Source organism: Triticum urartu, chromosome 7, assembly GCF_003073215.2.
Source record: "Triticum urartu cultivar G1812 chromosome 7, Tu2.1, whole genome shotgun sequence".
In the NCBI taxonomy this organism is placed as follows: domain Eukaryota; kingdom Viridiplantae; phylum Streptophyta; class Magnoliopsida; order Poales; family Poaceae; genus Triticum; species Triticum urartu.
Genome location: NC_053028.1, coordinates 421,423,086 through 421,495,174, shown reverse-complemented (window position 1 = coordinate 421,495,174; position 72,089 = coordinate 421,423,086). Strand labels below are relative to the sequence as shown.

Genomic DNA, 72,089 nt, shown 5'->3' with positions numbered 1-72,089 from the left:
CAATCCCTACTCCTTGCATTAACATCAATCGATGGGCATCTCCATAGCCCATTAATTAGCCTCGTTGATGTGAGACTTTCTCTTTTTGTCTTCTCCACATAACCCCCATCATTCTATTCCACCCATAGTGATATATCCATGGCTCATGCTCATGTATTGCGTGAAAGTTCATGAGTTTGAAATTATTAAGGTATGAAACAATTGCTTGGCTTGTCATCGGGGTTGTGCATGATGAGAGCATTCTTGTGTGACGAAAATGGAGCATGACTAAACTATATGATTTTGTAGGGATAAACTTTCTTTGGCCATGTTACTTTGAGAAAACATAATTGCTTTGTTGGTTTGCTTGAAGTATCATTATTCTCTATGTCAATATGAACTTTTGTCTTGAATCTTCCTAATCTGAATATTCATACCACAATTAATAAGATTTGCATTGAAATTATGCCAAGTAGCACTCCGCATCAAAAATTCTCTTTTTATCATTTACCTACTCGAGGACGAGCAGGAATTAAGCTTGGGGATGCCTGATACGTCTCCAACGTATCTATAATTTTTGATTGCTCCATGCTATATTATCTACTATTTTGGACTATATTGGGCTTTATTTTCCACTTTTATATTATTTTTGGGACTAACCTATTAACCGGAGGCCCAGCCCAGAATTGCTGTTTTTTGCCTATTTCAGTGTTCCGAAGAAACGGAATATCAAACGGAGTCCAAACAGAATGAAACCTTCGGGAACGTGATTTTCTCACCGAACATGATCCAGGAGACTTGGACCCTACGCCAAGGCATCAGAGAGGCGGTCACGAGGGTGGGGGCGTGCCCCCTGCCTCGTGGGCCCCTCGGAGCTCCACCGACGTACTCCTTCCTCCTATATATACCTATGTACCCCCAAACGATCAGAAGAGGAGCCAAAAACCTAATTCCACCGCCGCAACTTTCTGTATGCACGAGATCCCATCTTGGGGCCTGTTCCGGAGCTCCGCCGGAGAGGGCCGTCATCAAGGAGGGCTTCTACATCATCATAGCCTCTCCGATGAAGTGTGAGTAGTTTACCTCAGACCTTCGGGTCCATAGTTAGTAGCTAGATGGCTTCTTCTCTCTTTTTGGATCTCAATACAAAGTTCTCCCCCTCTCTTGTGGAGATCTATTCGATGTAATCTTCTTTTTGCGGTGTGTTTGTTGAGACCAATGAATTGTGGGTTTATGATCAAGTCTATCTATGAATAATATTTGAATCTTCTCTGAATTCTTTTATGTATGATTGGTTATCTTTGCAAGTCTCTTCGAATTATCTGTTTGGTTTGGCCAACTAGATTGGTAGTTCTTGTCATGGGAGAAGTGCTTAGCTTTGGGTTCGATCTTGCGGTGTCCTTTTCTAGTGACAGAAGGGACAGCAAGGCACGTATTGCATTGTTGCCATCGAGGATAACAAGATGGGGTTTATTTCATATTGCATGAATTTATCTCTCTACATCATGTCATCTTGTTTAAGGCGTTACTCTGTTTTTAACTTAATACTCTAGATGCATGCTGGATAGCGGTCGATGAGTGGAGTAATAGTAGTAGATGCAGAATCGTTTTGGTCTACTTGTCATGGACGTGATGCCTATATACATGATCATGCCTAGATATTCTCATAACTATGCTCAATTCTGTCAATTGCTCAACAGTAATTTGTTCACCCACCGTAGAATACTTATGCTCTTGAGAGAAGCCACTAGTGAAACCTATGGCCCCCGGGTCTATTCTCATCATATCAATCTCCATCACTTTAATCTTGTTTTGCTTTTTTACTTTACCTTTTACTTTTCACTTTGCATCTTTATACCAAAAATACCAAAAATATTATATCTATCAGATCTCACTCTCGTAAGTAACCGTGAAGGGATTGACAACCCCTAATCGTGTTGGTTGCGAGTATCTATCATTTTGTGCAGGTACGAGGGACTTGAGTGTGGCCTCCTACTGGATTGATACCTTGGTTCTCAAAAACTGAGGGAAATACTTACGCTACTCTGCTGCATCATCCCTTCCTCTTCGAGGAAATCCAACGCAAGCTCAAGAAGTAGCAGTTGCCACTGTGGACAACTCATGCGGTGGGTCTCAAACCCATCTCCATCGATGCATTATCTATCACATTACGTGATAAACCCTTTGTGAAGGGATCTGCCAAGTTTTTCGACGTTTGGGTATAATCCAACGTAATAACTCTGGAGTTCCTCAATTTTCTGACAGATTTTAGTCTCCTCTTCACATGCCTTGAGGACTTCATATTATCCTTAGAACTGTTTATCTTGACGATCACAGTTTGATTATCACAGTTCATCAGGATAGGGGGTATTGGTTTTTCAACCATAGGTAAGTCCATCAAGAGCTCACAAAGCCAGTCAGCTTCAACAGTGGCAGTGTCTAATGTTGTGAGTTATTCTTCCATAGTTGACCTTGTTAAGATGGTCTGCTTGCAAGACTTCTAGGAAACAGAACCACCACCAAGTGTAAAAACATAACCACTTGTGGCCTTACTCTCATCAGCATCAGATATCCAGTTTGAGTCACTATAACCCTCCGGTACCCTTGGATACCCGGTGTAGTGAATCCCATAGCTCGCAGTGCCTTTCAAGTAGCGCATAACTCTCTCAAGCGCACGCCAATGATCATCTCCCGGTTTTGACACAAACCGACCTAGCTTGCTCACAGCAAAAAAGATGTCAGGACTCATGGCACTCGCCAAATACATAAGTGAGCCAATAATCTGAGAATACCTTAGTTGATCTCTAGTAATCCATCCATTCATTCGAAGCAATACACTAACATCATATGGAGTTGGAGAAGGCGTGCAGTCGCCATACCCAAAACGACTCAAGATCTTTTCCACATAGTGAGACTGAAGCAGTGTGATCGCACCATTTTCATCTCTTAACAGTTTGATGTTTAAGATAACATCAGCTACTCCTAGATCCTTCATCTCAAAACAGCGAGATAAGGAATCCTTAACCTCCTTGATTAGATCAAGTTTGGTTTCAAAGATTAGTATGTGATCGACATACAGACAAAGAATAACTCCTTCGCCCCCACCATGGCGATAGTACACACCTTTGTCACCATCATTTACTACAAAGCTAACAGCAGTTAATGTTCTTTCAAACTTCTCATGCCACTCCTTAGGAGCTTGTTTAAGGCCATATAAAGACTTTAATAACTTGCACACCTTTCCTTCCTGACCAGGTACTACAAAACCATCTGGCTAATCCATGTAAATTTCCTCCTTCAACTCTCCATTGAGGAAAGCCGTCTTAACGTCCATTTGATTAACGAGAAGACCATGTGAGGCAGCCAGTGATAGTAGCACCCGAATAGTGGTCAGTCTAGCCACAGGTGAGTAAGTATCAAAATAGTCTTCACCTTCTTTCTGGGTATAACCCTTAGCCACAAGTCGTGCCTTGTACTTTTCAATCGTACCATCAGGTCTAAGATTTTTCTTGAACACCCACTTACATCCTACAGGTTTGCACCCATAAAGACGGTCAGTGATCTCCCAGGTTCCATTAGCTAAGATGGAATCCATCTCGCTATGAACAGCTTCCTTCTAGTAGTCAGCATCGGGAGATGCATAGGCTTTTGAAATAGTCATGGGTGTGTCATCCACGAGGTACACAATGAAATCATCACCAAAGGACTTTGCAGAGCTCTCTCTCTCTCTCTTACTCCTTACAGGAGTTTCATTGTCACCCTCAAAAGAATTCTCAACGTGTTCCATCGCAATGGTGGGTTCAGGAATTACAGCGAATTCCTCACTAGATGGAGTAGGTATCTCCTGATTTGATGAACTCGACATATCATTCATAGGAAATATGTCCTCAAAGAAAGTTGCATCATTCGACTCCATAATCGTACTAACATGCATGTCGAATACCTCAAATTTTATTATAAAAAATATATAGCCAATGCTATGAAAAGCATAGCCCAGAAGAACACAATCCACGGTTTTTGGTCCAATCTTGCGCTTCTTGGGAATTGGTATATTGACTTTCGCCAAACAACCCCAAGTACGTAGGTAAGAGAGTTTCAACCTTTTCCTTTCCCATTCCTCAAATGGAGTCATGGTCTTATGCTTTGTGGGAACTCGGTTTAGGACATGACATGCAGTCATTAGCAGCCCACCATTCCTTGGAAAGATCCGATCTGTCTAACATGGCGGTAACCAAATCAATTAGAGTTTGGTTCTTTCTTTCGGCCACCCCCATTTGGAAGTGCAACTATCCCTAGGTGGTTTTGGTAATTCATAACAACATATAGCTCATTGAGCTAATGCTATTCCAAGATGACTATTTCAGGAAAGCTCAATGATTGGCATGGCATGGATGTGAAAGTGGAACCCTCAAAATGCTAAGGACAAAGGATTGGCTCAAGCTCAAAAGCTCAAGACTCTTCATTTTATATTTTAGTGATCCAAGATCACATTGAGTCTTTAGGAAAAGCCAATACTATCAAGGAGGGATGAAGTGTTGCTTAATGAGCCTCTTGCTTCATGTGCTTAGTGATATGCTCCAAAACCCTCAACTACTTTCCCATATCCACATATGACCTAAACCCTAAGCCAAACTCGGTCCTACCGATTCTTTCTATCCGGCGCCACCGAGTTTCACTTGTCATAAGCCACTGCCAAACCCTAGCAATTCGGTTCTACTGATAGGGATCTCGGTCTCACCGAGATGGGATTGCAAACTCTCTGTTTCCCTTTCGTAACTTTTCAGTCTCACCGAAAGAGCGAATCGGTCCCAACGAGATTGCAATGTAAACTCTTTGTTTCCTTTTTTTTAACTTTTCGGTCTCACCGAAAGAGCAAATCGGTCCCACCGAGTTTACCTGACCAACTCTCTGGTTAGCTTATTACCAAACTCGGTCTCACCGAGTTTGTGTAATCGGTCTCACCGAGATTACGTTATGCCCAAACCCTAACCATATCGGTCCTACCGAGTTGCATGTCAGTCCCACCGAAAATCTCTAACGGTCACTAGGTTTACCTTTTCGGTCCGACCGAGTTTGTTGATTCGGTCCCACCGAGATTGGAAAACTGTGTGTAACGGTTGTATTTTGTGTGGAGGCTATATATACCCCTCCATCTCCTCTTCATTCGTGGAGAGAGCCATCAGAACACATACACAATTCCAACTCATATGTTCTGAGAGAGAACCACCTACTCATGTGTTGAGACCAAGATATTCCATTCCTACCATATGAATCTTGATCTCTAGCCTTCCCCAAGTTGCTTTCCACTCAAATCTTCTTTCCACAAAATCCAAATCCTATGAGAGAGAGTTGAGTGTTGGGGAGACTATCATTTGAAGCACAAGAGAAAGGAGTTCATCATCAACACACCATTTGTTACTTCTTGGAGAGTGGTGTCTCCTAGATTGGCTAGGTGTCACTTGGGAGCCTCCGACAAGATTGTGGAGTTGAACCAAGGAGTTTGTAAGGGCAAGGAGATCGCCTACTTCGTGAAGATCTACCGCTAGTGAGGTAAGTCCTTCGTGGGCGATGGCCATGGTGGGATAGAGAAGGTTGCTACTTCGTGGACCCTTCGTGGGTGGAGCCCTCCGTGGACTCGCGCGACCGTTACCCTTCGTGGGTTGAAGTCTCCATCAACGTGGATGTAGGATAGCACCACCTATCCGAACCACGAGAAAAACATCTGTGTCTCCAATTACGTTTGAATTCTCCAAACCCTTCCCTTTACATTCTTGCAAGTTGCATGCTTTACTTTCCGCTGCCAATATACTCTTTGCATGCTTGCTTGAATTGTGTGATGATTGCTTGACTTGTCCTACAATAGCTAAAATCTGCCAAGAACTAAAATTGGGAAAAGGTTAAGTTTTTATTTGGTCAAGTAGTCTAATCACCCCCCCTCTAGACATACTTTCGATCCTACAAGTGGTATCAGAGCTTTGGTCTCCATTTGCTTTGATCTCCATAGCTTTTGGTGGTCATAGCCTTGGTTTCACAACCTAGGAGAGTATGGCGTCTAGCGAGGGAAATTATCACCGTAGAGGTCCTTACTTTGATGGTACTAATTTTGCTAGTTGGAAGCATAAAATGAAAATGCATATTCTTGGACATAACCCCGCCGTTTGGGCTATTGTGTGTGTTGGTTTGCAAGGTGACTTCTTTGATGGGAAAGAACCAAACCGTGAAGCTACCACGGATGAGTTGAAGATGTTGCAATACAATGCTCAAGCTTGTGATATTCTCTTCAACGGATTGTGCCCCGAAGAATTCAACAAAATCAGCCGTCTTGAGAATGCAAAGGAAATTTGGGACACTTTGATTGATATGCACGAAGGTACCGACTCCGTCAAGGAATCCAAGTTGGATGTGCTTCAAAGTCAACTTGACAAGTTCAAAATGAAGGATGGTGAAGGTGCCGCTGAAATGTACTCTAGGCTTGCTCTCATCACAAATGAGATTGCCAGCTTAGGAAGTGAAGAGATGACCGATAGATTCATCATCAAGAAGACTCTAAGAGCCTTGGATGGAAAATATGATACCGTGTGCACATTGATCCAAATGATTCCCAATTACAAAGATCTCAAGCCAACGGAGGTGATTGGAAGAATTGTTTCTCATGAGATGTCACTTAAGGATAAAGAGGAATTTCACAACAAATCAAGTGGTGCCTACAAAGCCTCATGTGAAGCCCCTACATCATCAAGTGAGAAACAAAACTTCAATGAAGAATTGAGCTTAATGGTGAAGAACTTCAACAAGTTCTACAAGAGTAGAAGCAAAGATAGAAGCTTCAAGTCAAGGTCCTACAATGACAAAAGATCTTCTAGTCGAGAGCGAAACTGCTACAGTTGTGGAAGACCCGGACACTATTCCAATGAGTGTACGGCTCCCTACAAGAGAAGAGAAGATTCTCCAAAAAGAAGAAGCAAAGAATCACCAAGAGAGAGAAGGAGTAGAGATGATCGTTATGAACGAAGATACTCACGGAGAAGCAAGGATTGGGAAAGGAAGGAAAAATCATCAAGGAGCTACACAAAACGAAGACATCAAGTTCATGTTGGTGAATGGGTATCCGGGTCCGACTCCGACAGCCACTCTGAGAGAAGTTATCACTCTGACTTCGAAGATACTCAAGATGAAGGTGTTGCCGGTCTAGCACTTGTGTCAACCAACTCCTACGACATATTTGACTCACCAAATGAAGGAATTGGAAGATGCTTCATGGCCAAAGGTCCTAAGGTAACACACCCTGAGTATGTTGATTTCAATAGTGATGAAGATGACTTGTTAGGTGATGATTTGCTTGTTGACAACTCTAGTGATGAATACTATGATGAAACGTCAATTAATCATGCTAATCAAGATAAAACGAATGACAATGATAAGGAGAAGATTGAGGCTCTAACTAAAGAACTAAACACTCTTAAGTTAGCTCATGAAACTATCTTCGAAGATCATCGAGAACTTTTAAGAGCTCATGAGAAATTACGCTTTGAAAAGCTCAATCTTGAGCAAGAGCATGAGTTCTTAAAAGCAATCAATGATGATCTCCGCAAGAAAAGTTCTTCTTACATTGCCAAGCGTTTACTCTTATCCACTTACATGCCTCAAGTCAAGTCTAGTAACAAGAACAAGAAAGATTCTTCCTCTAGCAGTAACAATGATCATGCTAAATCCAATATTGTTGCTTCTAGTAGTTCTCTTGATTCCACTAATGATTCTCTTAGCCAAGTTACACTTGAGCAAGAAAATAGCTTATTGAAGGGAATTATAGAGAAAGGAGTGTACAAAAGCCTTGCCGGGAGTAAGCAATTCGAGGAAATTGTGCGCAAGCAAGGAATGCACCGGAAGAATCAAGGTGTTGGTTTTGAACGAAAGTTCAATGCCAATGGAGTTGAGTGGGAAGAAGATCAATACCCCAAGACAAAGTTTGTTCCTCAACAAGAGAAGTATGATACTTCTTTCAAGGGGACACAAGCTCAAGTTGATCTTCCACCACAAGACTACAAGCAAAAAGGCAAGGACAAGCTTCAAGAGGAAATTGATGCATTTGAAGAAGCTCCTAAGACCTTAGTCAAGTGGATTCCCAAGACTACTTCAAGTTCCACTTCATCAAGTACGACTACAACTCCAAGGATTCCCATCAAGATGGTGTGGATCCAAAAGAAGAAGAACTAGAGAGTTCTTGAGGGTGACTCCGCCAACATACTTCACTCTTATCACTTTGGCAAGAACAAGTGCAATCAACTTCCACATCTTGCACTAGTTCAAGGAGTCACAAACCCTCTTGTTGGTAAGACAAGGGACAAGGTAACCTAAAAGTTTTCATGGAAATCATATTGTGTGTGCATCACTCTATGTCTATGGATATCCTTGTTTGTTCCTTGTGGGACTAACCCATGTAGGTATTGAAAGTGCAATTCACTCAAATGGATAGCTCCAAGTGATCTACATCAACATTGAGCATCCACATCTTCAACATCTACATGAAGTCATCATCGACAAAACCCGAGGTTAGTTCATCCCTCTAAGGGGGGATATCACATCTAGGGGGAGCTTTACTCTAAAACTTGAGCTAAAGCAACTCTAAAGATGTGAACACAACAATGCTTTATGTAAAAGTGGTAACCCCACTTGAGCTTAAACGATGAGTATGACCTATGATCAAGTGTTCTCACTTCACTCCTAAGTCAATATACTCATATATAGATGACCTTGTCATCGCAAATTGCTTGATAGATACTAGAATTGGTTGTGCATGCCTTGTCACATATTTCATTTGCCATCTTATTGTGTGAGCATCCTGGTTGCATATTTTACTCATTCGAGGACATCCACTTGTTGTTTTGATTGTTTGGTTTTATTTCCTTTTGCCAAGTGGATGGACAAGAATGCCTAAGAACCTCCTCTAGCTATCTATGCTTTTCTCGTCTCAAACTCTATTCATGCTACATCACAAAATTTGATCAAGTCAGATTCGAACCACTCTGTGTGAGGAGCGCTCGGAGTCCCCGATTCGTCATAGACTTAAACTTCCAAAACCTCTTTATAATTTTCGGTCTGACCGATACCCCACTTTCGGTCCTACCGAGATCATTAAGTTGATCTAGGTTTGCGATCTCGGTGCAACCGATTTGAACCATTCGGTCACACCGAGTTGCAACAACTGTATACAGTTTTGCATCTCGGTGCCACCGAGTTGTTCCACTCGGTCACACCGACAGGGTCGGGCTATATATAGTCACGGGCAAAAATTTGGAAATTTCTCCGAACCCCTTCGCCCGCGCGATAGCCTGCTCTGCCAACTTGGTCTCCGGATCGTCTCCTCGCCTCCAGCCGCCTCCAGTCGCTGGTCTCCGTCGCCGTCAACGGAAATTCAACCCCGCCGTTGCCGCCGTAGCGAGTCTCCGCCGAACTAGGGTATGGACTCGATCTTTGTGCTATTCCCCAATCCGATTCTTAGCACATTGTGATCATCATGATTCTTGCCACATTTTTTAAACTTCTATCCAGTCAATGAACTCGTAGATTAGGTCTAATTCAAAAAATTTAGGGTTAGGTTTCCGCCGAAACCATCTCGGACCCACCGAGTTGAAAAACTCGGTCCCACCGATTTGGCTTATGCCATTGCACAAGTGAGACTCGGTCTGACCGAGAATTACTTATCGGTGTGACCGATTTTGGAACTCTGTGAAACCCTAGCAGTCTCGGTGCCACCGAACTGTGACTCGGTCTGACCGAGTTCACTAGTTTAGGTGCCAAAACTGCTTCGGTATCACCGAGTTTAGAAATCGGTAGATCCGAGATGCTTTCAGTGGGAAACTAAAACTAAGTTTTTGAATTATTCTTTTGCAAAAATCTCTGCATTTTGTGATGCTTATCCACTCTATCTCATCTATAACCTATTCACAGGGTCAGCAGTCAGAGTTTGCATCATGTCAGACCAAAGTGATAGCCAGAACTTGTCAGAGCAGCAAGTGCAGATGAGTGAGGGCACTAGTCCCTCAAGTTCCTCAGATGATGGCAGCAGGAGCACCCCTAGCAATCTGCCTAAAACTGCCACAAGACAGAGAAAGAAGAGAACCTCAGACTCAGAAGATGAGGATTATGTGGCAGAAGAGGAAGCAACTTCCAAGAGAGTTGAGCCAGCACAGGGCATAAAACCAGGGATGAAGATCAAAAGGCCAGCAGGCAGGCAGCCTATGTCAAAGGCCAGAGCTTCAACTGAGAAGCCCACTCCCATTGAGCCAGTTGCTGCTGAAGGCAAGAAGAGGAAAGAAAGGGTGAAGAAAACTGTAGCCAGAGTGCTTGGCAAAGCTTCCATCATGGAAGATGAGGAGGAAGAAGAAGAGGTAGCTGCACCAGCACCTAAGGCACCCAAGCTGATGGGTGATGCCATAAGAACAGGGGCAGCTGCTTCCAAGGCCAAGCCAGCTCCAAAGCCAAAACCAAAGAGGAACACAAGAAGCATCCCAGCTACTGAGAAGAACAAGGCCCCAGTGCCTGAAGCTGCAGAAGAAGAAGAAGAGAATGTTCTTAGAAAGCTCAAGCCCAAGATCCCAGACCACAACGATGCTCATCCTGTGGCTGAGGATATGAAACTCAGGAGAGATTCAGGGCTCCGGAAGTGGAGAGAAGCAGACCCGTATGCTTCAAGGAGAAGGACTGCAGTTGACTACAGGTTTCACACCAAGGAGCAGCAAGACTTTTATGAGACAGTGCTGCTAGACAAGAAGCCAATTGTCTGTGATATGAGATGGGTTGATTGGCAATACATCAAGGACGACGAAGAGTACTACCCTGGAGTGTAGGACAGTTTCAAGGCATGTGGAGTAGAGGACTTTGTTGGGCAGAAGCTCACAAAGTGGAACGAGGAACTCATCATGCAGTTCTACTCCACAGCCCATTTCTATCCAGATGGTAGGATTGTATGGATGTCAGAGGATACGAGGTACCAGTCTACAGTTGCTGAATGGGCTCAGCTGATTAATGCCCCAGAAGAGCATGACGATGACTTGGACATTTATGCCAAGAAGAAGATGGACCACAACTCAATGTCAAACATGTACAAGGAGATTCCAAATGAAGCACTTGATACGTTCAAGTTTGGCTCAGTACACTATCTTCTGTCAGGGCTGCCAACCATCAACTGGATTCTTAGGCACACCCTATTGCCCAAGTCTAGAGATCACAAGATGATCAGGGGCCACGCGATCAACTTGCTTCATATCTTTGACGTGCCACAGAAATTCAAAGTCATGAGCCTTATGATTGAAACAATCAAGAGGACAGCAGCAGACCAGAAGAGGAGCTGTGGATATGCCCCATAGATTCAGGAGCTCATCAACTCTAAGATGGGCACGGGCATATACTTATTGGACAAGGAACACCTGCCCATCCGTCCAGACTTTGAAGATAATCAAGTGGTCATGACTGAGAATGAGCCATCATCTGCCCAAGCACAAGCCAAGAAGGAGAAGGCGAGGAAGGAGAAAGCTGCCAAGATGACTACTCAAGAGGAGGCATCTGAATATTTCCTGAAAACCAAACAAGAGCAGCTTGGTTACTTGATTGCATCCTCCCTGCGGATTGAGCAAGGACTAGCCACCCTAACTCAGAACCAGGCAAGCTTAGAGAGGATCATGGAACAAAAGTTCTATGACTTGGATGTCAAAGTGACAGAGACTCAGACTGCAGTGGAGCAGCTCCAGGATGACATGCAGGAGAGGAGAGGCAAGACTACAACTGATGCCTTTGCCAGAGTGCCACGAGGTCCGAGGTCGTCTGTAGTGCCAGTTGTTGACCCCAGAGCCACCACGTCTGCACCAGCTACAGCCTCAGTTCCACCAGCTCTAGCGTCCACTTCAGCCTCGACTCCGACCACGTCTACAGAAGGCTTCGTCCTTGGAGTGCTCCGGACTCCACCACCACCTGAAGATCAAGCATGAGTGTCGACTTAGCACTCTGCATTTTCTAGGAACTTTTTGGTAACTTGTTGCCAAAGGGGGAGAAAATGTATAGATCATAGGCTTCGAGAGAGAGTGTTGCTTTTATTCTCTCTTGTTTTATTTGGTGGTTTTTCGAACTTTGTTTGCTTTTGTGTGAGATACTATGTCATTGCTCGTGAGACATTGATGATCATGTGTTTGATCATAAGCTACACTTAATGTTTGCTTAATATTATCATCTTATCTATCTTATGTGATCATTCACTATTCTTGGTGATGAGTGCATGTATTTCATTCTTATCATTTTAAGCGCTCCACCAAGATGTATGTGACATGGAAGAGTAACCCATGACTCTAACTCTTTGTGCATTTGCAGTCCAAAGCAAATTTTAAATATGCACAAATTTAGGGGGAGCTCTTACTTGTCACATACTTCTCAAAGCGACGATATATTTCATGCTTATTATCATTTGTCGAAGCTTTGATCTATATGTTGTCATCAATTATCAAAAAGGGGGAGATTGAAAGTGCAACTATCCCTAGGTGGTTTTGGTAATTCATAACAACATATAGCTCATTGAGCTAATGCTATTCCAAGATGACTATTTCAGGAAAGCTCAATGATTGGCATGGCATGGATGTGAAAGTGGAACCCTCAAAATGCTAAGGACAAAGGATTGGCTCAAGCTCAAAAGCTCAAGACTCTTCATTTTACATTTTAGTGATCCAAGATCACATTGAGTCTTTAGGAAAAGCCAATACTATCAAGGAGGGATGAGGTGTTGCTTAATGAGCCTCTTGCTTCATGTTCTTAGTGATATGCTCCAAAACCCTCAACTACTTTCCCATATCCACATATGACTTAAACCCTAAGCCAAAATTGGTCCTACCGATTCTTTCTATCCGGCGCCACCGAGTTTCACTTGTCATAAGCCACTGCCAAACCCTAGCAATTCGGTTCTACCGATAGGGATCTCGGTCTCACCGAGATGGGATTGCAGACTCTCTGTTTCCCTTTTGTAACTTTTCGGTCTCACCGAAAGAGCGAATCGGTCCCACCGAGATTGCAATGTAAATTCAGTGTTTCCCCTTTGTAACTTTTCGGTCTCACCGAAAGAGCAAATCGGTCCCACCGAGTTTGCCTGACCAACTCTCTGGTTAGCTAATTACCAAATTCGGTCTCACCGAGTTTGTGTAATCGGTCTCACCGAGATTACGCTATGCCCAAACCCTAACCATATCGGTCCTACCGAGTTGCATGTCAGTCCCACCGAAAATCTCTAACGGTCACTAGGTTTACATTTTTGGTCCGACCGAGTTTGTGATTCGGTCCCACCGAGATTGGAAAACTGTGTGTAACGGTTGGATTTTGTGTGGAGGCTATATATACCCCTCCACCTCCTCTTCATTCGAAGAGAGAGCCATCAGAACACACACACCATTCCAACTCATATGTTCTGAGAGAGAACCACCTACTCATGTGTTGAGACCAAGATATTCCATTCCTACCATATGAATCTTGATCTCTAGCCTCTCCAAGTTGCTTTCCACTCAAATCTTCTTTCCACAAAATCCAAATCCTATGAGAGAGAGTTGAGTGTTGGGGAGACTATCATTTGAAGCACAAGAGCAAGGAGTTCATTACCTACACACCATTTGTTACTTCTTGGAGAGTGGTGTCTCCTAGATTGGCTAGGTGTCACTTGGGAGCCTCCGACAAGATTGTGGAGTTGAACCAAGGAGTTTGTAAGGGCAAGGAGATCGCCTACTTCGTGAAGATCTACCGCTAGTGAGGCAAGTCCTATGTGGGCGATGGCCATGGTGGGATAGACAAGGTTGCTTCTTCGTGGACCCTTTGTGGGTGGTTGCTTCTTCGTGGAGAGCAGTGGCTTATGACAAGTGAAACTCGGTGGCGCCGGATAGAAAGAATCGGTAGGACCGAGTTTGGCTTAGGGTTTAGGTCATATGTGGATATGGGAAAGTAGTTGAGGGTTTTGGAGCATATCACTAAGCACATGAAGCAAGAGGCTCATTAAGCAACACCTCATCCCTCCTTGATAGTATTGGCTTTTCCTAAAGACTCAATGTGATCTTGGATCACTAAAATATAAAATGAAGAGTCTTGAGCTTTTGAGCTTGAGCCAATCCTTTGTCCTTAGCATTTTGAGGGTTCCACTTTCACATCCATGCCATGCCAATCATTGAGCTTTCCTGAAATAATCATCTGGGAATAGCATTAGCTCAATGAGCTATATGTTGTTATGAATTACCAAAACCACCTAGGGATAGTTGCACTTTCACATAGCTCTGTCCTCGGCTCGGCTCGGCTCATTCCTGCAACCCGCGGCGTGGCGCGTCATGACAAGGCGAGCGTGGAGGAGCGCGCGTGTAGGTCTTCTCTTCTCATGCTTATATAAATGATAGAAGAGCTCACCTTATAAAAAGGGGTAACTCTGTCTCAATTTATGGGATGAGACTAAATTTTAATCTCACTCACACCACTCACATGTGTGCATGAATGGGCCAAGAGAACTTCAGAATTGGGTAATGTTTACACCCGGCGCACCGGCCGAGTCATTCCGCCGGACTCGCGTGGGCCACGCGATCCAACTGGATTGAAGCGACCAGAGAGACGTGGTTTCTTCGTCCACCTCGCAGGAAAAAACAAAGAAAAAGAAAGGACGCCCACGCTGCCCGCACTTGTCGACCTCCTGCACGGCCGCGCCAGACGCGCTCGTCGGCCTCCTGCACTGCACGCGCTCACCGCGCTCGTCGGCCTCCTGCGGGGCCGCGCTGCACGCGCTCACCGCGCTAGCCGGCCTCCTGCGTGGCCGCGCCACACACGCTCGTCGGCCACCAGTGTCCCCAACCTCGATTTCTGTTGGTCGCGCCAGCGTGCCGCTTTGACCCGAGGTTGTTCTCGTTGCAGATCTGGCCACAGCTCTTGCAGAGCGGAGGCACCCCGTCTCCGGCATCGTTTTGTTCTCATCGTCATCACAGCCCCTAGTCATGTCCGTTGTAGCACCGGATTGTAGCAAACCACGCCACCGATTTAGTCGGTTGTAGCATAACTCGACATTGGTTGTAGCTGGTTGGAGAAGCAGGCAAAAAGACACTGTCGATTTGCAAACATGACGCCGGTTGTAGCAAATCGAGGAGCCGATTATACCAAACCACGGCACCGGTTGTAGCAAAACAAGAAGTCGGTTGCAGCAGAGCGGCGACAGATTGTACCAAAAAATAGGATGCCAGATTCTGCGTTGTAGCAAAACATGATGCTCGTTGTAGCAAAATGCGGCGTCGATTGTAGCAAAAATTGAAGCTGGTTGTAGCACGGCGGTGCTGGTTGTAGCAAAGAAGAGAACGGCACCAATTTTTTGCGTTGTAGCAAAACACGATGGCGGTTGTAGCAAAGTGCGACGCAGTGGTAGCAACACGCGACACCAGTTGTAGCAAGGGGTGCGTTGCTGCTGAGACCAGTGTCACTGTTGTCGTCGTAGCATTTCAGAGAAAAGCTGCAACCGGCGACGAGAAAGTTTCAGCCAGCTTCCGAAAAGCTTCAGGGAGAGAACAATGAGCTGAACAATGGCCATCAACTCCAGACGTGGTGTTGGAACCGCTGTGAGGAATGCTACAACCATAGCTTGAAGATGCTGGAACCAAAGACTCAAGGTGTTGCGACTGGACGATCAGTGACGGGAGACGGTGGTATTTTTGCTGGAATCATGGATTTTTTTTGCTGGAACCTTCCCTAATTTTTGCTACCACAGTCTATTTGGTTGGTTTGCTAGAACTAGCGTCTTTTTTTGCTACCATCTATTTTTTTTTGCTGGAACTAACATCCTTAATTGCTACCATCATGTTGATTTTTGCTGGAACCCGTATCAGTTTTTGCTACAAGTAGCCAGCCGAATGCTACAACCGGTAGCTGTTTTTGCTACCATCGTCCTGATTTTTGCTGGAACCAGCATCAGTTTTTGCTATAAGTAGTCAGCCGAATGCTACAACTGGTAGCTGTTTTTGCTACCATCAGCGACGGCCATGGTGTGGCGGCAGCGGCGGCGCCGTTTTTTAGCTGGAACCGGCAAAATCAGTGCTACAACCCTCGAAAGCGGCCGTTTTTGCTGCAACCGTGACAGCGGCAGCTACCACCGGCGACGGTCGTGGCCATTTTTTTGCTGCAACCGACGACCAGAGCAGCTATCTCCAGCGACGGCGGCGGGCCACATTTTTTTGCTGCAACCGGCGACTGCAGCAGTTACCACCGGCGACCGGCACGAGGCAAGTTGTGCAGATTTATCTGAGTGCGGCGACAAGGGAAGACCAGCGGTGGCGCAAGCTGTGGATAGACGAAGCGATCCGTGCGAGAGGGAAGCAGGGACCCGCGAGATCATGCACGTACGATTGGCACGATCGAACGATTGAGAACTGACCGGCCGAAAGTTTCGGCCGGCGGACCGGCGCCCATCACTGCTCTTCGGAATTTTAGTTGGGCTTTGAGCCAAAAGCCCACTAGCAAATTCCAACAGACTGTTGTGCGGCTGTCAGTCTCCCTGGCTGGCACTAGAGAGATTTCCACCCGTTGAGCGTCCTCTCGTGCTTGACGTTGAACTTAGCTTCCTGCTCGCATGCGTAAACCATCTCGCTCTCAAATGTGCCGGTGGCATTTAGTACTATGACACTTGCTTCCTTCTCAAACTCGGTGACTCTGAGGAGCTTATAACCACGCACTGTCTCACTTACCATCGGCATCTAGTGCGCAAGCATGGTTGAGTATCTCATTTCTACAAATCAGTTTCGAATACTTGGGAAAAATGAATTGGAAGCTACAGGTTAGGTATATTTTCTTAAAATTGATACGGTCAAGGACGGCTTGGCATGAGCCGTTCGCTATCTCACAAAACAAAACAATGATACGGGAATCAAAGGCAGATAGCTGAAATCATTTGATATTTGGAATACATACATACATACATACATACATACATACATGATCATCGTTGCCGAGTTTGTGGATCATTAGCTCTTAGAAAGAACAAAAGGGGAAATATGAACATTCCTTAACAGCTTACTGCGCAAGACAGGAAATTACCCAGTGCTGTGCATGCAAGTTGAAGAAAATCAGCTTATGCTATTACAGATGTATACGACTGCTGTGAAATCTGTAGTACATCGATAAATCGTTGATTATCAGCTTGATAGCACCTCCTCAATGGTGACGAAACGGCCTTTCTCGATCGACAATTGGCCAGCCACACCAATTGCAACAGATAGTAAGCCGTCATCCAAGCTGATAGCTGGGCTACATGCACCTTGTGCCCTGATGGCAGACAGGAAATTCAGGTGCTCCAAGTAGCTAGATCCATGGTGAAGCCCCTGGTACCTAAGCAATGTATGTACAGCTCGTTAGATACTACTCGACATGGTAATTTGATGGTAAACCACTCGTCCTAAAGTAAAGGAGTTTTTATTGAAAGCTAGTAAAAGGTCTGAAGTCTCAAATCTAAACCAGTTCTATTTCTTGAAGAATCACTGTTACAATAGATGCTGTATCTCCCATCAGAAGAATCTAATACAGTATTTTCTTAATATTTTGCTATTGAATGTTAAGATCTGGAAAACATTGATATATTGTGACAAAGTAGTACATACTTGATTCGTTCATCTTCGGCCTTCACCGTTACAACTCCATCTCTGCCTCCTGCTCGCTTTCCAACCATCACAATGCCCTCTGGAACAAAAGCCTCGCCCTGTTTGAAAATTCCTATTACAAACAGATACTCCATAAATTGAATTGATATACAAGCCTTACATGTCTAGACTCAGGAGTGCCTAAAGTATGACCTTTTTAATCCTACACAACATTCTAACAGGCTATAGCTAGCACATGGGTTGGGAAGACAGGCAGGTCCATTGTCCTGAAGAAAAGAAACACCCACAGGGCTTGTCCCTCACTCTGATGCAACAACTTGAAGCAAGTTTCGTGAAATCCTAGTAATCGGAGAAATGGACCATCGGCTTCACGAACAGCTTGAACTTCGTTTCACAACGCCTCCCTTTTTATTTGATCCCACCATGTGATAACTGTGTCATGGCTCGTGACATTTGTCTCCTTTCAAGTTCTTAGTTTTGCACAAAGCTAACCCTTTTTCGAGGTGCTACAGTTATCTCCAAGGATTGTGGTAAATATTGATGATTCATTCATAGTAGATTCACCAGTGAACTACAGCCTATCTGAAGACCAGAGCATGCAAAAGGAAGAGCCTAGAGGATGCAATATTACCCAGACAGGCCCCACATTTGATACGGTTCGTACTACATCTGATACGCATCAAATGTAGAGATGCATGCAATATATCACCAAGGACCATTGACGATTCATTCATAATAGATCCACCAGTGAGCTGAGTAGGGGTAAAGGTCCAAGGACCTGTACTACCTTATAGTAACTCTTGGAACTAAGCGATGACATAAATAATAAAACTAAGCCTCAGAGCCTGTCTTAGTAATCAGGGACGAGCCCTCTCGCACCGTCCTTGGACCTTTACCCCTACCTCTATCACCAAGGACCATTACTGAGTTGTGAATTGGCAAAGCCTATGTACAGCCAGTGTATATAATGGCATACTCGTATTTGGCTATAACTTTGTGCAAATCTACACCATTTCATGGCTGGGAAACATATTATGTATCTCCAACAACCATAGAACAAATAATTCCTGTTTTACTTAAATGTGAACATATCTGGGGTTGTACCTTTCCAGTGTCACCAACAACAGAAATTTCCTGCTCATTTTTACTACCTTCAGCAAACATGCAGAGATCAAGCATGCCACGACAGCCATTATCGAATTCTACGATTACATATGCATTATCAATTATATCTGGTACCTGCATCCAGAGAGAATTTCTTAGGAATCAAGCGCCACTGTTTTAACTGAAACATGTCTACTAATATTATAATCAGAAGAGCTCAAAAATTGTTTGATAGCTTGAAATTAATATATCGTAGTCACTTGGAGAGTTCTAATCCCATCCAGTATTTCATAAATCCCAGAATAGAACATGTTAATAAGGAATCCTTATCACTGCACTACTACTTCAGCATCCATATTTTTAACTCCCAAGGCCATAATGAGTAGTACAGTGAAAGGAGAGAGCTTGTAGTCCAACAGTCAATGAACCTGACCTTTCCATCATAAACCTCATCCTTATGGTTAACATCAATAGCTCCAGAAGCCATCACACGAACAGGGTTCGCATCTGCAAACAATCTTATCAAATCAAAAAAGTGGCAGCACTTCTCAACCAGAGTCCCCCCACTGTTGCAATTAAACCTATTCCAGTTGTTCACCTGCAAGGGTTTTAGCAGTTACACACACAAGGAAATTACTCCCTCCGTCACATAATATAAGAGCGTTTTTGACACTAATGTAGTATAAAAAACGTTCTTATATTATGGGACGGAGGGAGTATTAATTATTACAAGTATCATAGATTGGGCTCCCATACCTTAACAAGGAAAGGAAACCGATGTTCACGGATAGCCACCATTTTGACCTGCCCTAGTGTGCCACTTTTAACAATATCTATCAGCTTAGCCACCGGCGGCATATACCGGTATTCTAATCCGACTTGCATGAGTATGTCTGGTCTCTGTTTGGCAGCCTCTATGACCTATACAGGGACACCAAACTTCAGATATCAAAATGAATAAGCTTGCAGAGATTCGGTGGACTGACAAATCGTAATCGTTGGTTTTAATACATCCCTTAAATGGTTAATTATACAGTTGTTTCTCCTCGTATATCAGAAAGGTATATTTTACTTTACAGCAGTTAACAAGCACATTGTATAGCACATCCCTGACTAGAATATGACCTCACCTTCTTGCAGTCCTGTACCGTGGTGCACAGAGGCTTCTCAACAAGAACGTGGTGCGGCTTGGCATAAGAAATGATGTCCATGAGTATCTCAGAGTGTGTCATGTTTGGCGACGACACAACGACGGCGTCACACAGCCCGCTGTCCAGCAACTCGCGGTGACCTGAAAATGTCTTGAAACCTTCTAGTTTTTAGGATTTGGTAACCAACCAAAACTTTGTGGAACAGGTGGTATTTTGAACATTGTTGCCATGCACCTAATACTTCCAACCAAATATAGTTCAGATAGAATCAAAGTACCAACCAAACCTAGCAGATTATGTATGACTGGCTCTACATTCTACATCCAGCAAGGCGGCGGCTATTTGTACTGTCATATACTCATATTCATGTGACTGGAGGCTGTGGCAGGTACCTGGGGAGGTGGCAGGCCAAGCTCTGCAGCGAGGCGGAGGCCAAGGAGGAGGGACTCCGGGTGGGGGTCGGCGAGGCAGGTGACGCAGACGCGGACGGACTGCTCCCGCTCGACTTCTCCGGCGAGGTGAGCGAGGTTGTGGAGGTGCTCCCTCCCCATCATCCCGACCCCAACTATCCCGTACCTCACTTCCGCCGCAGCGGGCGCCATGGCTGCCCCTCCTCCCTCTCGCGCCATCTCCGAAGGAATCTGGACGGGATTTCGAGCGACGAGTGGGCGACAGCGACAGGCAGGAACCACTGGTCAGGGAACTGCTTCGCTATCCCCGACTGTAAGAACTGGTTCTGCTACCAGCCGTTGGATCGTGGTTGGTGGGTAGATGAGCTATCCGCTCTCTGCGCCGCGGGCAAAGGCCGAGTGACAAGGGCAACTTCGACGCAGAGAACCAATTAGGCCAATTCCAACGCGCGACCCAAATGAAAGTCCGTTTTATTCGGATTTCATCTATTTGGCAATGAATCGTGTTCATTCAAATTCGTACAAGTTCACGCTGACCGGCAACACAACCGGCGGCATACATGCCGGCAACAAAGCCAGCGGCCGGCACAGGAGCCAGCTTTTAAAAGATATGTGTTCACGCCAGCAACAAAGCCAGCGACCGACACAGGAGCCAGCCTTCAAAAAGGACCGTCATCGCGGCCGTCGTCTCACCTAGATCTTGTCGTCGCGGGCGAACATCTCTTTCTGCCGGTTCGTGAACCAAGTCTTTCTCTTCGGTGACATGTTGTTCTTGTCGACGATCATGATCGCTAGTGCCACCTCCTTGGCTTTTGTGTCGGCATTGGTGGCCTCGATCTCTAGCTTCTTGAGTTGAGCGGCATCCTCGATGTCAAGCTTCCTCTTCTTCACACCCTCCTTCATGTCAAGCTTCTTCGTTTGAAGATCTAGGTATATCTTCATTTGCTCCTCCCTCCCTTTGCTCTTCCTCTGGTCCCGCATTTTCTTTTGGCTCATCATATCCTCTAAAGTTCCTTGCAAGGCCATAGAAGACGCATCACGCTTCTCGTCGGACTTCGAGCTTGTCTTGCCCCTCGGCCTCTTGAGCACGTCTCCCGCATCAGCCTCGGCCGCCGCCGCCTTTTCTCCCCTCTTCTTCCTACGAGCATTGTATTGGTCCTTGAACTTGGGGCGATCTTTGATGAGCACCCAACAATGTATGAGAGTGAATGACTTGTCTTTGTGTCGGGGCTTGAAGCCTTCTGAAGATTGGAATGTCTACACAATCAAACATGCGGCCAACATGAAAGGATATAGAATGCATGAAACTTAAATGGCATGCCAACATGAATGGACGCATGATGGAAAAGAGAGGGGTTCATACCAAGTCACCAAGGCCTAGGCCGCTCGCGGAACGGGCTTTGATGCTCTCAAGCGCGGCACAATATTTGTTGCATTCTTCTTGGATGAATCCACACCTTTTTTGGATTGAATTGATGTCGCGAGTGCTTGTGAATTGGTAGGGGGAATTTTTTTCGCTCATGAAAGTTCTTGTGAACTATTGTCCAAAAGACCACTCCTTTTTGCTCGGCACCTTTGATTGGATCTTCCTTCCAACTCTCTCAAATCAAAGTGTTTTCGGCTTGGCTATATGATCCCGTGCAAATGCTCTTGCTCCTCTTTTGTGCTTCGGCCTTTTGGGTGAGCTCGTCGATGAAACACAATGGCTCCGCGAAAATGTAGACCTCATCTTCTTCATCTTCACAATACAAGTCATCATCTTCATGCCACGAGTTGCCATGGTTGTCCTCATCGGCATCATCATAGACGCCGAACTGAGAGTCGTCATAGGTACCACGGGCATCTTGGCTTTGGGTTGCGTCGACATCAAAAGGTTGCTCTTGGTCGTCGACGTGGAACGCCTCACCACGGCCCTCGAAGATGACGTTCTGCATGAACGAGGAGTAGTATGGGTCCTCGACCGTCGAGGTCTGCGTCGGCGGTGGCATATTGCCGAACAGCTTGCGGGCGCTGGCAATGTTAGCCGACTCGAACGACCGGGGCTGCTTCCTTTGCGCGTTGATATGTCTCCAATGTATCTATATTTTTTTTATTGTTCCATGCTATTATATTATCTATTTTGGATCTTTTATATGCATTAATATGCTATTTTATATTATTTTGGGACTAACTTATTAACATAGAGCCTACTGTCAGTTTTTGTTTTCCCTTGTTTTTGAATTTTACAGAAAAGGAATGTCAAACGAAGTCCGAACGGAATAAAACTTTACGATGATTTTTTTTGGCCAGAAGACACACGTAGGACTTGAGGAGGAAGTCAGAAGACTCCCGAGGACTCCACAAGCCCTCAGGGCGCGCCCTAGGGGGCGCCCCCGGCTTGTGGGGCCCCCGGAGTCCTCCAACCCTAATCCTTGGCTTATAAATTCAAAAATATTCCCAAACAACTAGAAGCATCCACCAAAATACTTATCTGCCGCCGTAACCTTCTATACCCGTGAGATCTCATCTTGGGACCTTCTTCGGCACCCTACCGGAGGGGGATTCGTGTTGGGGAACGTTGCAGAAAACAAAAAATTTCCTACGGTTTCACCAAGATCCATCTAGGAGTTCATCTAGCAACGAGTAATCGGATTGCATCTACATACCTTTGTAGATCACGCGTGGAAGCGTTCAAAGAACGGGGATGAGGAAGGCGTACTCGACGTGATCCAAATCACCGGAGATCCTAGCGCCGAACGGACGGCATCTCCGCGTTCAACACATGTACGGTCAGCGTAACGTCTCCTCCTTCTTGATCCAGCAAGGGGGAAGGAGAGGTTGAGGAAGATGGCTCCAGCAGCAGCACGACGGCGTGGTGGTGATGGAGCTGCAGTACTCCGACAGGGCTTCGCCAAGCACTATGGAGGAGGAGGAGGTGTTGGAGAGGGAGAGGGAGGCACCAAAGGCAAGGGGTGAGAGGTCCTCCCTTCCCCCCACTATATATAGGGGGCCTAGGGGGGCGCCGGCCCTAGGAGATGCAATCTCCCAGGGGGGCGGCGGCCAAGGGAGGAATCCCTCCTCCCCAAGGCACCTAGGAGCTGCCTTCCCCTTCTAGGACTCTTCCTTTAGGGTTTCCCCCACCCTAGGCGCATGGGCCCTAGGGGGAAGTGGCGCCCCAGCCCACTTTGGGCTGGATCCCTTCCCACTTCAGCCCATGGGGCCCTCCGGGATAGGTGGCCCCACCCGGTGGACCCCCGGGACCCTTCCGGTGGTCCCGATACAATACCGGTGACCCCGAAACTTGTCCCGATGGCCGAAATAGCACTTCCTATATATAATTCTTTACCTCCGGACCATTCCGGAACTCCTCGTGACGTCCGGGATCTCATCCGGGACTCCGAACAACATTCGGGTTACTGCATATACATATCCCTACAACCCTAGCGTCACCGAACCTTAAGTGTGTAGACCCTACGGGTTCGGGGGACATGTAGACATGACCGAGATCGCTCTCCGGTCAATAACCAACAGCGGGATCTGGATACCCATGTTGGCTCCCACACGCTCCTCAATGATCTCATCGGATGAACCACGATGTCGAGGATTCAAACAACCCCGTACACAATTCCCTTTGTCAATCGGTATGTTACTTGCCCGAGATCTGATCGTCGGTATCCCAATACCTCGTTCAATCTCGTTACCGGCAAGTCACTTTACTCGTACCGTAATGCATGATCTCGTGACCAGACACTTGGTCACTTTGAGCTCATTATGATGATGCATTACCGAGTGGGCCCAATGATACCTCTCCGTCATACGGAGTGACAAATCCCAGTCTTGATCCGTGTCAACCCAACAGACACTTTCGGAGATACCCGTAGTATACCTTTATAGTCACCCAGTTACGTTGTGACGTTTGGTACACCCAAAGCACTCCTACGGTATCCGGGAGTTACACGATCTCATGGTCTAAGGAAAGGATACTTGACATTGGAAAACTCTAGCAAACGAACTATACGATCTTGTGCTATGTTTAGGACTGGGTCTAGTCCATCACATCATTCTCCTAATGATGTGATCTCGTTATCAATGACATCCAATGCCCATACTCAGGAAACCATGACTATCCGTTGATCAACGAGCTAGTCAACTAGAGGCTTACTAGGGACATGTTGGTGTCTATTATTCACACATGTATTACGATTTCCGGATAATACAATTATAGCATGAATAAAGACAATTATCATGAACAAGGAAATATAATAATAATGATTTCATTATTGCCTCTAGGGCATATTTCCAACAGTCTCCCACTTGCACTAGAGTCAATAATCTAGTTACATTGTGATGAATCGAACACCCATGGAATTCTGGTGTTGATCATGTTTTGCTCTAGGGAGAGGTTTAGTCAACGGATCTGCTACATTCAGGTCCGTATGCACTTTACAAATATCTATGTCTCCATCTTGAACATTTTCACGAATGGAGTTGAAGCGACGCTTGATGTGCCTTGTCTTCTTGTGAAACCTGGGCTCCTTGGAAAGTGCAATAGCTCCAGTGTTGTCACAGAAGAGCTTGATTGGCCCCGACGCATTGGGTATGACTCCTAGGTCGGTGATGAACTCCTTCACCCAAATTGCTTCATGCGCTGCCTCCGAGGCTGCCATGTACTCTGCTTCACATGTAGATCCCGCCACGACGCTTTGCTTGCAACTGCACCAGCTTACTGCCCCACCATTCAAAATATACACGTATCCGGTTTGTGACTTTGAGTCATCCAGATCTGTGTCGAAGCTAGCGTCGACGTAACCATTTACGACGAGCTCTTCGTCACCTCCATAAATGAGAAACATTTCCTTAGTCCTTTTCAGGTACTTCAGGATATTCTTGACCGCTGTCCAGTGTTCCTTACCGGGATTACTTTGGTACCTTCCTACCAAACTTACGGCAAGGTTTACATCAGGTCTGGTACACAGCATGGCATACATAATAGAACCTATGGCTGAGGCATAGGGGATGACACTCATCTCTATATCTTCTGCCTGGTCGGACATTGAGCTGAGCTCAATTTCACACCTTGCAACACAGGCAAGAACCCTTCTTAGACTGGTCCATATTGAACTTCTTCAATATCTTATCAAGGTATGTGCTTTGTGAAAGACCTATGAGGCGTCTTGATCTATCTTTATAGATCTTGATGCCTAATATATAAGCAGCTTCTCCAAGATCCTTCATTGAAAAACTCTTATTCAAGCAGGCCTTAATGTTGTCCAAGAGTTCTATATCATTTCCCATCAAAAGTATGTCATCTACATATAATATGAGAAATGCTACAGAGCTCCCACTCACTTTCTTGTAAACGCAGGCTTCTCCATAAGTCTGCGTAAACCCAAACGCTTTGATCATCTCATCAAAGCGAATGTTCCAACTCCGAGATGCTTGCACCAGCCCATAAATCGAGCGTTGGAGCTTGCACACCTTGTTAGCATTCTTAGGATCGACAAAACCTTCTGGCTGCATCATATACAATCCTGCATCATATACAATTCTTCCTTAAGGAAACCATTAAGGAATGCCGTTTTGACGTCCATTTGCCATATCTCATAATCATAGAATGCGGCAATTGCTAACATGATTCGGACGGATTTCAGCTTCGCTACCGGTGAGAAAGTCTCATCGTAGTCAACACCTTGAACTTGTCGATAACCCTTAGCGACAAGCCGAGCTTTATAGATGGTCACATTACCATCCGCGTCTGTCTTCTTCTTAAAGATCCATTTATTTTCTATGGCTCGCCGCTCAACGGGCAAGTCAGTCAAAGTCCATACTTCGTTTTCATACATGGATCCTATCTCGGATTTCATGGCTTCTAGCCATTTGTTGGAATCCGGGCCTGCCATCGCTTCTTCATAGTTCGAAGGTTCACCGTTGTCTAACAACATGATTTCCAAGACAGGGTTGCCGTACCACTCTGGTGCGGAACGTGTCCTTGTGGACCTTCATATTTCAGTAGGAGATTGATCAGAAGTATCTTGATCATCATCATAAACTTCCTCTCTAGTCGGTGCAAGCACCTCAGGAACATTTTCTTAAGTTGCGCCATTTTCCGGTTCAAGAGATAATACTTCATCAAGTTCTACTTTCCTCCCACTTACTTCTTTCGAGAGAAACTCTTTCTCTAGAAAGGACCCATTCTTGGCAATAAAGATCTTGCCTTCGGATCTGAGGTAGAAGGTATACCCAATAGTTTCTTTAGGGTATCCTATGAAGACGCATTTTTCCGATTTGGGTTCGAGCTTTTCAGGTTGAAGTTTCTTGACATAAGCATCGCATCCCCAAACTTTTAGAAACGACAGCTTAGGTTTCTTCCCAAACCATAATTCATGCGGTGTCGTCTCAATGGATTTCGACGGAGCCCTATTTAAAGTGAATGCGGCAGTCTCTAAAGCATAGCCCCAAAAAGATAGCGGTAAATCGGTAAGAGACATCATAGATCGCACCATATCTAATAGAGTGCGATTACGACGTTCGGACACACCATTACGCTGATGTGTTCCAGGCGGCGTGAGTTGTGAAACTATTCCACATTTTCTTAAGTGTGTGCCAAACTCGTGACTCAAGTATTCTCCTCCACGATCTGATCGCAGGAACTTGATTTTCCTGTCACGTTGATTCTCAACCTCACTCTGAAATTCTTTGAACTTTTCAAAGGTCTCAGACTTGTGTTTCATTAAGTAGACATACCCATATCTACTCAAGTCATCAGTGAGGGTGAGAACATAACGATAGCCACCGCGGGCCTCAACACTCATTGGACCGCACACATCAGTATGTATGATTTCCAATAAGTTGGTTGCTCGCTCCATTATTCCTGAGAACGGAATCTTGGTCATTTTACCCATGAGGCATGGTTCGCACGTGTCAAATGATTCGTAATCAAGAGACTCTAAAAGTCCATCAGCATGGAGCTTCTTCATGCGTTTGACACCTATGTGACCAAGGCGGAAGTGCCACAAGTATGTGGGACTATCATTATCAATCTTACATCTTTTGGTACTCACACTATGAATATGTGTAGCATTACGCTCGAGATTCATTAAGAATAAACCATTCATCATTGGAGCATGACCATAAAACATATCTCTCATATAAATAGAACAACCATTATTCTCGGATTTAAATGAGTAGCCATCTCGAATTAAACGAGATCCTGATACAATCTTCATGCTCAAAGCTGGCACTAAATAACAATTATTAAGGTTTAAAATTAATCCCACAGGTAAATGTAGAGGTAGCGTGCCGACGGCGATCACATTGACCTTGGAACCATTCCCGACGCGCATCGTCACCTGGTCCTTTGCCAGTCTCCGCTTATTCCGCAGCTCCTGTTTTGAGTTACAAATGTGAGCAACCGCACCAGTATCAAATACCCAGGAGCTACTACGAGTACTGGTAAGGTACACATCAATTACATGTATATCACATATACCTTTCGTTTTGCCGGCCTTCTTGTCCGCTAAGTATTTGGGGCAGTTCTGCTTCCAGTGACCACTTTCCTTGCAATAAAAGCACTCAGTCTCGGGCTTGGGTCCATTCTTTGGCTTCTTCCCGGCAGCTTGCTTGCCGGGCGCGGCAACTCCCTTGCCGTCCTTCTTGAAAGCTTTCTTACCCTTGCCCTTCTTGAACTTAGTGGTTTTATTCACCATCAACACTTGATGTTCCTTTTTGACTTCTACCTCTGCTGATTTCAGCATTGCAAATACTTCAGGAATGGTCTTTTCCATCCCCTGCATATTGAAGTTCATCACAAAGCTTTTGTAGCTTGGTGGAAGCGACTGAAGGATTCTGTCAATGACCGCGTCATCTGGGAGATTAACTCCCAGCCGAGTCAAGCGGTTATGCAACCCAGACATAGTGAGTATGTGCTCACTGACATAACTGTTTTCCTCCATCTTACAGCTGAAGAACTTGTCGGAGACTTGATATCTCTCGACCCGGGCATGAGCTTGGAAAACCATTTTCATCTCCTCGAACATCTCATATGCTCCGTGTCTCTCAAAACGCTTTTGGAGCCCCAGCTCTAAGCTGTAAAGTATGCCGCACTGAACGAGGGAGTAGTCATCGGTACGTGCCTGCCAAGCGTTCATAACGTCTTGTTCTGCAGGGAAAATAGGTGCGTCACCTAGCGGTGCTTGTAGGACATAATCTTTCTTGGCAGCTATGAGGATGATTCTCAGGTTCAGGACCCAGTCCGTGTAGTTGCTGCCATCGTCTTTCAGCTTGGTTTTCTCTAGGAACGCGTTGAAGTTGAGGACTACGTTGGCCATTTGATCTACAAGACATATTGTAAAATATTTAGACTAAGTTCATGATAATTAAGTTCATCTAATCAAATTATTCAATTAACTCCCACTTAGATAGACATCCCTCCTGTAATCTAAGTATAGCATGATCCGAGTTAACTAGGCCGTGTCCGATCATCACGTGAGACGGACTAGTCAACATCAGTGAACATCTTCATGTTGATCGTATCTTCTATACGACTCATGCTCGACCTTTCGGTCTTCTGTGTTCCGAGGCCATGTCTGTACATGCTAGGCTCGTCAAGTCAACCTAAGTGTTTGCATGTGTAAATCTGTCTTACACCCGTTGTATTTGAATGTTAGAATCTAACACCCGATCATCACGTGGTGCTTCGAAACAACGAACTGTCGCAACGGTGCACAGTTAGGGGGAACACTTTCTTGAAATTATTATGAGGGATCATCTTATTTACTACCGTCGTTCTAAGCAAACAAGATGCAAAAACATGATAAACATCACATGCAATCAAATAATAATAGTGACATGATATGGCCAATATCACATAGCTCCTTTGATCTCCATCTTGGGGCTCCATGATCATCTTGTCACCGGCATGACACCATGATCTCCATCATCATGATCTCCATCATCATGATCTCCATCATCATGTCTCCATGAAGTTGCTCGTCAACTATTACTTCTACTACTATGGCTAACACGTTTAGCAATAAAGTAAAGTAAATTACATGGCGTTTCTCAATGACACGCAGGTCATACAAAAAAAATAAAGACAACTCCTATGGCTCCTGCCGGTTGTCATACTCATCGACATGCAAGTCGTGATTCCTATTACAAATAGCATGAACATCTCATACATCACATATATATCATTCATCATTCATCACAACTTTGGCCATATCATATCACAAAGCACTTGCTGCAAAAACAAGTTAGACATCCTCTAATTGTTGTTGCATGTTTTACGTGGCTGAAGTAGGATTCTAGCAAGAACGTTTTCTTACCTACGTGAAAGCCACAACGTGATTTGTCAACTTCTATTTACCCTTCATAAGGACCCTTTTCATCGAATCCGCTCCAACTAAAGTGGGAGAGACAGACACCCGCCAGCCACCTTATGCAACTAGTGCATGTTAGTCGGTGGAACCGGTCTCACGTAAGCGTACGTGTAAGGTTGGTCCGGGCCGCTTCATCCCACAATACCGTTGAAGTAAGATAAGACTAGTAGCGGCAAGAAAGTTGACAACATCAACGCCCACAACAAATTGTGTTCTACTCGTGCAAGAGAACTACGCATAGACCTAGCTCTGATACCACTGTTGGGGAACGTTGCAGAAAACAAAAATTTTCCTACGGTTTCACCAAGATCCATCTAGGAGTTCATCTAGCAACGAGTAATAGGATTGCATCTACATACCTTTGTAGATCATGCGCAGAAGCGTTCAAAGAACGGGGATGAGGAAGGCGTACTCGACGTGATCCAAATCACCGGAGATCCTAGCGCCGAACGGACGGCACCTCCGCGTGTTTGCGTTCAACACACGTACGGTCAGCGTAACGTCTCCTCCTTCTTGATCCAGCAAGGGGGAAGGAGAGGTTGAGGAAGATGGCTCCAGCAGCAGCACGACGGCGTGGTGGTGATGGAGCTGCAGTACTCCGACAGGGCTTCGCCAAGCACTATCGAGAAGGAGGAGGTGTTGGAGAGGGAGAGGGAGGCACCAAAGGCAAGGGGTGAGAGGTCCTCCCTTCCCCCCACTATATATAGGGGGCCTAGGGGGGCGCCGGCCCTAGGAGATGCAATCTCCCAGGGGGGGCGGCGGCCAAGGGAGGAATCCCTCCTCCCCAAGGCACCTAGGAGCTGCCTTCCCCTTCTAGGACTCTTCCTTTAGGGTTTCCCCCACCCTAGGCGCATGGGCCCTAGGGGGAAGTGGCGCCCCAGCCCACTTTGGGCTGGATCCCTTCCCACTTCAGCCCATGGGGCCCTCCGGGATAGGTGGCCCCACCCGGTGGACCCCCAGGACCCTTCCGGTGGTCCCGGTACAATACCGGTGACCCCGAAACTTGTCCCGATGGCCGAAATAGCACTTTCTATATATAATTCTTTACCTCCGGACCATTCCGGAACTCCTCATGACATCCGGGATCTCATCCGGGACTCCGAACAACATTCGGGTTACTGCATATACATATCCCTACAACCCTAGCGTCACCGAACCTTAAGTGTGTAGACCCTACGGGTTCGGGAGACATGTAGACATGACCGAGATCGCTCTCCGGTCAATAACCAACAGCGGGATCTGGATACCCATGTTGGCTCCCACACACTCCTCGATGATCTCATCGGATGAACCACGATGTCGAGGATTCAAACAACCCCATACACAATTCCCTTTGTCAATCGGTATGTTACTTGCCCGAGATCTGATCGTCGGTATCCCAATACCTCGTTCAATCTCGTTACCGACAAGTCACTTTACTCGTACTGTAATGCATGATCTTGTGACCAGACACTTGGTCACTTTGAGCTCATTATGATGATGCATTACCGAGTGGGCCCAGTGATACCTCTCCGTCATACGGAGTGACAAATCCCAGTCTTGATCCGTGTCAACCCAACAGACACTTTCGGAGATACCCGTAGTATACCTTTATAGTCACCCAGTTACGTTGTGACGTTTGGTACACCCAAAGCACTCCTACAGTATCCGGGAGTTACACGATCTCATGGTCTAAGGAAAGGATACTTGACATTGGAAAACTCTAGCAGACGAACTATACGATCTTGTGCTATGTTTAGGATTGGGTCTAGTCCATCACATCATTCTCCTAATGATGTGATCTCGTTATCAATGACATCCAATGCCCATAGTCAGGAAACCATGACTATCCGTTGATCAACGAGCTAGTCAACTAGAGGCTTACTAGGGACATGTTGGTGTCTATTATTCACACATGTATTACGATTTCCGGATAATACAATTATAGCATGAATAAAGACAATTATCATGACAAGGAAATATAATAATAATGGTTTTATTATTGCCTCTAGGGCATATTTCCAACAATTCGATCACGGGGTAGTTTACCACATCAACTCTATTGCCCTTCCGATGAAGCGTTAGTAGTTTACCACAGACCTACGGGTTCATAGCAAGTAGCTAGATGGCTTCTTCTCTCTCTCTCTTTGATCCTCAATATCATGTTCTCCTCGATGTTCTTGAAGATCTATCCAATGTAATCTTCTTTTGCGTTGTGTTTGTCGAGATCCGGTGAATTGTGGATTTATTATCAGATTATCTATGAATATATTTGAATCTTCTCTAAATTCTTATATGCATGATTTGATATATTTGTATTTCTCTTCGAATAATCGGTTTGGTTTGGCCAACTAGATTGGTTTTTCTTGCAATGGAGAGGTGCTTAGTTTTGGGCTCAATCTTGCGGTGTCCTCGCCTAATGATAAAGTAGAGATAGCGAGGCATGTATTTGTATTGTTGTCATCAAGGTTAAAAAGATGGGGTTTTCATCATATTGCTTGAGTTTATCCCTCTACATCATGTCATCTTACTTAAGGCGTTACTCCGTTCTTATGAACTTAATACTCTAGATGCATGTTGGATGTCGGTCGATATGTGAAGTAATAGTAGTAGATGCAGAATCGTTTCGGTCTACTTGATATGGACGTGATGCCTATATGCATAATCATAACTTTGCACTTTTCTATCAATTGCTCGACAGTAATTTGTTCACCCACCGTATTATTTGCCTTCAAGAGAGAGAAGCCTCTAGTGAAACTTATGGCAAACCCACAAGATGGTGTAGGATCGGAAGTATGTGTAGAGGGCGGGTAATTAGACTGCTTACCAAATTTAATGGACCATTTTCCCAATTTTAGTTCTTGGCAGATTTTAGCATTAACTAGCAGGTCAAATAGCACCCTAAACATGCAATTCTAAAGTATACGGAGCGGAAAGTAAAGACATTGCAAGTGAAAGTAGTATAAGAGGGAGTACAATAAGGTGACATAAACAGACTATAAGGAATAAAATATTATATCTTCACTTAGTTAGAGGAGAGAGAAGAGAAGCGGGCTCTTGGTTAGGCTGCTGCCAATGCATGGGTGCTTAGATGTGGTGCTAAGCATATTAAATAGCTTAGCAACTATACTCCCCAATGCATAGGTGCTTAGCTTATGGTTGCTAAGCTTACTTCATTTAATAATTTAGGAACTAAAACTCTTCATCTATTGGTGGGTTTCTTTCCTTCAAATGTTTTGCCTAGGTTCACGCGCTTAGCATTGTTTCTTCCTGGGGTCACCACGCTCATCTCTCTCCTCTTAAATAAATTGCCACATCAGATTTTTTTGCCTACGTGGAAGGCTTAGCACCTGTACAAGGTGGAGCATTAGGAGGGGCCTTAGTAGCCAGCTGCAACACGAGACCCACGACACTTTGTGAGGATATAAGGTGAGCCAACTATTAATAAAGTAGTACACATTTAAAACTTACTATTGTACATGTCGGCTATGTGTTTGGCTCTAGATGACATGGCAACACCTTATAGCCGTCCGTTGGCTGTATTATTAACCATGTTCTAAAGAGATGGATTTAGACCTCCAATGCAAATGGGCTTAGATGAGGTGCTAAGTATATTAAATGTCTTAGCAACTCAAGTCCCCAAAGCAAAGGTGCTAAGCTTTTGGGTGCTAAGCTTCATGCATTTAATTAGTTGTAGACTCAGAATTATGCTTCCACATAGGTACACGTGCTTAGCACTGTTTCTTCCTGGGATCACCATACTACTCTTTCTCTCTCTTCTTAACTAGCATTGCCACATCAGGTTTTTTTGCTTAGTTGACAAGCATTGTGAGGGGCCTTAGAGAATCGTAAATGCAATGATGACATGATGACACAGAAGATTTTTGACCTATGGTTTTGATAGGTAGTGTTATCGTATGTCCACGTTAATTGAGGCTTCGATTTAAAAGATCATGGTTGCACCTGGAGGTCTAGGTGTCTCTCAAAAGATCACAGTTAAATTTTCATAATTCTTTGAAGGCTTGTGCTCTTACTGATCTTGGGTTTTCAGATCACCCGTTCATTTAAAACAAAACAGAAGCTGGCCAACTCCCTTCCAGGGAGCTCCCTCGATTTCAACCTACGTTGGCCGTTCGATCGAGCTCTTTCTGGTCAACCGTTTTCTTTTGGCCATTCGATTGCTTTCTGTTCGCTGACTCCAGTTTCACCCCGCTGTTGTTTTTTTCCACGTCCATGACTGGTGGGCTCTTGTGGCCGCGGTATTGGCTGGGTGAATCCCCGGCGGATGAGAAAGAGCCTATCCTCGCGTACCACGCGTTCGATCCGCGGCTCGCGTCGTGCGTCCGGGGAAGCCGTGGAGGGTGGTTGGACAACGCATGCGCACCCGCTTTGGGTAGTCTCCACGCGCTGATAGATGGTTTCGTGCTGCTTCTGGCCCCGCTCGTCGGCTGCCGTGGCTAGGCTCCTCACAGGATGGGTTGTCGGGTAGGTCATGCGGCGTGCGTCACGGAGGGGCCGCGGTGCGTCGTGCGTCCTCGAGGGCCCGCGCAGGGTGGGCAGGCGCATGTGCACCCGACTTGTGCACACCCCTGCCGCTGCTGCAGTGACATGTGGTCCGGTACTGCTGCTGGTCCCACCCGTCGGTTGCAGCGGCTCCACTACGTGGTCTCGTGGCGTCCCGTCTGGGATTTTCCTGGTCGTGCGCAGCGTGGACTGGCCCGTGCATGCCTGTCGCCTACATCGTGTCTCGCGTCTGGAGACGGGGTGTCCGCTCTGGCCACGCCGCGTCGCATCCAAGTCGTACTGACCGCTTTCTTTTTTTAAGTCGTCTGTGACCGATATTCCGCGTTTCTCTCTCTGTCCGATGGCCCCTGTCCCATTCTGGTCCCGCGCGTCAGCGTCATCTGCCACGCGTCAGCGCGTCCACTTTGAAAGGCGCGGGCTTCTCATTGGGTGGAGCCATTTGCGGGAGGTGTCGTTCAGTGGGCGCCCGTGATTTGCACAGCGTAGTCTTCGATTGGTGGGTGAGATGGACTGACGAATGTACACACCTGCCCTTGCCTCTTCCCACTATGACGGGTGGCCCAGATTAGCGGCTGGTCCCATGAGTCGGTGGGTTACTTATTGATTGGGTCACCCGGGGAACGTGCCAGAGCGGTTTGGGCCAATGTGCCTGTCTCGCGCCGCGCGCGACGTGCGTGCTGCGTCCGCGCTGATTGGTGAAAACCTAGGTTTGACGAGAGATTTCCGCGCCGCCACCTGAACTCCCTCGGACGCGCGCTCCTCTCCTCTCCCCAATCTCCATCTCCATCTCCATCCTCGTCAGCGACGAAACCCACCACCTCCTTCCTCTCCGCCGTGACCCTCCGTTCTCTTCTCCTCCTGTACCTCTCTCATGTCGCCATGCTAGCGCCGAGCACCGCGTCCGCCCAACCCTCTCTGCTGCACAGGAGGCAGGAGGACGAACAACGGCGGTCTGAGCTCCGCTGCCTCCATCACTGTCTCGTCCTCCTCTTGCGCGCCGGCCGACCGGAGGCTGCCTCCCTGGTTCCCCCTGATCTGCGCGGTTGGACCTTCATAGCGTTGTTCAACCACATCCACATGTACGTCTTCTCTCTCTCTTTCTCTCTCTGCGATTCGGGAGGAATGATATGGTCGTGGCTCGCAGGGTGGTATGTGCGAGCGATGACGCCGGTGGCCTGTGGCCAGATATGGAGGCTTAGCTAATGCAGCGGCATGGCAACTTAGGTAAGAAAAGCACATGTTCTTGTTTTGTTCAGTGTGCTTTTTACGCCATACTCCGCCAATATATAAAGAATTTATATTTGATTCATAGACATCCTTGACACCTACGTGTGCGTGTGAGTCCCCTACAAAATCTCTTTATCTCTCTCTCTCTAATTATCTCGTTTTGCCTTTGAGATTGCAGATGCGAGCACTAGTTGTTTGTATAAATGCACAAGGAGGAGTGCTCAGGGGAGGACGATAGTTGTTTGTATAAATGCACAAGGAGGAGTGCTTAGGGGAGGACGATAGATTTCAGGTGTGGTTTCTTAGCAGTACGAGATGCCAAATGTTAGTTAAGCTTATGATTTATGCCTCTTGTTCTTCACATAGGTGTACATGGAGGAGGTGAAGGCGACTACAGAGGAGCTTGCCGTAGCTGCTCACCTGCTCCGGGAATCCTTCTGACAGAAGCACGATGCCATGTCCTAGAGTTTGTTCACGTACTTCTATCTGCCTATAATATATGCTGACAATTATATGTGACTGATTAATTAACCAACGAGAGCAGTTTTTTAGCACCCGGGTGTCTGAACACCCGTTTATCACACCGTCCATGCAGTACCCAGTATATTGAGATATGTGCCAGGCCCCGAACCACCGTTTGGATTAGCAGACTGAGGGAACAATAAATGCAAGTGGTCTTAGATTGGTACTGTTCATTGTAGGCAGACTCTGCCACCGGTCCAGTCAACATCAAAACTGACATGTCAGCCTCCTCTCGAAGCAGGGTTAGACATGCCGGCTCGTGGTTCAAACCAGTGACAAGACCTGACATCCTGTGAAGCAAACCAGCGTCGCAAAAGAACGTAAAATCTACATAGATAAAAAATTCGCCGGTATGCCCAAAGGTCTCCATCAGCAATCTTATTGCATAGATAAAATGTCGAATTAACTTTAAGCAGAGAAGACACAACACTCTACAGCTTACCGTGATTTTCACTTGTATACTATAGTTGTCCACGTGAAAGGCTGGGGTTTCCCACATGTTGCATGGCAGGATACGTCGCATGCACGGCCCATGTCCGGTCTTTTCAATATATATTAATCAGCCTGTCATGTTTACAGGCGAGAGGACCTAGCATCTGCTGCCTAGCCTACCTACCCCTATTCCCTACTTGTCCCTGGGAGCACCTCCATTAGCTTGGTTAAATGTCCTGGATAAAGTTGGCAGCCGCTGCTAAATGACTGATGTTCGGCAGAGCAAGGCACGAATCTCATCAAGGGTGAATGGACAAGATAAAGGGGTGCCGGGACTCCCGGGTGCTACAACACATTTTCGTTAACTAAAACTTGAGAGGTTAAGGACAAGTGTTTTCAAATGAAGGAATATAGTGTACGTGCAGCTAATTACATACACATATGCATCATTCCATAATAATTGGAAGTTTGGATATTAGGTATTTGTTAAAGACCAGGGATCCTAATTTGCCATTCCCATACCATAGTTTTCACTGTATGTATCTCATGAACATTATCATTATGCTCTGTACCAGAATTGTCACTGTATCTCATCATTGTTTGGAGTATACCTTTGCAGCTCCATAGTTATTAGAATGGTTTTACTTCCACATAATAGCCTTGTTCAAATAAAATCACAAGACCTTCGTAAGCTTGCTTAGTTACTATGGAGAAGGGCCTTCTTCCAAGGAGCTGTAGATTTTGAATATGCTCCTGATTGGACACTTTTTCCACTATATGTACAGAATAGGGGTAGGGAAGAGCGCAACTTAGGTTTTGGGGCAGGCCTCACTAGCAATTATGGCATCCTCTTATTTGGTTGCAGGTTACTTGCCTTCTTCTTTCAGCCCATCTCAAGAATTATAGTGCAGTTTTTGTGGAGAGCCCATGTTGGTTTGCTTGATTTATGTTCAAAATGGACATTACAATGCTCTTTGAGTCAAGTTTGTATATATTCCGAGTAGTCCTTTATTATTTATCAACTGAGGCATGATTGTTGTTGCACTTACTAAAAATAATCCTGGTGTTATTTTCTTTGAGAAAAGAAATAGACGGCTCAGATGTGTGCTTCTTAGCATCACATCAAATTGAATAATCGAATAGGGTTATATATCATCATATCTGCATACATAATATCTTCTGTAATTATATACCGGTGTAGGCTCTTGTTGTTAGATGATGAACTTATGTTATTTTATGCCAAGTAGTTAAATTTATGTGCACCTTCTCATGTGTTTACTTGTTTCTGCTTTTATAGTATGGCTTGGTCCTGTTGTGAAAAAAGATCCTGATATGTTCGACTATTCTGTTTTTTTCTTTATCCAATGACCTATTAATGTGCTTTGAGCATATGACAATTGTTTCCTCACTATCTTAGATTAGTAGTAATCCTTCTTTTATGTTTCTGCAATTTCAGTTCCTGCCTTTTGAAATTTCCTTTGCATTCTGTATCTGCACATCCCCTCTTGTGGGCTGTTGTAATGGTCTACTGAACAGCCATATCATGCTATGATTGCATCATTGCATGACAATGTACCATATGCTCATGCATTTCTTTTCTTACCGATGTTGTCCTGATGAGTTGGCTGGCTTACATGTGCGCCCTCCGTTCTAAAATAAGTGTCTCAACTCTGTTACAAAGTTGTACTAGAGTTGAGACACTTATTTTGGGACGAAGGGAGTAGTCTGTTGTGAAGGTCTACTTGTTTTAGGTAGCATTGCTTTCTGGAATACGTCATTGGAACCTGGTAACATTCACTGGTTACAGTCAGCAAGACAGGAAGAACATACTTGTGTATGAGTTCATGCACAACGAAAGGACCAACTTAGCTGATGGTAAATTTTCTCTGTGGAATCAACAACACGCTACTGTATATACACGTACGATTCTTTCGCAGCAAAACTTTGTCCATGAAGTTGTATTTCAGATCTTTAGAACTACAGGGTAGTTTCTATATTTGCTGATTCAGGTTGTCTTAGGCTGCAGCTCCCCGTCCTCCCCGTCCAGCTACCGTGTACCCCATATCCTTTGAAGAGGATAAATCTGAATGAAAACTTGGAATTACCTAATAGGTGCATACATGAACTATTGATGATGTGAATAGAAACACCCGTAGTAGCGCTGACCTTTGGCAACCTTCACGTCGTGCCTCCAAGGCAGGCCATGAGTGATGATTGCCGTGATGTTGGCCTTGCAAAAAAATAGGGCTTTGCTGACTGGTGACTGGCTATAGTTTGTGTTTGTTGTTTACATGTCAGTTTTTAACAATTTGACCTATCTTTTAAAGACAATATAGTTCACAAAAAGGAAACTTTTTATAGAAAATATATGGGTTTATATTAGACCATTCTAGACCATATCTCTTTAATACATAGTTTATTATATTTTCCCTTTTTAAATATGAGAGTGCCCATCTTACTTAGTGGCATTGCTATGCTTCACAGTATACAATATTTTGCATGCCTGTATAATTCATAAGTGGTTTTTCGTATTCAGGTGTTATTAATATGGTGAGTGATTGAAGGGGAGGCATGAGGAGAGAGCAGTCCAAAGGGTGGATGGAGCATGTGACTTGTTGATGTTAGTTTCCATTTCTGGAAAGAACAAATTTTCTATGATTTATGCTGATGTGTCAAAGTCAATCATTTGGATTCCCAACTAGACTATTATGTGTGTTCAATATTTTATTGTGCATTGATAAAATGTTTCGCCTGTGTTCACAAGTTGAATTTTGAAAAAGATATGCATAAGGGAGTTTGCCATTTAAGAAGGTTCTTGTTTGCCGCTGTGATTAAAAGTAGGAAATTTATATACCTATAACAGGACAGTTTCTCAAGCTAAAGTCTTATGTAACATGTAATATCCGAACTCTGTTTGTGCTAATAATTGTTCCCATTGTAAAAGGCCATGTTGCACAAGGTAGGTGTTTTGGGTTTTAATTAAGACAGGTGACACTAATTATGGGTTTGATCTTCAAATATGTTTGAACATTAGGTCAAGGAAGATATCACATGGCATCTTCGCGGCGGTAAAGTTGTATGTCATATACCTTGCGCCATTTGGCTCTATGTTACCTGAATAAGATAACAGAATATACATGCTACCCTAATGTTGCTAAAATCTACTTCTACTAGCACAGTCAAATATTTTCAAAACTCAATCTCATGTTTGGTTTTCTTCCCTTTTCTCTTCTAATGATGTAATTTCTTTTACTAAGATAACACCATGTATCCCTTTTCTACTTTGAATGAATTTACTGTATATATTTCTTATTTAGTTTAGTTCATCATTCAGAGACGGTGGAATATTTTTGTCCTTCACAGGTTAAATGAGCATTGCGTAGTCCTTCACAGGTTAAATGAGCATTGTGTAAAAGTATGTCTAAATTCTCTTTCTTCGAGTGCTTCAAGTAAATGAAATTGTCTATTTCAAATTTAATACCTTTTAATAATAATCATAATGAGAGAGGGGTATGATTCTCTCTCTCTCTCTCTAGAAATGTGTTTGAATCGCACAAAAAGATTCGTAGTTCTTATTCATACTTGAAACACGTGAGGCTCTGCAAATTAAACCATGTTTTTTTTCAGGGCGCATATGGATTTAGCAGACCAGAACTAAACCGACTGTATATACATGGCCTGTCCTTAGTAAAGGAAACTATTTTCATCGCGAACATGGCTTTAGTTGAAGGTTCTTGCAGCATGAAACTATTTTCATCGACAACATGTCTTCAGCAGGTCTCTGCGCCATTTGGCGCAACAGGTCAACTAGTATATGATAACAGAAGGAGTGGCAGGCCAAATGTCCAGGTCCGGCTGGACAAAGTTGTTGCATCGAATGAATGAAGGGACATGCTTCTGCGCGCCTCAGTGACACACCTAACCTCTTTGGCGCCCGACCACTGTCCTCTCCTGCTTAGATGCTCACTGAATGAGACCAAAGAGCATCGGGAGATACGAGCTAATGTGGGAAAGGTCACCGGCGTTGAAAGCCATTATTGTCAATTACTAGACGAGTAGAGGTACGAAACGGGACCTGAGTGATGTTCGAGAGGCCCTTTCTTCGGTCATGACTGATTTGCATGTTTGGAGTAAGACCTTTGGCAATGTTACAAGAGAACTCGAAAAATCACAATCACGGTTGAAAGAACTCACCAACATGAAGGCAGATCGGCGGAAAATAAGAGCCAAAATCCAAGCTCATCCCAAAGACCCCTCTATCTCCATTTCTTTAGTCATACATTATTGTGGGCGCCAAAAGAAATCCTCCTTGACCGAAATCAATCTCGGCAAATATTTTAAATACGGGTATATTTGTGACTTCACTCATACATGACACAAACGCCTCTCAGCCTTGTTCATACATCGTGAGCGACAAACGTGGGCGTCAAAATAACCTCTCCTCCATTTCCTCATTCATACACCATCGTCGCCAATACACCTTCTCCACCCTGGCCAGCCTCCTCCATCCATAACCCCATCCTCCACGGTCCTCCTCCACCATGCCAAAGCCACTACCCGAACCCCGTCGTCCACGACAAGAGATCGATACCTCTCATCCACGGCGCCGGATCAAGATCCTTGCATCGCATCCTCTCGCTTCATTCGTGCCGTCGTCCACCTTGCCGGGACCACTCCTATGACCGTCTCGTCCACCGCAACGGGGCTTATCCCCCGATGTCGCCATATGCCATCCCGGATCTGCTTCCACGCTGCTGACAACTATTGCATCTACAACACCCTCAGCAGATGCTAAACGGCGTCGCAAGAGTACTTGCTAGTAACCATCCGAGTTTCATGCTTAGGCCCCGCTTGGAATCGCTGTAAGTTGATACGTCCGGATTTACGGGTGTATATTACCGGCCGTAGCGTAACTTTCGTCCGGAATCAAAACGACGGCTGGTGGCATGTATCGTTTTTCAGGGGTATTAAGGAGCTAAACGATAATCCAAACGAGGCCTTAATATAACTCTAATCCAACCACCGAACAGCTACAACAAAATAATTATACAGCAAAACATTTCACCAACGTATGGCACTCGACAATACATAACACCAAAACCAAAAGCTTGTGCAAAACATTGGCAATTGCGGCACCAAGATAGTACATTCTTCTGAGGCATTAGCAAGGTCAACTACGGGCGGTCAGCGTGATCACAGTATCTTCTATGCTTCTTTTTCTCTACTCGTCCGCTGCTGCTTCAGCAGCTGCGATTGCTGATTCCAGTAGAGTATAGAACCGTTGGCTTACATTCTTGGCCACGGATATCATATCAAAAATGACGCTTGGATCCAACCCTGCGCCTCCCCTCTTGGTTAACCCACATATCTGGCCATGGCTGTTGACTGAAACGGAAACCGCAGAACTCATCTGCGATTCCTCCTCCGAGGTGGCATCAACAATGTAGTGCTTACCAACCTGTCTCAAGAACAAGTATATCACAAACTAGCAAATGTGATACATACATACACAGGAATGCATTTAGGAACACAACATAAGCAACCATCTAGTCATAAACACGAGAAAATAAAGAGGGCCGTTTTTCGACTAAACTAATTGTAGCACCAATGTTTACTAGAAACTGGTGCTGCACAACAGCTTGAAACATACTTTGCCGCTGGAACATCAAAATGGAGACAACCAAAAGTGAATTTAATAGTAAACTCAATTTGAATGACCATCATGTTCCTATCAAATTCTGATTATTATGATGCTACAGGTTTCTAAACCATTCAATAATCATGCAACTAATATACTCCCTCCATTTCTAAATATATGTATTTTTAGAGATTCCGAATGCGGACTAGATACGGAGCAAAATGAGTGAATCTACACTTTAAAATATGTCTATATACATCCGTATGTAGTCCTTATTGAAATCTGTAAAAAGACATATTTAGGAACGGAGGGAGTAGCATACTTCTTGGCAACAACTCAAAGAAAAAGAAAAAGGAAATCATATACCTTGGTCAATGTAATTATGACAGGCACACCAGAAGTGTCGAATTGCAAAAATTCTTCATCACTGATATCAACCTCAGGCTCCCCATCCGTTTCATTGTTAAGAGAAACATTAACTTTTGGTATACCTGTATCACTCAAAGCTACCTGCAAATAAGTACACAGAATATTAGTACTCCGCAAATGTACAAACCTCTTTTGTCTTAATTAATCATGCCAACCAATGCAATATGCACTAGACAGCACAGCACAATCATCAAGCATAACACAAATAGTTGACACTTGATAGCAACGCATGTAACAGAGTAGAAACTGCTGAAAATGACCCAAAGTCAAGCAATTCATCAAAGATTTACAAAAGTAACTAGAACTAATGCCTTGTTTACTAACTCCAATATAGCTCTGTGTTCTACGTTCCGAAAATCACATTGTTTCAAACAGCACCCTTTAAAAGTCTACCAAGGAACTCAACTACCGATTAAACTGGGGGATTTGCATCAAAACCTCATGCATGGAAGCCAGCAGAAATTGTGATAGCTGGCCTCCACAAACCATGATTTATATTTCACAAATTTGTTCTGCCTCGATGCCAGCGAATGACACAAAACAAATTTATCTGGGATTGATAAGCTCTGCAGCTACCAGTACATAAACAGAGATAAGAACAAAGAAGTTCAGTATAGTTTATATTTTTGAAGTTAAAGGACTGAGGAAGTATAATGGGAATCCGTATGCTTCCATTTGTTCCTTCTTTGTATCCCAACATAATGGCTAAGTCAGTCCTTTCATTCTCCATAGCCATTAGAATGGAGTACAAGAAAATGGATGACACTTTTTAACCAAAAAATATGCTGAATTAACGCTCCTGACTTTACTGACACCTTCAATAAAAGATATAACTTGGCACTTCAAGGGATACATTGGGTGAAGCAATGGAAACCACATACTACCTTTATCGCAGCTGCCAGTGCATCAAGCAAATTACCATCAGAACTGACCACAAGTCCATCAATGTACAGATCCCAGCAGGCTTTTCCCTCAACAACAATCAGAGACGATAAATCGATTGCAGCCCCTGAAATGTGCATTGTTGCATGTGGGCTCAATTAGATGGAAACAGTTATTGATACCAAGTGATGGTCTATTTGCAGTCTTCTAGAAAGAAAACAATATAAAAACATAAAATAATGAAAATCCACTCTCGTTGAAGTTTTCTTGACTACAAGAAGAGGACATCAGAAACAGAGCTGAATTTGGTTAAATCACTAAAATCCAAACAGGATCTTCTCTTAATGGTTAACCCAAGGAATTCACGAGCAGACACAACTTGGCAGATCGGAGAGGAACCTATAAGCTGGCAGTGTTTCACTTTTCTATTTTGGACAGATTGATTACCATACCAGTGTCCATTGGTGGATAGCCGCCCGATGTTTCTAAACCGAACTTAAGTTCATGTTTGGGCAATAACCGTCTATTGCCTAAAATATAGGCTTCTTCATTTGGAAATGACTTGCTATCCTCGCCTATTCCTACCAACTAAATTAATCACAACCGACTATTCAAACCTGGCAGAAAGTGCAAAACCACAGATGTAAAGAAAATACAGACGTACACATCTTTCTGAAGAAGGAAATAATCTGACTAATTTGCTTGCTGTCCAGAAGGGTTTACTGCCTGATGTGCTTGCTAAGTTATAGCAGTTTTAAATGGAAAAGTGTTGTAGTGATGCATATCTCGATAGACTATCATGAATAGAAAGTGTTTCACAGTTTCTTATAAAAACCTTTTTTAGGTTCAAATTTATACATATGAACTTGAACCGGTTTACCAAATCCTGCCCGGGAGCACAAAATCTGTAACCACCAGTTAGCAGCACTTTTGGCTTAAAAACGGAACCCTGCCTACAATTATTCCATGAGATAATCCATCTCAAGTTAAATAAAGGCAATTACACCATGCGATAATCCATCGACGAATCGGCGACTGACTGATGGCAATAGTGAAATTGACATGCCTGAACTATTAAAAACCAAGGAAAATAAATTGTAGTTGATGTATCTTAGTGAACTTTGCTTGCGGATTGGTGCATCCAAATATCGAACTGCAATTCACTTGATAACACAAGTTTGATGTAATGAAGTTAATATCTGTGTAGGGTTGTGCTTCCAGTATGAAAAAATGTACTGAAAAAATTGCTTAAAGCAATGTTCAAAAAGTAGGCATAATTGAAATCAGGCAAGAAAAATGGTATCAGATTTTATATCAAGTTTTTATGGAAATATTCAAGTATAGTATAACAAGTTAGGAGTGTAAAGCTGCATGAAATCGATGTGCACTGCAATTCCAATGAAGGCTTCAACAAAAACTGCGTGAGGGGCTTGCAGTACTTGTTTCTTGAGTCACAACTATAAGCAACCAAATAGAGTCCAGCAAGATCAAAACAAGATATGAGACTGAGACGTCTATTAAAAAAGATAAGAGAGACACAATTAATTGTGAACAATAAAACTGTATGTTACCTGCCCCACTTTTACCACCCAGTAAACATCTTTGCAGCGCAACAGAGAGCTCAGCAGACAATTCTTCCGAACCTCTACCCTAAATAAAATTAAATTTAGGGCAAATAAGTCAATTATGAGCCAAAAAAACTTTCAAACGGAATGTGATCAAAAGCAAACAAAAACAATTTCTGATATAGCTGTGTTTGAAAGTCAAGGATGTTCAGTCTGCTTTTTCTCTCGCATAGCAATCTACTGCTCTGATGTACAGCTCTGCCCCTTATGAGTTGTGCATTTGTCTAACAAAATAGTAATTAGGCTTGTACTCCTAATTAGTTTAGATCTTTTAATAATTAGCACATGAATGCTTTAACTAATACTACCTCCTTTCTGCTAGGAAAGTCCCATGTGTATCCCTAGATCGCCAATTCGACGAATGTAATATAAATTGTATATCACATTGTATATTTGTTGTATATCATTAGAAAATATAGCATCTAAAGTTTTCAATGGTATATCTGTTGTGATACATAACTCGTGTTATGTTGGTTCAATTGTCGACCTAGGGATACGCGTGGGCCTTTTAAGCCGGATAGGAGGTAGCAGCATATACATTTTGTTACATGGTGCATAGCAGGAACATATTTTTGTACTTCAATGCTTATTTAGCTTTAATGCATACTGTGATTACATAAGGAGTGCATCGTTGAAAGGAACCTATCTGCAAGGCCAAATAATAATGATACTCCCTCCTTCCATCTATATAGGGCCTAATACATTTTTCGAGACTAACTTTGACCAAATGTTAAAGCAATAATATATGACATGCAACTTACACAAAGCATACCACCAAATTCATATGTGAAAGGAGCTTCCAATGATATAATTTTCACATTATGCATCTTATGTACTATTAATCTTGTCAAAAGTCAAATGAGGTCTAGAAAAACACATTAGGCCCTATATAGATGGAAGGAGGGAGTATCAAATATCAAATAGCTTTTGATATTTCTTCACAGTATTACTAATGACCACACTACTCTTCATAGCCAACAATTCCATCATTACAATACAAGTATCCATTGTTCAGTGAAGACAATCAGCAAACCAGCTCATGTCTATGTCTATATTACATAAAAGAACCACATGAGATAACCTAAGTATAACACAGAAATAGTTGGTGATTCATCAGATTATTAACATAAGAGACTATTCTGTTTTTTCAGTATGATCCAAGTACAATGCATTACCAACCTCAAACATAGGCGCAGCAGTTGGACTACAATCAACATAAATGGAAACTTTTCCTTTGTCGGGATGAAGAATGGTTGGTTTCCCCAACTCAGCCTGCAGATGAATATTGACAGTAAGAAAAGAAAAACGTAAAAATAGAACTAAAACAGAGGAATAAGTAGAATAGAACATGCCAAGAGTTGTTTTTTTATCATCTCAAAGCTCTCTACACCGACAAAATATGAATGTGAATCACAATATTAGAACAATAAATGCCAAGTGATAGACAGTTAATTCTTAAGCTCAATGTCAGAGGATTGTCATTTTCTTGCTATGATTTTCAAAACAGAAACGTACTGTATAATGCAAGATATCTTCCATAGGGCAGAAATTATCATACACATAGATAATACGCATAACTCTGAGGCTGATTCATAGTCGGTCAGGTGCAAGGAAGTAAGGAAGCATACCTTGACGCTGGCGATAACTTCGGTCGCACCCATCCTAACACGCGCCGAGCCGTTGGCCTACAAGCACCACCACCCAATCCGAAAAAAGATTAAGCACGGTAGCAGCACCGAGGAAGGAGTACGAATTCTTCACATACCTGAGGGATGATTCCTGTCTCGACGGTGAGGGCCCGGAACTGCAGCCGCGTGCGGCCGTCGGCCCGGAGGTCCTGCGCGATGCCGCCGCGGATGAAGTGCTTCTCCCCCTCGGAGAGCCCCACCATCGTATCGTCCCGGGCACGGCGCGAGGCGGGAGAGCCTTGCGGTGGCGGCGCGGAAGGCGGAGGGAGCTTGGGGTGGAGCTTGGAGGGTAGGGTACTGTCGAGGTTTAGGTGATTAGGTCCCCGGAGATTGAGGAGGCGGCGGCGGCGGGTGCGAACGCTTGTGACGAGCGATTGTGGGCCGAGAGAAACAGAGGCTTGCGTGTAATATTATCAGCGGCCCCCTGGGTAACTTGGGCCGGACGTCGAGTTTTGGGACGCACTATTTGCCAGAAAACACACGGCGCGGTATTGGGCGGCCCAGTAACCGCGCCCATCATCATGCTGACGTCATGTTGTTTCATCAAAGAACAACAAAAATAATAAAAATTGCATACAGGTCCGTAGACCACCTAGCGGCGATTACAAGCACCGAAGCGAGTCGAAGGCGCGCGGCTATCATCGCCGCTCCCTCGTCGGATCCGGACAAAACTTATTGCAGCAGACAGTCAGGAATTCGTCGTGCTAAGGCCTCATAAAACCAATGCATCAGAACAACAACCGCCGCCGATAAAGAGTAGCATAGATCGGAAGAACCTGAAAATACACAAACATAGACGAACGATGACCAGATCCGAGCAGATCCGCCGGAGACACACATCCACACGCCCACCGGCGATGCTAGATGTACCACCGAGACCGAGGCTAGGCGGGAAGAACCTTATTCCATCTTTAAGGAGTTGCCGCCGTCTCGCCTTACTAAGCAGGACAAAAACCCTAACAAAACTTAAAAAAAAAATCTAAAAACAGAGCCATCCAGCCAACAAGGGCCGGGATCCACTACGCCCCATGACCCTAAGACCACCGGAGACGAGGCGGACCGGCGGCAATGCCGGCGGGATGTAGAGGAACCCTAATCTTTCTTCCTTCGGGAGGAGGACATAAAGATAATATATTTTTTTGTTTTTTAATTTTCTGTATTTCAAAATTTTCTAAACATATACTCCCTCTACATAAAATTATTTTTTAAACACAGTACAATTGAAGTCACTCACATACACTCACGTACACAAGCATACACAGATACTTTACCCCTATGAGCACCTCCGAGACACTAGGCTCGCATAGTATTTTGAGATTTTATGAAGTCACCACTGAGGTCTTGTAGTCAACGGGAACATCTCCTTCCACTCAACGAATATTTCCGAAAGCCTGAAATAAACCTAGAAATAATGGGAGCACCAATGTCAAGTCTAGAACTTAAACTCTGGTGGGCTGGGGATACCACTGTTCTCACTCTGTATTAAAATATAAGAAGACTAAAAAATCAAAATATAAGACATTTTTGACACTATGTCAAAAAAATATAATACGTTTTTTCACATTATGATAGTGCCAAAAACTGTTTTATATTTTGATACGGAGGTAGTATATTGCAAAAGAAACTTCAAATAAAAATTTAACAATGCTAATCTTGCATTTGAAAAAAATTAAACATGTATAAAAATGTTTCTGATTGATATATATACAGAAATGTACAATGTGACTAAAAAGTGTACTCCCTCTGATGCAAATTAATTGATGCAATCTCTGTACAATATTTTACATTGTATGAAGGCTACGTCAATTAATTTGGATGGAGGAAGTACAAAATATTAATCATGTGTATGAAATATGTTAATCGTGTGTACGGAAAATGCTTGTGAAGTTTAAAAATGTCACACAATTTCAGAAAATGTGCGTGACATTTCAAATAAAATATTTATACAATATAAAAATTGTTTGTGCAATTCAGAAAAATTGATTCATCCATTAAAAATGGACATTACATTTAAAACAAATGTTCACAAGTTTCACAAATGTGTTCGTGACATTTAAAAAAGCATGCTTGTACAATGTAAAAATGGTTTGCATGGTTCAGAAAAAAAAAATTAACATTGATTTTTTTTCCAACGTGTATTCAAAAATTTAACATGTATTAAAAAATGCTAAAAAATGTTTTTGTAAAAATGTTAAACATGTATTTGGATTTAAAATTTCATGAATTTAAAAATTATTCTCACTTCCAATAAATGTTCTCAAATTTTAATAAATGTGCACATATATAAAAAAAGGTTTTCAATTTTGGAAACTATCATGAATTGAAAAACATTAAACTTAAATAATGTTTTTGGATTAAAACAATGTTCATAATGTTTTTGAAAAATATCACCAATTTGCTGGTAATCCACCTGATGCTACCAACCCTTCCAATGGATATGGAAATCCAGTTGTCTAGATAAACAAAGGTTCTTCTTTTGGCTTCTCCTACAAGACAGATTGAACACAAGGGACCTACTTACGAGAAAGAACTTCTATGTGGAAAACAAACATATGTGAGTTGTGTGATGATGGGCCTAATGAGGATTTTATCCACCTACTTTTTTCTTGTGAATTCAGTCAAAACTTTTGGATTGCTCTAGGCTTTGAATTACATTTTACTATTTTGATATGTTGATGGAGGCCAAAAACAGAATGACTATCAAATGTTTCAAGGAGTGCTTGATCATAGCCTCACAGGTTACTGGGGCCAATGAAAACACAAAAATGGAATCATCTTTGATCACAAGCAAAGAAACTTAGAATATTGCATCAGTTGCTTCAAAGAGCACGTTACTATGGTGATCAAGAGATCCAAACCTATTCTAAAAGAGGGAATGCAATCATGGTTAGATTATTTTTAGAATATTATTGTAGGAGTGTAGCTATGTTATACCCCACCAATTGCAATTATCTCATTATATGATGAAAAAGAGTTACAGTAGGGGTCTTCCCTATTGTTTTTGTCCCAAAAACATGTTAACAAGTTTTAAAAAGTGTTCTCCAATTTTATACAAATGCTCGTGACTTTAAGATTGTTCTCCAATTGAAAGGTGATCTTGATTTTTTAAAAATGCTCGTGACTTTAAGAATGTTCTCAAATTGAAAGGTGATCTTGATTTTTATTACATTGTTGTCAGATTTTAAAAATATTATTGAATTCCAAAAAGTTTGTGAATTTTAAAAATATTCTCAAATTTTTAAATAATGGAATTTGAAACTTGCTCGTGATTTAAAATAAATATAATTTAAATATGTTCATGAATTTTCAAAGAAAACCCCCCAAAAAGGAAAAGCACAAAGAAATAAAAAATGGAAATAAAACCACCCAGAAACCAAAAATAAAATAGAAGAAGCCATCACACAAAAATGACAAAGTCACCCTAAAATGGAGGAAAATCGCCGAATGAGCGAACGGTGTGCTCACTCTCTAGTGGGCCGGTCCAAGGGTCGATGTTTCATGTGTGAAGCCGATATTCTGATGCAAATGGCGTCAAATTGGATTTGTGAATTTTATCCGACGTGTCCTGAATACGTTCATTCTATACTTCGTGCTTCAACAATTCATAGCCTATCCACGAAAACGTTTACCAGAGCCTGGTAGCTACAAATATTTACATGTGCCGTTAAGATAGCTGTGGTACGAGTGGAAGGGGTCTTCCAAGTTGTGGGCGGGAACGGGCAACCCATGTGAGAACGATCTCAACTTTTTATATGCCTCATCAGTATGAAATCATTAGTTTTTTTAACACAGTACAAACGCAAGCGCTCATATACACGCGCATACACTCATCTCTATGAAAACACATACGCACACCTTATCCTGATGAACACCTCCGAAAGACTGAGCCGGCATATCATCTCGAAATTTATGAAGTCACCGTAGGTACCTCGTCGTCGGGAATGTTTCCTCGAATGTGCATCGTCGAAAATCCTGAAATAAATCCCGAAATAAATGCAGCACCAGGACTTAAACTCTGAACTCTGGTGGGCTGGGAATACCACAATCCATCTAGCCATCATACCACAAGTTGGTTCGCCACATGTTGCGACACAGTGGCGCACATGTAAAGCGCCACTTATAGCAACCTGAAAGTTTTCCCTTTTTTCATAGATCCGTTTATTCAAAACGTTTTATCTCTCAAACCGTGTGTCCACGAACCGCTTTCATTGTTGGATTCCTTGCGTCGAGATCTTCAAAACTAAATTCATGTTGATAGGTTTTAATGAACTTTTTTTCACGAAAAAAAATGGACGAAAAAACCAAACCGAAAGCACGAGTTTTTTCTCTTTTCGAAAGAGGCACGTCCGTGCCTCACACGAAATCACAAGCGTGCCTCTTGCGGAAGCAAAGCTGTGACTCTCGCGGAAAAAAAAACGTGTTTGTTTTCGTTTTCGAGGAGGCACGGCCGTGACTCTTGCGAAAGCACACCCGTGCCTCTCGCGGAAGCAAAACCGTAACTCTCGTAAAAAAACAGAAAGCATGTTTTTGTTTCGTTTCTGAGAGGCACGGTTGTGACTCTGCGGAATCACAACCGTACCTCTCGCGGAAGCAAAACCGTGACTCGCGAAAGGAAAAAAAAATAGAAAATGCGTTTTTTTCGTTTTCGAGAGGCACGGCCGTGACTCTCGCGAAAGCACACTCGTGCCTTTCATGGAAGAAAAACCGTGACTCTCGTGAAAGAAAGAAAAAAGAAAACATATTTTTTTTCGTTTTCGAGAGGCACGGCCGTGATTCTCGTGAAAGCACACCCGTACCTTTCGTGGAAGAAAAACCGTAACTCTCGCGAAAGGAAGAAAAAAGAAACCGTGACTCTAACGCCTAGGCCACCATGAACCAAGACATTCAGTGCTGAGCCTTGGGTTGACACAAAGTCAAGAGCCAAAGACTGCATGGCACAAATCAACCCCGAACGACGATGCCTTGAAGAAGGAAAACAACGCACATGACGCCGCCATGACCCCAACCGAAGAGAGCTGGATTAGAGACTTCGCTAGGGGCACTGAATGCTGCAGGAAAGAGATCGAAGAGCGTCAAAAGGGACGTCTCGTGATACCCATGGGCAGTAGTTAATTCAGTTTTCTCCGAGAAATTAGCCGAGCGAGAGCGCAAGTAAAGAAGCTCCTCCTTTGTCGTTCAAGAAAAAAAATGCTCCTGCTCTGATGATCGGCCGGCCGACTCACTCGAGTCGAGTCGACCGCTTTTGCACGAAAACTTTGGCAAAAGAAAGGAGAAAGAAAAGGCGGCGAGATGAGTGCGGAACCATCAAGGCCGGTGGCACGCACGCCTCCGACAAAACCCAATCCAATCCCGCGCGTGTCTCATGCATGATGCCTCCGTCCATCCATCCATCCATCCTGGAAGTGGCGGGAACTTTCCTGCATGTGTTCTCCCCCCCTCCTCTGCTTTTTGGCCACGCCATTCATTATCTGCCCACTCGATTCACTCCTACCTGGAGGTCCAAAGGCTGCAACCCCCCATCATTTCCCCCCAAGACCAAAATTAACAGCCTCGTTTTCAAATCTTCATTCACACAAGTATCCATCTAGCTATTGATCCTTGTTGTACTTGTATGCTCGGTTTGAAATTTTCAGAAAACGATGATCGGGATATCTATTTTATTTCCTTTTATTTAAGATTATTAGGTTTCCATAGTTCTAATGAAAATAAGGGGGGAAACAGTGTACGGTCCAGAATACTCTGTTCTGTACCATGGTCTCGTCTCAACGGGAATGACTCCCTTGTCAATGGCACATGCTCCTAGCTGTTGTGTTAATGTTACATCATGCCTAGCGCTTGTTGCATCACAAAGCAACATATATATGGTCATCATTACATTAAGTGCTGGCTACCGGATGTAGCGAGGTTGTTAGATAGACATCATACCTTTCTGTTCTATGGAAAAATTATATCTTTTCTTTTTTAGTATCAACGCTCACTCACCTCGGGAATGAGGATTCATTAGCACAGCCTTTTCGGATTTGTTTAGTCTTGGCACACTAGGAATTGGAAAGTTGATGCATGTGAGCTTCTAATAATCATCACCTTTTATCTAGATAGCCCTTTCATTCACCTAGTAATAACCTTTTTACTCCTACTCCTTTACAAGTAAGAAAGCATTCTAGCATTCTGTTTCTTTTTTCTTGAAAAAAAGCATTCTAGTAATTAAGAGGCAATCCATAGTAGTAAAACTAATACTGGTAACGAATGGACTACTGACTGTACAGAAATCGTTGTACTACACCATGTGCTGAAGTTGATTATTGAGACGAGCGCTAGCTCAGTGGTAGGAACACTTTGGAAGTGGATTTCAGTAAGAACAATAGGCTTTCCATCTCTGGCCTTCTCCATTCACGGATTCACCCTAAAATGGTAGGGGAGAGTAGTGATGGTTCTCACAGGTTTGCAGTGTTCTTGGCAGGGTTAGATTCTTGTATGGTCCAAGCAAAAATACACAGCCTCTTCCCAGCAGGGAGAGATGAAGCTGCTAATTAGTCAGTTTGCGGTCTGTACGGTGTTTCCCAAGCTGTTTCTTTTTCCAAGAACATGGATAGACAGACATGACCCAACCAGGTTAGCAGATTTTTAATACCAGGTTGACTACAAGCACTAATTACCCAATTAAGCCCAATCATTGGATGATTAATTATCGAGAAACAATATGAAATGAATCCGAAGCTCTGAAATAAAATATTTTAGACCAGCCTTTATTAAACTAGCAAAGCTCTTCCTTCTTCTCGATGCACTTTGCTTTTTTCTGTCTGCTAGCTGCCTCATGCAGTGGCTGCAGCATCCATCCATTTTGCCTCGCAGCATGCAGACAGCGCACTGCAAAGAAGTGCATACAAAGAAAAAGAACAGGATGAGTGCCTTGTTTTCAGACACTGTACGTTCACTTGATCGAGTTCTTGGATCAGCAATGGGAATGGTGCTTGGGAATGGTGCTTGCTGATCAGATAGTTAGGGTGTACAAGTGATTAAGCTATTATCTGTAGTAAAGTTGACCATAATAGTCCAAGTGCACTAGTAATGAATTAGTAATTTATTTTATCCTCACCTCCGGTAGCATTTCATTGCCATTCTAACCAAACATTTCCTTTCCCTTTTTGCTGCGTGGAAAGCATTCAACTAAGTTTTGGTATATGGAGGAGAAAGTTAAACAGAATTCAGAGATGACAAGTGGAACACAGGTAAGTACTGATTGTTCAATTAAGACAAAACAATGAAGGACTGGTTAGATGTACACTTAAAGTTTGGAGCTAAAATCCTTTTGCAATCCACTTTATTAATTTTTAAACAACCAGTTCAGTCCAAAAGTTGGTCCATCCAGTTTGGTAATGTGTGTCTGCTATCTGCAGCGCATACAGACAAGTAGACATAGCACTGCACAAACATGAGGTCAAATCTGGATGCTATTTTACTTGGTTCAAGAAGACAAACGGGAGTTTGTACTACTACATTGAAGTTCTGGGATCAGCAAGGCAGCTATGGTACAGTACTATCATTTGCCTTGATTTCTGCACCCGGAATGCATCAAGAACAAGCAAGGACAGGTGACAGTTTGTACACTCGAGTGCTGCATCTGGTATAGTACCCTGGAGTAACTTTTACTCGAACCTACGACAGCTTGGGAATGGTGCTGGTTGAGCAGAAAATTAGTGCGACGGAAGGCAAGATCTGTGCCACATGATTAAGGCATTATGTACAGTACAGTTGATCACAGCAGTACATCCAGTTGATGACCACTAGTAGTAGCAATTAGCATTGATACTAGTAAATGTATACCCATCTCTTATACGTACATAGTAGCTTGAAAATGTGTAAAATTCAGTCACAGCAATTAATTGAATAATTAACCTACATGAGTGTGAGCATGTCCTGACAGGTACACTCAGAGCTGAGAGAGGCTGTACCAAAGTTACAAAAAGAGCATATGTGCACCTGCAGGAGGAAGGATGAAAACCTTGGCATGGCCATCGAGTACATTCCCCCATGCGAATGCGAGGCCCCTCCTCGCTCAAAAGCAATCAAATCAAAGCGCCATCGATCGATCACCATGGCCCATGGGACCTCCCGCATATGCATATGCACGCCATGTCCACCAACACAACAGATCCAGCTCCCTTTTTGCTCGAGCTCTAGCTTGTGAACTTTAATTCCGAAAGGGGGCGAGGGGGAAAAAGTAGGAAGGAAAGAGATGGCAAACCGTAGGTAGATCAATCCATCTATCCATGGGAAAGCGAGTGGGACAAATGAACGAACCTAATGGGGGACAGGGAGATTGCAGATGTTGCACTGCCGCGTACCCACAAAAGGCACAAAAGCTCCTCCTCCTCCTCCTATCCTAAATTCATAACACTATCTAGCCAGTTATATTCGCTATAGGCAGTCAGATTCTCTTCTTGCTTTCAACAAAAGCTTTTTCGTAGTTAACCAGCGTATACAGCTGCGAAGCACTGCGCCTGTGGATCAGCGCTAGGCAGATGGCGGGTTCTAGTCTAGAAAAATGTGATTCCCTGGTAATTCAAGGTTTTGCCCATCACTTGCAAGGGAGCAAAATGCACGAAACCACCACATTCGTGTCATCACTTTACGATTCGTGGATCTGAGGGAGATAGAGCTTTCTGGTAGAAAGTTTACCTGGGCTAATACTATGCCAAACCCGACATATGAAAACCTTGATCGAGTTCTCGCGAGCGTTGAGTGAGAACAAAAGTTCTCTCTCGTAACGGTACAAGCCCTCTCGCGTGGAATATCCGATCACACACCCTTGTTCGTGGACTCAGGGGAGCCGAACCACATGGGAAACAAAAACACCTTTTCCTTCGAGATGGCCTAATTTGAACGCGAAGGTTTCTTGGACCTGATTGCGAGGGAGTGGCCTAAGGGTGCAGGAGGTAGGACTTCTGTTGAGCGTTGGCAGAATAAGACTAGGTATTTGAGAAGTTTCTTACGGGGGTGGGCTAAGCACCTTAGTGGGGTGTATAAGATTGAAAAGGACAGGCTCGTTTCTCTTATTCAGACCCTAGACTTAAAGACTGAAACTACGATTTTGCAACCAGCAGAGCTTCAGGTTAAAATTGAGGCGGAGAAGAGGTTGAAAGAACTTCTCCGCGAAGAAGAATTGAAGTGGGCATTGCGGGCTAAGGTCCGCAAAGTTGTCCAGGGGGACGCGAATACTCAATTCTTTCACTTGATTGCTAATGGTAAGCACAGAAAGAAGAGAATCTTTCAGCTTGAACAAGATGAAGGAACTATTTTAGGACAGGACAACCTCAAAACCTATATAACCGAGTATTACAAGCAGTTATTTGGACCTCCGGAGGATAGCTGTATGTCCCTCGATGAGTCCAGGACTGAGGATGTGCCTCAACTATCGGCTGCTGATAATGATATTCTGGTTGCCCCGTTCTCAGAGAAGGAGGTATTTGATGCTATTGCACAGATGAAAAACAATAAGGCTCCCGGACCGGATGGATTCCCGGTCGAGTTCTACAAAAAGTGCTGGCACATTATTAAGGGGGATTTGTTACCTATGTTTCATGATCTGTTCTCTGGACAGCTTCAATTATTTCACTTGAATTTTGGAACAATCACACTGCTTCCTAAGAAAACGGATGCTGTGATAATAGAGCAGTTCAGGCTGATCTGCCTTCTCAACGTTAGTTTCAAAATCTTCACCAAGGTCGAGACTAATAGGCTCACACAGATTACGCATTCTGTGGTGCAACAGTCTCAAACTGCTTTCATGCCGGACAGAAACATCCTTGAAGGGGTGGTCGTCCTTCATGAAACGCTCCATGAAATCCATTCAAAAAATTAGATGGAGTAGTTTTTAAGGTGGATTTCGAGAAAGTGTACGATAAACTCAAATGGCCATTCCTCCAACAGGCATTGCGTATGAAAGGTTTTGATGAAGCCTGCATCATTTACGCAAAAAGGGAGTGTTGCAATTAAAGTGAATGACGATATTGGTCATTACTTCCAGACACATAAATGCCTAAGACAAGGAAATCCGATGTTCCCTATCCTGTTTAACATTGTGGTTGATATGTTAACAATTTTGATAGGAAGGGCTAAGGAGAATGGTCAAGTAGGTGGCTTGGTACCTCATCTTGTTGATGGAGGTGTATCCATCCTTCAGTACGCTGATGATACAATCATCTTTATGGAGCATGACTTGGCCAAGGCGAGAAATATGAAGCTGGTGTTATGCCTCTTCGAACAATTGACCAGGTTAAAGATTAACTTTCACAAGAGCGAGTTGTTCTGCTTTGGTAGAGCCAAGGATGAACAAGAGGCTTATAGGCAATTGTTTGGGTGCGATTTGGGGGCTTTACCTTTTTCTACCTAGGTATACCAATCCACCACCGTAAGCTGACAAACAGAGAATGGAAATGCATCGAAGACCGATTTGAAAAGAAACTGAGTTGCTGGAAGGGCAAGCTCATGTCATACGGAGGCCGATTAATTCTGATAAATTTGGTGCTCACGAGTATGCCTATGTTTCTCTTGTCGTTCTTTGAAGTCCCAGTTGGAGTCAGGAAAAGGCTGGACTTTTATCGATCGCGTTTCTTTTGGCAGGGTGATGAACTAAAAAGAAAATACCACCTAGCCAAATGGGATGTCATCTGTAGACCGAAAGACCAAGGGGGTCTTGGTATTGAGAATCTTGAAGTTAAGAACAGATGCCTTCTCAGTAAATGGCTGTGGAAGCTGTCCAGTGAGACGGATGCCACGTGGGCGCAAATCCTTCGTAGCAAGTACCTTCAGACCAAAACTTTGTCCCAGGTGACAGTCAAGCCGACCGACTCGCCTTTCTGGAAAGGACTGATGAAAGTCAAACAATCCTTGTTTAATAGGACAAAGTTTATTATTGGCAACAGTGCTAGTACACGTTTCTGGGAGGATACTTGGATCGAAGAGGCACCCTTGGCCATTCAATACCCATCTTTATATCGTATTGTTCAACGATGTGAGGTGTTCGTTGCAATGGTATTTCAATCTATCCCCCTTAATATTCAGTTCAGATGGTCGCTAGCGGGCAATCGTTGGGAATAATGGCTCCGTTTAGTTAGGAGACTGATGGAGGTTCAGCTTTCTCAACAACCAGATGAATTACGCTGGAAGCTTACTAGGTCTGGAGTATTCACAGTTAAATCAATGTATATTGATGTTATCAATTCGAGCTTCATTCCTACCTCCAAGCATGTTTGGGCTGTCAAAGTTCCATTGAAAATAAAAGTGTTTATGTGGTTTGTCCATAAACAAGTTATTTTAACCAAGGACAACCTGACAAAGCGTAATTGGACAGGACCTACTAGGTGCAGTTTCTGTGATCGGGATGAGACGATCAAGCACCTTTTTCTTGATTACCCGCTAGCCAAAGTTCTTTGGCGGGCGGTCCACATTGCTTTTAATATTACTCCACCGAATTCTATCAACACGTTATTTGGGACGTGGCTTAATGGGATTGAGCCCGACTTAGCGAGACATATTCGTGTAGGAGTATGCGCTTTGATGTGGACTATCTGGAATTGCAGAAATGATTTGGTTTTTAACAGAACATCACGTATTCATTTTTTGCAGGTTATCTTCCGAGCCACGACATTGATCTATTTGTGATCGCTACTCACTCCGATGGAGGCCAGGGAGCATTTGGTTACTGGATCTGTCCGCTGGGAGATGGTAGCTCGGGATATCTTTAACCAGTTTGGATGGCGGTCATGTAATAGGATAGGCAATTAGTTTACCTACCTCTCTTTAGCCAGCCGGTTGTGGCATCCTTTATTTGGCTAGTTTGTGTTTCTAGCCCATTTTGGCTTTTGAGACCTTGTTGGAACTTATTTGTTTGGTTTAATTAGATGTCCGTATGCATCGCTCTGATGCAGAGGCCGGGGAGATCCCCCTTTTCGAAAAATAATATTGCACTGCACCATATTTCTGACAGTGGCAAAAAACACCGAGCTACTTTGTGAGCACGTTTTGACGTGGCTTATCCCTCTTGGGCCAACAGTGGTGACGGCGGGGCATTAACAACCATTGACTGCGCTGTGGAAAGCTGCTCGGGTTTTGCATTGTCGAAAGCGGCTTGAGCAAAACAAACCCGAGTGCTCTCTCTCTCTCTCTCTCCTCACTCGCCCACCCACCTCGATCTCCCTCACCTCTCTCGCGGAGCATGGCGGTGACGTGATCTAATGAAGGCGGATTCGGATCCATCGGTGAGGAGGGAAAGAGCATGAAGCGCGGATGGGGCCGGATGGCAGCGTGCCAGGGGCAGCCGCGGCAAGGAGGAGGATTATTGCGGCAACAGCCTGTTCCGTTCATATTCGCCAACACAATCATCGGCAGATGTCACCCGCAGGGTGGTGGAGGAGCCTCCCACTGCAAATGTCCCCCCTACGTGAGTTGCATTCCACTCTCGAGCTCTCCCTCTCTCAATATTCACTTCTCTCCTTCAAATTAGGGCTCCAAATTTGGAATGTTTGAAATGTATTAATAATTGGGCATTTGTAAGGAATGCTAATTGTTAGTTGTTTGATACTCCTAGTTTATGTATGTTTCTGAAACTGAAGGTTGTTGTCTTGTTTTATTGAATGTACTGAAATACTGAATTTAGTGTTTTGGATTTACCGAATGTTGTTATCCCGCTTGACTGTAATTAGGGTCGATGCTAACATTTGAAATGTGAGATTCCAATTCTATGGTAGGGATAACCTAGACATGACAATGTGTAGCTTTGAAATTACATATACCACCCTCTAGTTATTATGGATTTGGAGGGCTTTGAAACTACATATTACATCTATTATGTGAAGCAAGAGTGAACATGCATGACAGGTTTAGAGTTGCTTGACAACAATGCAATGGTTGAGGAAATGCTCAAAGAGTTTGAGCACATAAAATGTGTTAAGTTCATTATGCTTAAAGGAGATGCCCCAACACCACTTGATGTGAATATAGCATCACAAATATGTGAGGAGCAAATCCCCATTAGTACCATAGGGGAGCCTGTTGTATATATAGTTTGCAACCAAGGGGTTTCGAACACATAGTAGAGCAATGATATCCAGAGTAAGGACAAGGTTGTGTTGTAATCTGAAGAAGACAAGGATGAAAGTGAAGATGATGAAAAAAGAGAGGGATTCTAGTGTTGATTTTGTTTGGCCACCTGAGTTTGGTTACGATCCTAGACCATTGAGTGTTGATGAAGAAGATGTTGAATTATTTCATAGATTGGACAACTAAAGTTGCAAAGAGAGGATCCTTGGTACCACTATGAAGGAGACACAGATGTGGGCGAGATTTACCAGCCCGAGGAAAAAGGAAATGGATGATTGTGAGCCTGAGCCTTTTCTTCCAAAGAAGAAGAAACAAAATAGAGTTGGGCCTTCTAGCAAAGTTCGCCATGAAGAAGAAATTCTTCCCTTTTATGACTGAGTTGCCTTCCGATCATGAATTGAGCAATCCTTCTCATGTTAATGACAGTGATTATGATGGTGATGTATATGATTTTTTACTATTTCATGTTATTATATTATCAATCTTGTATGCTTTTTGTGTCACTTTATATCATTTTTGAGGACTAACCTATTAACCCAGTGCCCAGTGTCAGTTGCTTTTTTATGCATGCTTTTGGTTTTACAGAAAATCCTTACCAAACAAAGCCAAACACGATGAAACTTTTTGATGATTTTTTTGGACCAAAAGAGACCTAGAAACTTTGGGGGAGTCCAGATGACAGACGAGGAGATGACAAGGCAACATGGCGCGCCCAGGGGGTAGGTGCGCCGTGCCTACTTGTGGGCCCCTCATGGCTCCATCTGACCTAATTCCAGCGCTACAAATTTCCAAATATTGCAAAACTCCCAGAGCGAGACCAAAAAAATTCTGCCGCCACAAAGCTCTATTCTTCTGTGATCTCATCTGGAGGCCTTTTCTGGTACTCTGCTGACGGGGAAATCGATCACGAAGGCCATCTTCATCAACCTTGCTACCTCCATGATGATGTGTGAGTAGTTCCCCACAAGACCTACGGGTCCATAAAAGTAGCTAGATGTATGTCTCTCCCTCCCTCCCTCTCTCTCCCTCCCTCTCTCTCTCTCTCTCTCTCTCTTTCTCTCTCTCTCTTAATGTTCAATACAATGTTCTCTTCGGAGATCAGTTCGATGTAATCTTTTGTGCTGCGTTTGTTGGGATCCGATGGATTGTAGGTTTATGATCAAATTTTTCATTGAAAGTAACTGAGTTTATTCTGAACTTTCTTATGCGTGATTATTATAGCTTTGTATTTCTCTCTGATCTATCTGTTTAGTTTGGCCAACTAGATTGATTTATCTTCAGGGAGAGTGGTGCTTTGTGGTAGGTTCAATATTGCGGTGTCCTCACCTCGTGACAGAAGGGGGTAGCAAGACACATATTTGTATTGTTGGTACTAAGGGTGAAACGATGGGGTTCAATCATATTGATTGGTCTTACTTTATCTATATTGTGTCATCATGCTTAAAGCGTGTAAGTGCATCTAGTGCCCCTTAGTGATTTTGGTGTATTAAAGACTTATAGGTTAAGTGACTAATGAGTTTGTGGGTGTACACATGTCTATAATTCTATGAGGAGTTTGATATTTACGATGAAAGTTGACCCCTAAAAATGAATGTCTTCAGCTGAAGACTTTGGTTTTCTTGAAGACTTTGAAATTGAAAAAACTGGTGTGACCGTGAAGACTTGATATTCATGCGAGGATTATGAAGCATGAAGACTTTTGTTTTCGTAGTTTCGTTTTCTATTACTTGAGTCATAGGAAACACCATATTGTTAAAGGGAGTCGAGGAAAAACGAAGGAAAAGTTTCCAAGTGATGCTCATCTCAAAATCCTACACCTACCCAATCTTTTCGAGTGAAGCCATTGGAAATCTCATACAGTTCAGTCAATTTCTTCAGTGACAGAGATGAAGATCTTCTAGTCTCTGAGGAATTTGTTCTGACTGAGGAGTTAGGAATTCGCTAGTGCGGATTGCCTACAAGTGAGGAACATGATAGCCCTGAGGAATTTGATAGTCAAATATCCGACCATTGTTGTGCTATGCGCCAGCTATTCCAAAATATCTACCCATCTAACGCTCATATCATTGAAGGGCATTTATGTCTTATCATGTCGGGCTGCTCCCTAGACTACAAATAGCCGCCCCCTACAACCACTAGTTGGTTGGCTGCTCCGCGAGAAACTGTCACTTGTCATTGAGAGCATCCCATCCTCCGAGGACTTTGAGCAAAAATCATCAAGTGAGGAAAACCCAAACCCAAACACCTACAAACCCAAAGTGATTGAGCATCACTGAAGAGATTATTCCTGTGTGGAACCGACGCTTGTTACCTTTGAGGACTGTGCATCCTTCAGACGGTTAGGCATCATGGTCTAGAGCATCCAAGAGGAAATTGTGAATAGTCAAGTGACCGAGTCTGTGAAGGTTTGGAAGTCACCTGAAGACTTACCAGGAGTGATTGGGCGAGACCTATGTGATCTTAGCTCAAGGAGAATACGGTGAGGACTATGTGTCCGGGACTGTGTGTCCTCAGGTTTAAATACCCAGCCACTCCAACCAGACGTACGACTGTCACAACAGTTGGAACTGGTTTACCAAATCATCATCTTCACCAAGCTACTGGTTCTATTTCCTCAACCCTTTCATTTCCCCATTCTTGTGTTGAAGTACTTGGTCGTTACTATTTGAAGACTTTGGCTGAAGACTTTCTCAATTTCCTCAATCCTATTTCTTCAGTCAGTTTGTCTTCAGCCTGCTTATCCCGTATTTATGCTACTTGTACTCTACGTTGGTTTTCATTTCATCATGATGGCTGTGCTACTACTATGTTATGCTTGCATCTGAGTACTTATTCCGCTGCTAAGTAGTTCGTTACTTAGGAATTTCCTCACCCTGAAATTTCCCAGTGACAAATTTGTAAAAATCGCCTATTCACCCCCTTCTAGTCGATATAACGCACTTTCAATTGGTATCAGAGCAAGGTACCCCCTTATTCTATGTGATTTTGGTTTAACCACCTAGAGTTTTAGTTATGTCGACTGCAGGCATGATCAAGGTCTCGGCTGGGTGTCCTACCTTCGATGGGACAGACTACCCCTACTGGAAGAACAAGATGCGAATGCATCTTGAGGCAATTGACAACGATCTCTGGTACGTTGTGGAAAATGGCGTTCCCTCCATCACTCCTACCATTAACGCTGGTGATGTGAAGAGATTCAAGCAACTCGACTCTCAAGTGAAGAATATTATATGTGGTCATCTGAGCAAAGGGCAGTATGGCAGAGTGAGTGCTTTGGAGACAGCAAAGCTTATCTGGGATAGGCTGTCCAAGGTCAACAAAGGAGTCTCTGAAGGAAATATGCCCTAGAGGCAATAATAAAGTTATTATTTATTTCCTTATTTCATGATAAATGTTTATTATTCATGCTAGAATTGTATTAACCGGAAACATAATACATGTGTGAATACATAGACAAACATCGTGTCACTAGTATGCCTCTACTTGACTAGCTCGTTGATCAAAGATGGTTATGTTTCCTAACCATAGACATGAGTTGTCATTTGATAAACGGGATCACATCATTAGGAGAATGATGTGATTGACTTGACCCATTCTGTTAGCTTAGCACTTGATCATTTTAGTTTACTGCTATTGCTTTCTTCATGACTTATACATGTTCCTATGACTATGAGATTATGCAACTCCCGATTACCGGAGGAACACTTTGTGTGCTACCAAATGTCACAATGTAACTGGGTGATTATAAAGGTGCTCTACAGGTGTCTCCGATGGTACTTGTTGAGTTGGCATAGATCGAGATTAGGATTTTTCACTCCGATTGTCGGAGAGGTATCTCTGAGCCCTCTCGGTAATGCACATCACTAATGAGTTAGTTGCGGGATGATGCAATACGGAACGAGTAAAGAGACTTTCCTGTAACGAGATTGAGCTAGGTATTGAGATACCGACGATTGAATCTCAGGCAAATAACATACCGATGACAAAGGGAACACCGTATGTTGTTATGCGGTTTGACCGATAAAGATCTTCGTAGAATATGTAGGAGCCAATATGAACATCCAGGTTCTGCTATTGGTTATTGACCAGAGAAGTGTCTCGGTCATGTCTACATAGTTCTCGAACCCGTAGCGTCCGCACGCTTAACGTTCGGTAACGATCGGTATTATGAGTTTATGTGATTTGATGTACCGAAGGTAGTTCGGAGTCCCGGATGAGATCGGGGACATGACGAGGAGTCTCGAAATGGTCGAGGCGTAAAGATCGATATATTGGACGACTATATTCGAACATCGGGAAGGTTCCGAGTGATTCAGGTATTTTTCGGAGTACCAGTGAGTTACGAGAATACGGGGGAAGAAGTATTGGGCCTCATGGGCCAAGTGGTGGAAGAGAGGAGGCAGGACAAGGCAGGGCACGCAGCTCTCCTAGCCCAAACCGAATTGGACTAGGGGGGCGGCCCCCCTTTCCTCCTTTCCTCCCTATCCTTCCTTCTCCCTCTCCTCCTTCCTCCCCCTCCTAGTAGGAGTAGGAAAGGGGAGTCCTAATCCTACTAGGAGGAGGACTCCTCCCGGCGCGCCCTGCAAGGGTCGGCCGGCCTCCCCCCTTGCTCCTTTATATACGGGGGCAGGGGGCACCCAAGGACACACAAGTTGATTGTTCCAAGCCATGTGCGGTGCCCCCCTCCACCATAATCCACCTCGATCATATCGTAGCGGTGCTTAGGCAAAGCCCTGCGTCGGTAACAACATCATCACCATCATCACGCCGTCGTGCTGACGGAACTCTCCCGTGAAGCTCTGCTGGATCGGAGTTCATGGGACGTCATCAAGCTGAACGTGTGCTGAACTCGGAGGTGCCGTGTGTTCGGTACTTGGATCGGTCAGATCGTGAAGACATTCGACTACATCAACCGCATTCTCATAACGCTTCCGCTTACGTTCTACAAGGGTACATAAACGATACTCTCCCCTCTCGTTGCTATGCATCACCATGATCTTGCGTGTGCGTAGGAAAATTTTGAAATTACTACATTCCCCAACAGTGGCATCCGAGCCAGGTTTATGCGTAAATGTCATATGCATGAGTAGAACACAAACAAGTTGTGGGCGTGGGTATATACATATTGCTTGCCGTCACTAGTTGATTCTTGATTCAGCGGCATTGTTGGATGAAGCGGCCCAGACCGACATTACACGTACGCTTACGCGAGACTGGTTCTACCAACGTGCTTCGCACACAGGTGGCTAGTGGGTGTCTGTTTCTCCAGCTTTAGTTGAATCGGATTCAATGAACAGGGTTCTTTCTGAAGATCAAAAAGCAATCACTATACCGCGTTGTGGTTTTTGATCCGTAGGTAAGAATGGTTCTTGCTCAGCCCGTAGCAGCCACGTAAAACTTGCAACAACAAAGTAGAGGACGTCTAACTTGTTTTTGCATGGCATGTTGTGATGTGATATGGTCAAGGCATGATGCTAAATTTTATTGTATGAGATGATCATGTTTTGTAACATAGTTATCGGCAACTGGCAGGAGCCATATGGTTGTTGCTTTATTGTATGAAATGCAATCGCCATGTAGTTGCTTTACTTTATCACTAAACGGTAGCGATAGTCGTGGAAGCAATATTTGGCGAGACGACAACGATGCTACGATGGAGATCAAGGTGTCGCATCGGTGACGATGGTGATCATGACGGTGCTTTGGAGATGGAGATCAAATGCACAAGATGATGATGGCCATATCATATCACTTATATTGATTGCATGTGATGTTTATCCTTTATGCATCTTATTCTGCTTGATTGACGGTAACATTATAAGATGATCTCTCACTAAATTTCATGGTACAAGTGTTCTCCCTAAGTATACACCGTTGCCAAAGTTCGTCATGCCGAGACACCACGTGATGGTCGGGTGTGATAAGCTCTACGTTCATATACAACGGGTGCAAGCTAGTTTTGCACATGCAGAAATACTCGGGTTAAACTTGACGAGCCTAGCATATGTAGATATGGCCTCGGAACACTGAGACCGAAAGGTCGAGCGTGAATCATATAGTAGATATGATCAACATAGTGATGTTCACCATTGAAAACTACTCCATTTCACGTGATGATCGGTCATGGTTTAGTTGATTTGGATCACGTGGTCACTTAGATGATTAAAGGGATGTCTATCTAAGTGGGAGTTCTTAAATATGATTAATTGAACTTTAATTTATCATGAACTTAGTACCTGATAGTATTTTGCTTGTCTATGTTGTTGTAGATTGATGGCCCGTGCTGTTGTTCCGTTGAATTTTAATGCGTTCCTTGAGAAAGCAAAGTTGAAAGATGATGGTAGCAATTACACGGACTGGGTCTGTAACTTGAGGATTATCCTCATTGCTGCACAGAAGAATTACATCCTGGAAGCACCGCTAGGTGCCAAACCCGCTGCAGGAGCAACGCCAGATGTTATGAACGTCTAGCAGAGCAAAGCTGATGACTACTCGATAGTTCAGTGTGCCATGCTTTACGGCTTAGAACCAGGACTTCAACGACGTTCTGAATGTCATGGAGCATATGAGATGTTCCAGGAGTTGAAGTTAATATTTCAAGCAAATGCCCGGATTGAGAGATATGAAGTCTCCAATAAGTTCTACAACTGCAAGATGGAGGAGAATAGTTCTGCCAGTGAACATATACTCAGAATGTCTGGGTACCATAACCACTTGACTCAACTGGGAGTTAATCTTCCTGTTGATAGTGTCATTGACAGAGTTCTTCAATCACTGCCACCAAGCTACAAGAGCTTCGTGATGAACTATAATATGCAAGGGATGGATAAGACGATTCCCGAGCTCTTCGCAATGCTAAAAGCTGCGGAGGTAGAAATCAAGAAGGAGCATCAAGTGTTGATGGTCAACAAAACCACTAGTTTCAAGAAAAAGGGTAAAGGGAAGAAGAAAGGGAACTTCGAGAAGAACAACATACAAGTTGCCGCTCAAGAGAAGAAACCCAAGTCTGGACCTAAGCCTGAGACTGAGTGCTTCTATTGCAAAGGGACTGGTCACTGGAAGCAAAACTGCCCCAAGTATTTGGCGGATAAGAAGGATGGCAAGGTGAACAAAGGTATATGTGATATACATGTTATTGATGTGTACCTTACTAAAGCTCGCAGTAGCACCTGGGTATTTGATATTGGTTCTGTTGCTAATATTTGCAACTCGAAACAGGGACTACGGACTAAGCGAAGATTGGCTAAGGACGAGGTGACGATGCACGTGGGAAATGGTTCCAAAGTCGATGTGATCGCAGTCGACACGCTACCTCTACATCTACCTTCGGGATTAGTTTTAGACCTGGATAATTGTTATTTGGTGCCAGCGTTGAGCATGAACATTATATCTGGATCTTGTTTGATGCGAGACGGTTATTCATTTAAATCAGAGAATAATGGTTGTTCTATTTATATGAGTAATATCTTTTGTAAGTGCATCTAGTGCCCACCCTAGTTGGTTTTGGAGTATTGACGACAAACCTAGTTGAGGGACTAATGTGTTTGTGAGAATTGCAGGATAACATAGGTAGAAGTCCCTCATTTATTCGGTTTTCCTACCAGAGATGACCCCTAAAAATGTATGAAGACATTGAAGTCAAAGGTGGTATATGAAGATATTCACATTGAAGACTATGACAAGAGAAGACACCGCATGAAGCCTATGGAGCTCGAAGACTTAGATCTTTCGTAGTTCTTTTTCTTCTGTGTTGAGTCATAGGAACCACCATACTGTTAAGTGGGGTCCAAGAGAACCAGTCAGAATGACTGAAGTGATGCTTAAACAAAACCTATGTCTTCGAGTGAAGACTTTGAGAGCGAATCTTGTCCAGAGTCGGACAAGTCAGCTTTACTTGTAGCCCAAGTAAAGTTGCCGTGTGAGTTTGAAATCTGACCGTTGGAACACGTGTCAGTTCCTTAGTGACCCAGGGTCATTTCGGACAAATCAGGTCGGGTTGCCAAGTGGCTATAAATAGCCCACCTCTACAACCATAAACGGTTGGCTGCTCAGATTCAGAGTACGGCTTTTGTCGTTTGAGAGCAACCCACCTCGAAGCCTTTGAGAGAGAATTCCTTGCGAGGATAAAGCCCTAACCACCCAGAGCCAAAGATAATTAGGCATCACTTAAGTCTTCTTGTCTGTGTGATTTGAAGACTTATTACACTTGAGGACTGTGCATCCTCCAGCCGGTTAGGCGTCGCGTTCTGAGCATCCAAGAGACATTGTGGATTGCCGGTGAACAAAGTCTGTGAAGGTTTGGGAGTCTACCTTGAAGACTTACCAGAGTGATTGGGCGAGGTCTGTGTGACCTTAGCTCAAGGGGAATATGGTAAGGACTGGGTGTCCTGACTGCGTGTTCAGGACTGGGTGTCCGGGACTGTGTGTCCTAAGGTTTAAATACCTAGCCGCCCTAACCAGACGTACAGTTGTCACAGCAACTGGAACTGGTCCAACAAATCATTGTCTTCAACGAGTCACTGGTTTCATCTTCCCTTCCCTTTACTTACTGTTACTCCTTGTGAAGTCATTGTATGATTGCACTATCTTTTATCTTCACTGAGTGACTGCGTTTTCTGTTTGGCTTCATAATATCTTCCTACCTGATCCTTACTACATTGCTGCTATTAGTCATTGTGCTTTCACTCCATTGAGTACTTGACTATGGCTTGCCTAGTGTAGTCTACCTTCCGCTGCTGGGTAATAGGTTTATTTCTATCGTTTGTCTTCATAACTTTCATGTTTTGAAGACTTTCATAAAAATCACCTATTCACCCCCCTCTAGTCAATATAACGCACTTTCAATTGGTATCAGAGCAAGGTGCTCCCTTGTTCTGTGTGATTCGGTTTAACCACCTAGAGTTTTAGCTATGTCGACTGCAGGGATAATTAAAGTCTCCGCTGCGTGCCCCGTCTTCGATGGAACTGAATATCCCTACTGGAAGAATAAGATGCGCATGCATCTTGAAGCCATTGACGTCGACCTATGGTATGTCGTCATGAACGGTGTTCCCAAGATGGAGAAGGTGTCACTGCTGCTGATGTCAAGAAGTTCGTTCAACTGGACTCTACTGCCAAGAATATCATCTGTGGTCATCTGACCAAAGGACAGTATGGCCGTGTGAGTGCTTTGGAAACATCTAAGCTGGTCTGGGACTGGCTCTCCAAGTTCAATGAAGGCGTCTCAACCCAGAGAGATCAGAGAATCAATGTCCTTCGCAACCTCTTCAACCGCTTCAAGCGAAATGACAATGAGAATGTCCAGCTCACATTTGACCGACTCACTGACATCACAAGCTTCAAGCCCTCGGCTCTACTGAGATCACCAAGCATGAAGTCGTCAAGACACTACTGAGATCACTTGACAGTTCGTTTGACACCCTAGCCCTGATGATTCAAGAACGTCCTGATTTCAAGACACTCGAGCCGTCTGACATACTTGAGAGGCTCAACACACATGAGTTTCAGCTTTCTGAGAAAAGAGATATCTACGGTCCAAACTATGGGCGAACTCGTGTCTTGAAGGCAAAAGTTGTCTCCTCATCTGAAGAAGAATCTGACAACTGTTCTGATGATCCTGAAGACATTGGAAGGGAACTTGCTATGCTTGTCAAGAAGTTCCAAAAATTCACCAAGAAGAAAGGCTTCAGAAAGTCTTCCCGATCAAGCTCAAGGAATGATGAAGCTTCTGCTCATGACTACAAGAAGAAAACATGTCACAAGTGCAAGAAACCTGGCCACTTCATCTCTGAGTGTCCACAGTGGGACAATGAGAACAAAAAGAAGAAGAAGAGCAAGGAATATGACTCTGACGACAAGAAGAAGAAGAAATACTCAAAGTCTTCTTCCAAGTCTTCTCAAAGTCTTCATCACACAAGAAGAGCTCATCTGGCAAGGCACGCGCGTTTGTTGGCAAGGAAATGGATTCAGAGGAGGAGTCCGCTTCTGAGGAGGCGGAGGTGGAGTCTGAGGAGGAGTCCGATTCAGGCGTCGCAAGTCTGGCTACAGCATACGTTGCCAAGTCCATCTTCAACACTAAAGACAATGACTTCATCACCGACACCGATGCACATGACAAGGACTACTCCGCTTCTACCTACTGCTTCATGGCACGCGGTGCCAAGGTAAACACACGCACTACTCACTATCAAACATCTAGTGACGATGACTCTGATTGTGGTTCAAAACCCAGCTACAAAACACTTGCTAAAATTGCAACTGAACAACAGAAAGCTATGGAACATATTCAAAAACTGTTAGACAGAAGCGATGATCTGTTAGGTGCTGAAATGACTCGATCTGAATCCTTAATTGAAGACATAAAAAATCTTCACGTTAAGTATCAGGAACTTGAAAGTCGTCATGAAACTCTCTCAACAACTCATGAAAAGCTTTCCTATGATTATCTTCAAAGGAAGCAAGATCTTGAGAAATTGAGAGAGGCTCATGAAGATCTTCAAAAGGAAAATGAGTCACTTCGCGCCAAACAGATCAGTTCCGCTCAGGAAGGATTTGAACCACCATGTCTTAAATGCATTGAGCGTGATAATGCTACTTCTGTTGCTGAATGTTCTACTGCTACTACTGTTGCAATATCTTCAACTGTTGATGTGGTAACTAACCCCTCTGCTGAGGATACCACTGCTATTGCTGATGAGAATGCTAGGTTGAAGACATTGCTTGAAACAGGGATGTACAAAAGTCTTAAAGGGCATCAGACACTATGTGATGTCCTCAAAAAGCAGATTCTGAACCGAAACCCGAGGAAAGAGGGTGTTGGGTTCGTAAGGAAAATGAATGCTGATGGCTCTTACTGGAAACCTGAGCAGTACCCCAAAACCACGTGGGTTGCTGCAAAGGAACCTTCAGCAGATCCATCCAATCTATCTGGCTTCACTTGTGCTAACACCATTATCATTGATGAATCCCTTGATGCAAACTATAAACTGTTTAGGAATCAGAATGGTGAAGTGTTTGCCAGGTACATTGGTACTAACTGCAGGAATGGACCACCTATGAAGAAGATCTGGGTTCAGAAAAGGTGTCTGGAGAATCTTCCTGTGAATGTCATCATGACACCTCACGTGAAGAAGACAAACCTCAGACCAAAGGCTTCATACGGTCCAAAGGCTTCATACAGACAGAGGACTCACCTGAGTCGCACTAACGCAAATGTTTTGCAGGAAACCATACTCAGGCGTATGAATATGAGAGCGGTTCATCAAACCGCCATGTTCATAAGACCAAGAACTATTCTGCTTATTCTTATGAGTACTATTGTCCGCCTGCAAGACTGTTTGCTAGGGCTCCAAAGCCAAAGTTCTCAGATGCTACACTTAGACTTATTGCTTCTAAGCCACCCTTGAAGATGTGGGTGGCTAAGAAAGCTTAACTCTCTTTTGCAGGGAAGGGTCTCCAGCAGAAAACCAAAATCGTCTGACGCTATTGCTGGGGACCTTAAACATCTTGTAGGGTGCAAGATCAAATGCCTGAACGGTCTTACCATGTACTTCGTTCCTGAATCACTTGCTACTCTCCCTATTAGTCCTAATCTAGATCTAAGCTTTCATAACCCACTGGTTCGTCAAATGTTTTTGCTTCACAATGCTCTTGGTGAAGCCTATCCCCCTAACTGCACTGTAGGGTACGACACCAGCGTCTTCAGAATGGATTATTGATAGTGGGTGTACAAATCACATGACTGGCAAAAGAAGCCTTCTTATGGACTCAACCTTACGTCCATCCAACAAGAGCCACATCACATTTGCTGACACTGGTAAAAGTAAGGTATTGGGTCTAGGTAGAGTTGCAATCTCAAGGGATCAACACATGGATAAAGTCATGCTTGTTGAATCCCTTGGCTTCAACTTAATGTCTGTCTCAATGCTTTGCGATTTAAACATGATCGTAATATTTGGAAAATATCGTTGCCTTGTTCTAATGGAATCTGACAAGTCTCTAGTATTTGAAGGGTATCGAAAAGATGATTTGTACGTGGTAGATTTCTCAGCAGGACCATAGCTTGCCGTATGTCTTCTAGCAAAAGCTTCAGAATGCTGGCTCTGGCATCGGAGGCTTGGGCATGCTGACATGAGGAACCTCCACACCCTGGCAAAGAAGAAGCATGTCATAGGCATTGAGGGCGTCAAGTTCAAGAAACATCACTTATGCGGTGCCTGTGAGGCAGGAAAGATGACGAGGGCCAAACACCCCTCGAAGACAATCATGAGTACTACTCGACCCTTCGAACTGCTTCACATGGATCTTTTCGGTCCCACTCATTACTCAACTCTTACTACTACTGCTTGTCTCTATGGCTTTGTCATTGTTGATGATTATTCTAGATATACTTGGGTGCACATAA

At 43.9% G+C, this 72,089-nt stretch overlaps 2 protein-coding genes across 3 annotated transcripts; both read right to left on the bottom strand.

The window, feature by feature from the left end:
* Positions 1 to 16,894: 16,894 nt before the first annotated feature.
* On the bottom strand, positions 16,895 to 20,599 carry LOC125520747 (inositol 2-dehydrogenase 2). Of its 2 annotated transcripts, XM_048685748.1 has the most exons (7): positions 20,263 to 20,597; positions 19,850 to 20,020; positions 19,476 to 19,640; positions 19,153 to 19,317; positions 18,720 to 18,854; positions 17,616 to 17,713; positions 16,895 to 17,346 (listed from the first exon to the last, which is right to left on the bottom strand). In XM_048685748.1, the coding sequence occupies exons 1-7, from the start codon at positions 20,497 to 20,499 to the stop codon at positions 17,154 to 17,156; spliced, it is 1,164 nt and encodes a 387-aa protein (XP_048541705.1). In that variant the 5' UTR covers positions 20,500 to 20,597; the 3' UTR covers positions 16,895 to 17,153. The 2 variants fall into 2 exon arrangements, with proteins under 2 accessions (XP_048541705.1, XP_048541706.1); XM_048685749.1 differs by lacking the exon at positions 18,720 to 18,854 and having other exon boundaries at positions 20,263 to 20,599.
* Positions 20,600 to 41,306: 20,707 nt separating this feature from the next.
* On the bottom strand, positions 41,307 to 46,970 carry LOC125523039 (exosome complex component RRP42). Its single transcript, XM_048688076.1, has 7 exons — positions 46,663 to 46,970; positions 46,526 to 46,582; positions 46,077 to 46,169; positions 44,844 to 44,922; positions 43,275 to 43,399; positions 42,328 to 42,471; positions 41,307 to 41,781 (listed from the first exon to the last, which is right to left on the bottom strand). Exons 1-7 carry the CDS (start codon positions 46,786 to 46,788, stop codon positions 41,545 to 41,547), a joined length of 861 nt encoding a protein of 286 aa, XP_048544033.1. The 5' UTR covers positions 46,789 to 46,970; the 3' UTR covers positions 41,307 to 41,544.
* Between the last annotated feature and the right edge of the window lie 25,119 nt (positions 46,971 to 72,089).

Excerpts from the sequence above, each read along its gene's own strand:
- LOC125520747 (XM_048685748.1), bottom strand. The coding sequence starts at position 20,499 with ATGGCGCGAGAGGGAGGAGGGGCAGCCATGGCGCCCGCTGCGGCGGAA. Across the intron at positions 20,021-20,262 it reads TTGGCCTGCCACCTCCCCAG|ACATTTTCAGGTCACCGCGA; the intron begins GTACCTGCCACA and ends GAAGGTTTCAAG. Across the intron at positions 19,318-19,475 it reads GGTTTCCTTTCCTTGTTAAG|GTGAACAACTGGAATAGGTT; the intron begins GTATGGGAGCCC and ends AAACCCTTGCAG.
- LOC125523039 (XM_048688076.1), bottom strand. The coding sequence starts at position 46,788 with ATGGTGGGGCTCTCCGAGGGGGAGAAGCACTTCATCCGCGGCGGCATC. Across the intron at positions 46,583-46,662 it reads AGACAGGAATCATCCCTCAG|GCCAACGGCTCGGCGCGTGT; the intron begins GTATGTGAAGAA and ends TGGTGCTTGTAG. Across the intron at positions 42,472-43,274 it reads CACTGGCAGCTGCGATAAAG|GTAGCTTTGAGTGATACAGG; the intron begins GTAGTATGTGGT and ends ACTTATTTGCAG.